Source organism: Leucoraja erinacea, chromosome 21 (assembly GCF_028641065.1).
Source record: "Leucoraja erinacea ecotype New England chromosome 21, Leri_hhj_1, whole genome shotgun sequence".
Lineage (NCBI taxonomy): Eukaryota > Metazoa > Chordata > Chondrichthyes > Rajiformes > Rajidae > Leucoraja > Leucoraja erinaceus.
In genome coordinates, this window is record NC_073397.1 from 37,726,861 (window position 1) to 37,798,949 (window position 72,089).

General features: G+C 45.9%; 3 protein-coding genes across 4 annotated transcripts in view; 1 reads left to right on the forward strand and 2 right to left on the reverse strand.

Moving 5' to 3' along the window:
• l3mbtl1 (L3MBTL histone methyl-lysine binding protein 1) overlaps positions 1 to 4,301 on the reverse strand; it is a 44,666-nt gene extending 40,365 nt beyond the window's left edge. The window contains 3 exon segments of the mRNA XM_055652693.1: positions 8 to 173; positions 3,671 to 3,706; positions 3,709 to 4,301. Coding sequence (XP_055508668.1) covers positions 8 to 173; positions 3,671 to 3,706; positions 3,709 to 3,756 — 250 coding nt within the window. The 5' untranslated portion in view covers positions 3,757 to 4,301.
• Positions 4,302 to 6,290: 1,989 nt separating this feature from the next.
• srsf6a (serine and arginine rich splicing factor 6a) lies at positions 6,291 to 18,751 on the reverse strand. The gene is made up of 6 exons (XM_055652694.1): positions 18,567 to 18,751; positions 16,491 to 16,687; positions 15,793 to 15,911; positions 15,502 to 15,704; positions 10,837 to 10,932; positions 6,291 to 7,469 (listed from the first exon to the last, which is right to left on the reverse strand). The coding sequence occupies exons 1-6, from the start codon at positions 18,671 to 18,673 to the stop codon at positions 7,112 to 7,114; spliced, it is 1,080 nt and encodes a 359-aa protein (XP_055508669.1). The 5' UTR covers positions 18,674 to 18,751; the 3' UTR covers positions 6,291 to 7,111.
• Positions 18,752 to 65,554: 46,803 nt separating this feature from the next.
• The window catches only part of LOC129707556 (band 4.1-like protein 1), a 127,024-nt gene continuing 120,489 nt past the window's right edge, over positions 65,555 to 72,089 (forward strand). For both annotated transcript variants that reach the window (XM_055652695.1, XM_055652696.1), the window contains exon 1: positions 65,555 to 65,681. The gene's annotated coding sequence lies outside the window, so the exon portion shown is untranslated. The remainder of the gene's footprint in view (positions 65,682 to 72,089) is intronic.

Genomic DNA, 72,089 nt, shown 5'->3' on the forward strand with positions numbered 1-72,089 from the left:
GACGTACCTGGAATAATGAAGGCTTTGGTTGGCAGGTGGGTGGTCTGAGTGAGACTGTTGCCAGTTACCTCGTGTAGACTACCTTGACTGGGTGGTCTTGCATCGCTGGGCAGGTCTTCCAATCCCACTCCGCTGTTCATTCTAAATACGATTACCTCTGATTGCCACTGAACCTAAGTGCAAAGTTTGGTATATTCAATAGTTAATCCCACTCATAGTCGCAAAGTAAGGATTCATACGTTCCTAAATTCTAGGAGCAGAATTGGGCCATTCGGCCCATCAAATCTACCCCACCATTCAATCATGGCTGAGCTATCCTCTATCTATCTTTCCCTCTCAATCCCCATTCTCCTGCCTTCTCCCCACAACCCCTGACACCCTTACTAATCAAGAATCTGTCAATCTCTGCCTTACAAAAATCCATTGACTAGGTCTCCACAGCTGTCCGTGTGACTTCATTTAAAGTTTACTCAAATGTGCGTTTCAAGTTTTTAAAGGTATTGCATCAATAGATTTCAAAAGTTCCAAAGAACAAGCGTGACAAGGGTCGTGCCTCTCGGTATATACCCCGCCTTCGTGTAAAAGTTAGGGGTAATGTAACTAAGTTTTGATTGCTGACTTATCAACACTAATGAGGAGTGAACTTAAAAAAACAATGTGAGAATATATTCAGAATTTCTTACCTTTCCTTTTGCAAGAAAACGTTACGTAAAAGGGTTTCCAAGGATGTCTCGTATCACATTGGAACTTCTGTCACATGCTCCTTCTCTTTGGCTGGAGGTCTCCTGCACTCGTTGATGGAGCCCTCACCCATATCTATCTTTATTATCAAACCCTTCCCACCAGGATCAATCATTCCATTTCCTTACCCTCCGCTGCAGTCAAATGATATCCTATAACTCCATCAAAGTGGACAACCCCTTCTTATTTGTAAGTTCCATCCACATAGCTTCACAGGACAATTCCTCAATAATATGCGCTTTTAGCAGCGCCCAAATGTTCTCCCAAATCAGAAACACAACTCCCCCTCCTCTCCTATCTCCACCTATACTGTATCTGGACCCCAGAACATTGAGCTGCCAGTCCTGAGCAAACCTCGCCCTTCACCATGTACCAATCCATGCCATGAGTTCACCTGCTGGACTTTTCCACCACAATAAATGTAAATTATTCTATCATTCCTTCCTAACTCACTGCCTTGCCTCTTTCTAGTGGGCTGGTTCACCACAGGAACTCCATCTTTCTCAACTATACAATGCTCTTCCCGCATTTCAAAGTGAATAGGTGTATTTGTAGTTTACCAGCTATTTTCTCGCACATCAACTACCCTAGCATCCTGCACATGTTACTACAAATGTGAGTTATCCACCTTGTGGCAAAAACAGGAAGGCAGATTATTATCTGAATGGTGTCAAGTTGGGAAAAGGGGAAGTACAATGAGACCTGGGGGTCCTTGTTCATCAGTCACTGAAAAGAAGCATGTAGGTACAGCAGGCAGTGAAGAAAGCAAATGGCATGTTGGTCTTCATAGCAAGAGTCGAGTCGCGTATAGGAGCAAAGAGGTCCTTCTGCAGTTGTATGGGGCCTTAGTGAGACCACACCTGGAGTAATGTGTGCAGTTTTGGTCCCCAAATTTGAGGAAGGACATTCTTGCTATTGTGGGAGTGCAACATAGGTTCACGAGGTTAATTCCCAGGATGGCGGGACTGTCATATGTTGATAGAATGGAGCGACTGGGCTTGTATAGACTGGAATTTAGGATGAGAGGGGATCTTATTGAAACATATAAGATTGTTAAGGGATTGGACACGCTAGAGGCAGGAAACATGTTCCCGATGTTGGGGGACTCCAGAACCAGGGGCCACAGTTTGAGAATAAGTGGTAGGCCATTTAGAACGGAGACGAGGAAAAACATTTTCACCCAGAGAACTGTGAATCTGTGGAATTTGCTGCCTCAGAAGGCAGTGGAGGCCAATTCTCTGGATGCTTTCAAGAGAGAGTTAGATTGAGCACACGAGCACACACACACACACACACTGGAGAAACTGTGTAGAATTGTGTAGAATTGTTCTTTTTTTTGTTGAATATTTCCATTTAATCCACAACTATGACCTTTGGCTTCCACTCAACAATTTAAAACTTTAATCAACTTTAAACCGCAAGCCCTGTCCCCAATTCCTTTGAGCAGCTGCTGCAGGTAATAAGTGAGTGACTATCCCAGAGACGTGGTGTTCTGAGACCCAGTGGGTCCAAGCCAACCACAATTCATTACTGACATTTAATTGCCATTCTTCCACCACATTTCATCTGCTTGAACCTTTCTCTTGGACAGATTTTCCCTGTTTCGCTGCTGCTTTGCTCTGATAGTCCTAACCATGTAGCATGGAAACAGGCCCTTTGGCCCAACACATCTTTATTCACCAATATGCTCCATCTATACTAGTCCCATTTGCCCATGTTACCTCATATCCGTCTAAACCTTTCCCATCCATGTACTTATCCAAATGCATTTTATATGTTGTTATTGTGCCTGCCAAAACTGCTTCCTCTGGCACCTCGTTCCATATACCCACCACCATCTGTGTGGGAAAGTCACCCCTGAGGTTTCTATGTTTAAGAAAGAAACCTCTGGAAATTGCTGGAAAAATCAAAGGTAGACAAAAAAGCTGGAGAATCTCAGCGGGTGAGGCAGCATCTATGGAGCAAAGGAATAGGCAACGTTTCGGGTCAAGACCCTTCTTCAGACTGAAGGGTCTCGACCCGAAACGTCACCTATTCCTTCGCTCCATAGATGCTGCCTCAACTGCTGAAGTTCTCCAGCTTTTTTGCCTACCCAAGCTTTCTATTAAATCTTTTCCCTCTCACCTTAAATCTGTGCCCTCTAATTCTTGACTCCTCTACCCTGGGAAAAGACTCATTAACCCTATCTTTCCACTCATGATTTAATACCCCTCCATAAATAACATCTCAGGTACCTGCATTGCAAGGAGTAAAGTCCTAGCCTAGTTGGGCTGAAGGGCCTATTTCTGTGCTGTATCACTCCATGACTGTCTAATCTTCTGTGAAATATACTTCAAAGTAAACTGCCCTCTCTTGATTGGTTTACTTAAGCCTTTTATTTACCTAAGAGACATTCCCTCTGCCTATCTCAATTGCTTAATAATAAATTACTGCCACATTCAACCATTCTCTGGGGAAATGTAAGACTTCAATTTGAACTTCATAGGCTAATAAATATATTCAATTATAAAATAGCAACTTTCAATAATATTATAACATTCTAATATTTCATTACCCACTCATTTGACGAATCTTATCCATTTTATGTTTTAATCCATATTTTTCACTGCACGTTGCAGACATGTACTAAATGTGCCATATACAGGCTTTCGTGTACATTAAAGTATACCTTGAAAATATAAAGCATTCTTCAATAAATAATTTATATTTATCAGAACGATTGATAAGAGTATTATCTACCCCAGCGTTATTAACAATTCAACACAAAATAATATGAACTAACTGTGGTTTCAACCTTGCATTCGCGCGATCCAAATTATCACAGGCAAGATGTCCATTCACCGTGCGGTGGATTTCTGTCTCATTCATTCAGGATTGTCATTTCTCCTTTATTGACTGATAAAAGCATACAAGAGATATAATTTCTTACCAAAATGGCGGTGCTGTCGGGCAGGCAGGGGCTGGCTACAGTGATATTAACTGGGAAACATGTATTTCACTTGGCTTCATGTACATGAAGGATGCGCCGCCAGCCAAGCTCTGAACGGTCGGTGTCCCCAATTCACGACAGGAGACGCATCAAGCGAAAAGTCACCAGCAACGAAGAAGGAATCCAAATGACGGATCGACACCGCATCCTCCTCGGGCAGCGCTGAATGAGATGCCTGCGGTGCAAACACCCGTTTCTGGACCAGATGCAGATAGATATATGCTTATTTATGGTTAAAATAATGACGTCGCGATGCAGAGATGCATTGATTGAGAGGGAGAGACAGGCAGGCGTTGCTGACTTGGATGGGTGGATGCAGGTGCTGCTTTTTAAAATAAACGAGTATGTGATCTTCGTTTGCTTGCTGAAAATGATGAGGTTTCTTGCCAATGTAATGCTGACTGTCGTCCAGCCTGTGTGACCAGGCGCTAGCGGTGCGCATGTGTACCGCTCCCACTGCCCCTTACTACACACACTTCTGTATTTTGGACAAGTTTACTGCTTTCACCATTATTGCGTTTGCTTTTTAAAGCTTGATTTGGCCTGGCGTGAGGATACCGTTGCATCCTTTGTCGTGGATGCATCATACTTTGATTATCTAATACTCGACTTTGTATGTGTAGGAAAGAACTGCAGATGCTGGTTTAAATCAGATAAGACACAAAATGCTGGAGTAACTCAGCGGGACAGGCAGCATCCCTGGAGGGAAGGAATGGGTGATTTTCCAATTTTGTGGCATATTAAGGTTCGAGCAAAGCTTCGAACCCCTCACTTGTATCCACCCATAGCTGGGTGACGTCTGAAGGGTCTCGACCCAAAACATCACCCATTCCTTCTCTCCAGAGATGTTGCCTGCCCTGCTGAGTTATTCCAGCATTTTGTGTCTACCTTCCACCCATTACTCGCCAGGCTTTGTCCGACACCCCATCTCTTCCAGCTTCTCAATCAATCTGAAGGGTCCCGCTTCATAACATCACCGGTTCATATCCTCCAGAGATGCCGACTGACCTGTTACTCCAGCACTTTATTTTATTTTTAAAACTTTCGTCTTCCAGTGTCAATATTCACCCTCCTCTGCTCCTGCCATAGGAACAAAGCTCACACTACAAACTTTCAGCTTTGGGTCCTGAATGATTAACGCGCAGCGAAAATGTTGCATACGAATGAATTAACACAAGCTACTTGCACAGTAACTGAGAATGTATCCAACTCGGTGGATTGGGTTCAATCCCTGATATACACAGCTAATAAGTCATCTGCATCTGCGCAGATAACTGCTATCTAATACAACAGATTACATAAAATGTAATACATATTGCAATTTAATATTCCCAAGTATCTTAATCTTCTTAAAACCCAAGAGAATTGCACAGAACCCAGTCAACTTGGATTACTGGGCAACTTTACATAATTTTACTTCAAAACAAAATGCAAGAGTTCATTTTTGTTACCACCCTAACATTTACAAATTAAAATATCCGTTGAGTATTGGTTTTGTTTTAGTTTATTGCCAGTAATAGGTTTCTGCACACTAAATGCACTTCTCCAGCTAATTGGAATAAATAAAAATAATAATCCCGAGCAGAAATGTTTACATTTTCTTTATTTGGATTATATTTGCTGCAATCTATAGCTTCTCAATGAATGTTCAGAGTGAAAATGCCAGATGCAATCTGGCAGAAACCCACAGCAATCTCTGCTTCATCAAATGCACCCCATTGCAGGATACACTGGAACTGGCCAAAGAGCTGGAAGAACTAAGCATGTCAGGCAGCATCTACAAACACTGAACCTCCACACCCTGCTCAGTTCCTCTTGCACTGATATTTTTGAAGATTCCAACATCAGTAGTTTCTTGTGTCTACATTACACTTGATTTATTGGCGATTAACTAGTCACCTGGAAGTTTGACAAATTCAATCCAGCAAAGTACTACCCCTTCAACGTACAGGCTAGTCTACTGTGGAGATATCCAAAGTATTTTGGAGATGTAGAGAAAGGTGGACATCTCAGCAAATTATGTAATAAATAATTTTCCCACCACTTGAAATTAAATCTGCACAAAACCGTTATACATTTGATGCATAAAGGGGAGGTCATTTAAGACTGAGGTGCGAAAAAACTTTTTCACCCAGAGAGTTGTGAATGTATGGAATTCCCTGCCAGAGGGCAGTGGAGGCCAAGTCACTGGATGGATTTAAGAGAGTTAGATAGAGGTATTGATAGGGGATGATCAGCCATGATCACAATGAATGGCGGTGCTGGCTCGAAGGGCCGAATGGCCTCCTCCTGTACCTATTTTCTATGTTTCTATGCTGCTTTTACAGAAGCAATGACAAACATATGCAGAAACTCATCACAAGATTAGCAGATACTTTCTACATTTTGTTTTGTTCAAATGTCACGCGTACGCAGAATCTTTTTGTACAAAATCTTAAAACAGAATTGTAGCCTTTGCACAATGTGATCTTGTTTAAAACAAGATAGTCTTATTTTCAAAAAGTTTGTAATGCATTTATTATAGACAAAGCAGTGTAGTCAAGAAATAAATTTACAAAAGTTGCAATAAAATATTTTATTGAAACCATGCATATTTCAAATATGTACCAGGTGTAAAAAAATCCATGCATCTGTAAATGCTGGGCTGCACAAAGATCATCAACCTAGATCACCACAGATTACTTACTCATTATGTGGAAGGTCATGCATATTTGATTGCGTATCATACAAAATGTGCAGTATTTTAAGTCACTGGCCTACAAAGCTCTATTCAGCTGCATGTAAGCTTGACAAGGAAGCATCATTAGTATGTACGGCAACACAATATATACACCAACCGCCACAACATGTAGATTTTGAAATTGGGCATTTCAGGGATAATTACACAATTACAACCCCTCTCCATACAAGTATTCCTTTGCTTTTTTTTCCCCCCCATAAAGGTAATACCAGGGAGTTTAACTGGGTCATTTGAGTGTGTGGGAGTTCAATAACATTGGTTGTAATTTGAAAAGTAGATTTGTGGCACTAAAATAAAGTGTGACTATCACAGAGTTCTGTGGCAGCTCTTCATGCACAAGACTTTGTGCAGCATTCAAGCAATCAAATGGGGAAATTAAAAAAAAAAAAACTATCCTCAAATAGCACATTGTTTTCTTTAGCTTTAGTATTTGGGGGCAGGGGGAAACAACTGCTATACTTGCACTTATTGCTTAACAATTTAGTGACCAGATGGTTTATATACAATTATCCCTATACTGCAATCTACACTAGAAAGAAAAACACCAGTTTGGAAAAGTCTGGAGTCTCAAAGTTACATTTACATGTACAGCTACAGTAAGGAAGAACTTCCAACAGACTTCAGTCAGGTGAAGTAGGTTGCTACTCCTTGGAACCAGACCTAGATCTAGACATTGACCTAGACATTGATCTACGAGAGTTGGATGGAGACAAGTTCTCAGATTTTGGTTTGGATTTCACAGGTGACACAGGAACAGATGCTTCCCGTGACCTCGAGCGGGACTTTGAACGGGAACGAGATATCGATTTATTTTCACCATTACCATTAACTTGAGGGGACTTAGATCTGCTCTTTGACTTTTTATTCAAGTCAGATTTTGATTTACTTGGAGATGGGGAACGAGAGCCGTGATCAGACTTGACTTTGGAATTACTTCTTGACCTGGATTTCCGCTCAGGAGTCTTTGATTTGGATCTGGAATGCCCCTTGCCCCGAGATCTAGATTTAGAAAAGCAAAAAAAATGTTAAAAAGTGCTCCATTTCATATTTTGCACATTTTACAGATTTAATTTAGCAAGAATTACCAAATTGGTCTGTCATTCTATCTAAAGGTTTCTTACAACTAACAGATTTAAGATATAAAATGTAGTTTACTGTGTAATGATCAATTGCCTACATTTCAGCTGGTTCTCCGTTTGAAAAACTATCTCTGCTCGTGAACTGAAATAACCCCCTGGTCTTGCTTGCTGCATCTTTAAAAACTCATTCGCAAGCACACCAGTTGACTGCTATCTAGTAGCTCACTGAAGACATGCATTCACTTATTTAATAAACAACAAAATTCCCAAAAGCTCTTATTGTCAAAAAACATCCAACATAAAATCCTGACAAATAACAGGTACTGGGACAAAAGATACTCAGGAAGTTGATATAACCAAAATCAACACCTGTAGATAAGAGAGAAAGTTTGTCATTAAGTTTCAAATGATTAAACCACATGAACTGTTAACATTCTAATGTCCACATTGCTAGGAAGATCTGATCACACCCAAAGCAATCAGCTGATGAGCCCTGGCTAATCAGAGCAAGATCAAATCTATTTCCACATTCAACTCCCAGGATGAACCAAAAATAAGGTGCTACAATTTAAATTAAAAAGCACAAATGAGTAACTCCACTCAATATTAAAAGGAAGCGAAGATGTTAAAAGAATGGTGCTTAAAAATGTGGTTAATTTCTAAGAATCAACGGAGACCAGTGTCAGCACCAAAACAGATTGATGACCATGACATGAAATTAAGTGATTTTTCCAGAATTAAACAACCATCACAGGTTTTGGTTCGATTTCTCAATTCTAGTGTACTAGTGGTTACATTAATCAAGGACACAAAGATGTATGGACATTGATCCTTGCACCACCATTAATGGCCAACTCCACTGACAATTAAAGACAACTTCAACCTATTAAAAATAGAAGAATTATCCTCCTCTCACCACCATGCAGTTAAACACAAGGAACATGGAAAATAATTAATGTTATAGTGCAGATATTGCTTTGAACCTATATAAATAAAACAGAAATAAACAGAAAATGTAAGAAATACTTAGCAACACTTTTGTGGAGGGCAAGATAGAACAATGTAAACATTTTAGGAAGAGAACCTTTCATCTTCAATAGGAAGTTAGAAAACAGAAAAAAGAGAAAATGTAAATCTGATAGGATGAAGACCAACAGAAAATAGAAATGTTGAACAAGGAAATAAAGATTTGTTAACATCCTTCTACCTGGAGGTGGTGTAAATGGAGGGACAATTGACCAGAGCTCTCTGGCATTACCACACGTCTCCTACGTCACCAATTTCAACTCTTTGGAAGTTCTCTACTCCCACTTCAACGTTCTCCAAACCTACGTGACAATCTTCATCTACCACCTCCAAGATCCATGATAAACTCACTGCCTCAATCTGTTCCCATTTCAAACCCATTTCTTGATAATTATTCTTGTTTTGTCTTCCATCCATGAAATTTCAAGATGCCTGCTGCCACTTTGGCAGTATCCATTTCCCTGATCCCACCTCATTAACATTGATGTCCAATCCTTCTCCTCCAACCCTCAGCAAGTTCCCTCTGCCTCTTCCCTGAACAGAGGTCCACTCTTTCTCAGCCACAGGATTCCACGCAAGTACAATCTACGGCCATCTCTGTGAAACAATATTTGTACCAGTCATGCATATGGCACCCCCTTCACTTCTGTTCTGGTGGATATAATTAGATTGATTCTGCTTCTTGCTCCCATACATAACTCAAAACATTTTACCACTTTTGCTATAAATTCCAACACCATTCTCGTTATCACCTGAATATCTACGATTCCTACCCTTTTCAATTTATTTCTGCATCTCAGGGGATACGTTAGCAAACAATATCATAAACAAAAAGACATTTTCAGCTTCCCTAACTGCACTCCTACAATCCTGTTTGCTACATTGGATTCCTCAAATTTCTCCAACACCATTCTGATGATACTCTCCACACCTACACTCACGAGATATCTTCCTTTTCTCTTTCCCTCGACTCCATCCTAGGACCCAAGCAGTCTTTCCAGACGAGGCAGAGGTTCACCTGCACCTCCTCAATTGCATCCACTGTTCTAGGTGCCAACTGCTCTACATCAGTGAGATCAAGCGCAGGCTTGGCGACCATGTCGCCCAACACCTCCGCTCAGTTCGCATTAACCTAGCTAATCTCCCAGTGGCTCAGCACTTCAACTCCCCCTCCCATTCAGAATCCGACCTTTCTGTCCTGGGCCTCCTCCACGAGTCCCACTGCAAATTGGAGCAACAGCACCTCATATTTCACTTGGGTAGTTTACACCCCAGCGGTATGAACATTGACTTCTCCAATTTCAGGTAATCCTTGCTTTCTCCCTCTTCCCCTCCCCAGCTCTCTCACAGCCCACTGTCTCCGCCTCTTCCTTTCTCCTTCCCGCCCCCCAACATCAGTCTGAAGGGTCTCGACCCGAAACGTCACCTATTCCATCGCTCCATGGATGCTGCCTCACCCGCTGAGCTTCTCCAGCATTTGTCTACCTTCCTTTTCACTTAATCATGGGTCCCCTCACCCTAACCGGCATGGCTCTTGATAGCATTCCATTTTCTGCATTTTTCCCCAATTCACGAGATCGATCATTCGACTTACACTTCCTTAACAAGGTAGACCCAGAGATATCTATTATTCCTCTTTCAACATCAAGAGCCACGTCCCTCTATTGTTCATTCTTCCAACTCCACCATTTCCTTATGCAGCTGCAGGAAATTATGCCGAGCCACTAGATATTCAACTACGTTTAGTGTAAAAACAATACTTTATAAATGGTGGATTTTTAATAAAAATCTGTAAACCAAGATAATCTGCGACTGGGACGAATAAACCCATACCATTGCCATTTAATTTTTCCATGGAAAGTATGGATGGCAGTGACTCCCAGTCCAATGTGCGAGTGCTGCTGATGACCAACTGAATCTATTGTTTGTGAGCTGCATCAAACAAGGTGTAACCTCGGCAGAACACTAGCCCTAACCACAATTCAAACTATTTTAAATTGACAGATGCCACCCTGAATTTAAAAGTCATTTCAAGTTTAATATTGAGATGAGCTAAGTTTTCAGCATGAAAATGCATTTAAGTTATATCATGCAAATCAAAAAGGTCCAATGCTTGATAGCTCATCTCAGTGTTTAAATAGCAATCAAGAGGAATTTCTGGAACATTAAATCACATTGCTAAAAACCAACAATTCCCACGTGTTACATAATGTGCCCTCAAAGAACACAGTCTACCAAACAAAGCAACTCAATGTACTTACTGGGAACGTGACCGGCTCTTTGAGGCAGTGCCAGATCTGCTGCGGGTACTCCTACGACTTCTGCTACGAGAATGACGACGACTTCGAGACCTGGATCTGTGAATTAAGATACACTAAATAGTAAAAATGGTCATCAAAATAATGATAAAATTATTTTTTTGGATACTTTCCATTGAGATTTGCACATTGGGGTGACCATTGCACAGTAACATCTAGTTGGGATGATGGTTAGGCTAACAATTCCCTGGAGACTTCTAGCTATTTCCTAAACCAGATGCTAAGACAGGTGGACCACAATGGCTCGTGCTTATTCGGTGCTCTCACGGGCTATGGAAGTTGTAAATGGCCTTGTGCTCCATTCAAGGGATTATGTTTGTCAGTAGATGGCACAGTGAATGCCCCAATGCATTGAGTGTGGATATCAAGCAGCAACAAGAGTGTGTCTACAAGATTGTAAGAGATCAATCACCTGTCAATGCATACAAAAGAACTGCAGGTGCTGGTTTAAATCAAAAGTAGACACAAAATGCTGGAGTAACTCAGTGGGTCAGGCAGCATCTCTGGAGAGAAGGAATGGGTGACGTTTCAGGTCGGAAGGGTCTTGATATCTATGCAATAGGCGCATAAGGAAACTGCCTAAAACTCAAAAAGAAAGATATGTATGAATGCAACTTTATTGGCCTTAATAACATTATGTATGCGTAAGCATTACTGCCATACAAGAAAACCTGCATCTAATTTGGCTCGGACACAATGGGCCAGCCAAATGATCTAGGTCTACATTCTAGAGCTCACAGAAAACACTATAAAAAAGATGGGGAAATTTGATGTAGGCAATGTTAGTTTGAGGAGCAATTTACAATGGGCACGACCCTGCTTGTCATCTACCTTGGCTTCAATGAAAGGGGAAAACAAAGTCTTGGTATAAACAAATACAAAGACAGACAAGTGCAATCCCACCCTACCATCAATGAAGCATCACAGTCTGATAAACTGCAAAATCTCTGCAATGGGGATCAGAACACTTTATTTTGATTAGAAACAGGAGTCCCACCATACAAACACACCATCTGAACCATTTCTTCAATTTTCAATGTTCCAGAACAAATCCACTGCCTCCCTTCTACCTTCCATCTGGATAGACTCGGCTTGTACTCGCTAGAATTTAGAAGATTGAGGGGGGATCTTATAGAAACGTACAAAATTCTTAAGGGGTTGGACAGGCTAGATGCAAGAAGATTGTTCTCGATATTGGGGAAGTCCAAACAAGGGGTCACAGTTTAAGGATAAAGGTGAAATCTTTTAGGACTGAGATAAGAAAACCATTTTTTACACAGAGAGTGGTGAATCTCTGGAATTCTCTGCCACAGAATGTAGTTGAGGCCAGTTCATTGGCTATATTTAAGAGGGAGTTAGATGTGGCCCTTGTGGCTAAGGGGATCAGGGGATATGGAGAGAAAGCAGGTACAGGATACAGAGTTGGATGATCAGCCATGATCATATTGAATGGTGGTGCAGGCTCGAAGGGCCGAATGGCCTATTCCTGCACCTATTTTCTATGTTTCTACTTGTCAACACAATGATTAATATTTCGGTGCAATACTGCAGAACCTGAATAAAGCACATTTATGTCAAACCTATCCCAATTTACTTGGATGTACTTAATGGTATTAATCAAAGTGAAAGCCCTTTAGCATCCTGGTGAAGAAAACGTATTTTAATGCTAGAGTACTCAAAAGAAACATTGTTGTTTCTACATTTCTGAATAGAACCTCAGTGGGCTGGAGAGCATCTCTGGATAACATGGTTCTGTGATGTTTCAGGGAGAGACCCTTCCAAAGCTCAGCACATAAGATCATAACATCACCTATCCATGTTCTCCAGACATATCACCTAACTGTTGAGTTACTCTAGCACTTATTGTATTAACCTGGTTTCTAACTGAATGGAATCTGGTTGCTGAGTTTCCTAACAGTGCAAGATCTGAAGGGAGTGAATATTATACAAATTTCCCTTTTCCTCCAATGAACACATCTCCTCAATCTATGTTCCATCCAATCATAACACTGAAATTGTTAGATCCTTGTGCTACACATTGTACAAGCATAAAACCCCAACAAATATATTCTGCCCATTCACCCATCCCCTTTGCTGAGAATCTACTACAGCAGCTACCTCCAATAATGTATTGTAATTCATTCCCCTCTCCATCTACTGCACCCCTATCAACCAAACGGCAAAAATCTGAAATTAACACAAAAGACGCCAGAAAGTAAAATAAGGTCCAACAGCATCAGTAGAGAGAAAAATAATTAGATGTTTCAAATCAACTTTTCATCAAACAAGGAAAAGTTAGATATCAAACATATTTAAAGCCAGAGTGTTTAAGAAGGAACTGCAGATGCTTGAAAATCAAAGGTACACAAAAATGCTGGAGAAACTCAGCGGGTGCAGCAGCATCTATGGAGCGAAGGAGATGGGCAGCATTTCGGGCCGAAACCCTTCTTTAGACTGCCAGAGATGGAAAACAGATGATAATATGGAGGCTAAGCAAAACTAAATTGCAAGTGTTAACTGTGGCAGCTGAGAAGCTTGTTAATCACCAAATGATACTAATCAGCCATTATATCTAGGTATGTTACAAAGCCTACCTGAATCGTGGCTGAGAATCTGTCCCAGCCCCATGTGCGCGATGTTGGCGCTGTTTAGAGGGGGCGGGTTTAAAACGCGATTTTTACTAGGCTGTTGCAATCGAAAATGTTCAGCCTAGTAAATCATTAACGGAAAATCGCTGAAAGACCCCGTCGCAAAAGGTATTATTAGTTTTTATGGCCTTGTATAGAAACATAGAAATTAGGTGCAGGAGTAGGCCATTCGGCCCTTCGAGCCTGCACCGCCATTCAATATGATCATGGCTGATCATCCAACTCAGTATCCCGTACCTGCCTTCTCTCCATACCCCCTGATCCCCTTGGCCACAAGGGCCACATCTAACTCCCTCTTAAATATAGCCAATGAACTGGCCTCAACTACCCTCTGTGGCAGAGAGTTCCACAGATTCACCACTCTGTGTGAAAAAAGTTCTTCTCATCTCGGTTTTAAAGGATTTCCCCTTATCCTTAAGCTGTGATCCCTTGTCCTGGACTTCCCCAACATCGGGAACAATCTTCCTGCATCTAGCCTGTCCAAACCCTTAAGAATTTTGTAAGTTTCTATAAGATTCCCTCTCAATCTCCTAAATTCTAGAGAGTATAAAGCAAGTCTATCCAGTCTTTCTTCATAAGACAGTCCGGACATCCCAGGAATCAGTCTGGTGAACCGTCTCTGCACTCCCTCTATGGCAATAATGTCCTTCCTCAGATTTGGAGACCAAAACTGTACGCTATACTCCAGGTGTGGTCTCACCAAGACCCTGTACAACTGCAGTAGAACCTCCCTGCTCCTATAATCAAATTCTTTTAGCAATGAAAGCTAACATACCATTCGCTTTCTTTACTGCCTGCTGCACCTGCATGCCTATTCAATGACTGGTGTACCATGACACCCAGGTCTCGCTGCATCTCCCCCTTTCCCAATCGGCCACTAATAGTTATAGTAGTTTAAAAATCACTCTCTCAACCCGCGACCTCTCGCAGCCCCAGGGTTTTATAAAGCAAACAATTAAAGGTATGTACCTTATTTTTACATTAAAAGGGGCTTCTTAAGAACCCTGTATATAAAGTTTTCTATAGCGAATAGTTCATTTTGGGCTCTTTATATCCCGCAGTGTTTTTCTGGGCATTTGGGGGCACAAATCCATTGCAATGTGAACGTTCTAAACCAGCGCGTTCACAAGAACCCACTAGAAAGCCGATTTAAATTGACTTCACACTAAATTCCTTCCATTTGGCCTATAAATTGATGTAAATGAGATTTAAAAATCATGTTTTATTGTGAATTATTTGTGAATATTATTTGGTCACTTAGGCTATTTAAAAATGTTAATCATTTATTAAGAAATGGATAGATGTTTAGATCTAGTAATTGAAGTTTGAAATTAGCTACAATTGGGTAACTAACTAATTATATGCTTTAATTTCAGGTCCTCCAAGTAAGATTATTTTATATTTGTTTCAGAATGGTTCAATCTACGATAACTGAAAATTTCATTCAGTTCTCTTAATTTTTAAGAAGGTTATGGGTTTTTGACTGTCCTCGATCACAGCATTTTTGTTATGTCCATAGAAAATCAATAGGGAACAAGATGCTAATTTCGAGTATGAAAATGGCCATAACTTTTTTATTACTTGAGATATGAAAGTGAATTAGGTGTCAAATTAAACTTATTGTTATGCTTTATCTGATGGGATAAATTGCAGACTTGATTTTTTAAATCTCAAAATGTTGTAACATTGCTACTATATCTGATTAAACTACCTACTTCTCATCTTCCAGAATCCCTCACAATCCAGTTTTCCCCACCAACTTTCCTTACCCAGGAAAACTATAAATGCTAGAAACAAAAACAAAGTCATGGGAACACTTTGTTTTAGATAGTGATACTTCAAAACAAAGTTCAATGTTAGCATCTATTCTCTCTAAGCTGCAACTGTCAATTTCCCACTTTTTCTTCACAACTCAGTATGCGATCAAGCTGTAAAATCAGTTCTGAAACTACACGCTCACCGGGATCGACTGCCAGAGGAAGAGCGTCTATTACGGGGCCGGTCTTCAACCAATCGTATCTTTCTCGCATTGATTTCACTGCCATCCAGCTTGTCCAGAGCCCTCTTCATATCAGAGTAGGATCTGAATTCAATAACACCTTCATTCATACGCTGCTTATGAGCATCAGCATATGTCACTTCACCCGCTTGTCTCATGAAATCCTTCAAAGGAAAAAATAAACAAGTTAGTCAGAACAATGATCTTTAATGCCAATTTATTTTAAAGTTGTTTAAACAATTCAAAGCCTACTTTTAGATCTTGCCAGCTGCAACGACTTGAAAGATTTTCAACGATGAGCCTGAACTCAGTTCGGACAGGTGGCCCATATTTTTCTCTTCCATTTCTTCGATATCCATAACCACTGCTGCCTTGAGGTTCAGAAAGAAAATCAGTAACTACTCAATTAAAAATCTATCAAATTTTAAATGAGACAAAAGAAAATAGATCTGAATATTAAATAATCTTGTTAATAATTACATTTTCTATTTGTTTTTACACAATATTCTATAATTATGTACCATGCATGTCTGCATATGTTTTGGCAAAAATTAAAAACTAAATATTCCATTTATGTACTTACATTCTAGCAGATTTTAGAAGTTTGGTATAACACACATATGGTAACAGGCACTTAGTTCAGATTAACCAGATATGTCTAACCCTTGGCATCCTCATCACCCAGGGTCTAATGGCAAAGGCAGCTGTCGTCATGGCTTCCATTAGGTCAGCCAAACGCCAAAGGCTACATAATGTAAGGTAAAGCCAAGGTCAATCGGAACGGGCAGACATCTTATCCGCAATGGATTCTTTCAATTAAAAAATCAAGGTCTTATTAACAAGGTTTGGATGAACACTTTCATTGTAACAATTTAAATAATAAAACACCACTGGAATTTTTTAAGCGAATTTAAAAAGTAAACACAAGTCATGTTGAATAAATCACTCACTGCGACCGCCGCCGCCGCCGCCTCCACCTCCGCCGCCACCACCACCACCACCATAACCACCACCACCATAGCTGCCGTCACGGCGTGGTCCTCTCGCATGCTCAACTATTATACGCTCTCCACAGAGCTCCTTGCCGTTCTGCTCGTAAACTGCATCATCTGCATCACGTGAGTCTTCAAACTCAACAAATCCATATCTGTGGTAATTCAATAAAAATATCCATAAGTCATAGTAGCGGGTGTAGGGCATTCGGCCCATCAAGTCTACTCAGCCATTCAATCATGGTTCATCTATTTCACTAATCGCACTAATATTACTAATCTGTGCATGTCCCATGTGACCAGAAAAATACACCAACTTAAAAAGGACCATACTTGGCAATTGCTTCCAATAAAGGTTATGGCAGTAAGATTAGGTAAATTAAAACAGTGTAAAATAAAATTAAAGTTAAAAACATAGAACATAAAGGGGGCAAAATGCACGTGTCACTGTATTCCCATGGACAACGTTAACAGCAGAAAAAGTACTAGTCTTCTTTTAAATCGGTTGATTGTTAACATTAGATATGAAGATGCATTTGTGTACTGTGGATGAAGACGAAGATAAAAACTGTAAAATCCAAGTAAATAAAGCACATTTAAAAATCATTAAAATAACAAAGACTGCAGATGGTGGTCTTGTGCAGAAAACACTGCTGGAGGATATGGGGAGAAGGCAGGAACGGGGTACTGATTGGGGATGATCAGCTATGATAACATTGAATGGTGGTGTTGGCTCGAAGGGCTGAATGGCCTACTCGTGCATCTATTGTCTATTGTCTAACCCACTGGGTCAGGCAGCATCTGGAGAGGGAACTTCAAGTCTGAAGAAGGGTCCCAATCCAGAACATCACCGGTACACAAAAATGTTGGAGAAACTCAGCGGGTGCAGCAGCATCTATGGAGCGAAGGAAATAGGCAACGTTTCGGGCCGAAACCCTTCTCCAGAACATCACCTGTCCATTCCCCTCCACAAATGGTGCATGACCCGCCAATACCCTCCAGCATTTTTTGATCATTAAAATAATGAACATTATTCCAAAACACATGATTCAGCTCTCTGAAAGAAAATCACCAGATCTAATTTTCTGCTCTTTCCCCAACCCAATTATTTTCCAAATAATTATTCCCTTTTTGAGAAAATACAGATTTGTGATCCTTGGTGCATTTCACACCAAAAACAACTGGTATTTTCCATTGTATTTAAAATTGGTCACCAAAAGAGCAATCTCTCAATTTATTCTCCTTCGTGATTGTTATATTCCAGTTTATTGTTTGGAGGTATATTTAAGGCAACTTTAATTCCAAAATACAGATTCGAGGTCGTTTTTGACCGAGAGCACCAGGTTTTGCATGAACCGTCCGAATACTGCTGCTTTCGACAACCAGACGAGCACAATGAGCGATTGGTTAAAACACACAAACCACAACAGAATCGAAACCCTCTGCCAGACGTCCACGTGGAGATCCATCTATCTCCCAGCTCCGAGGATCTCCAGCCGAAGGGGGCAATTGTTGGGGGACAACAGGACTGGAAATCTCTGCCAACCCATGGAACAAGGACAGGTGGGACTGACTGACTGCGCTCCCCCCGCCCCGCACACGACTCCGGCCGGCGCTTCTCCTAATAAACCCCCCGGCGTGGGGAGGGAGAGACTTCCCCCCCATCCCCACCCTGTGGCCCCTACCCTCCTCTCTCTCCCCGCCCCGAGCCACCTTTCCCCCTCCGCCACGTCTCCATCGCCCAGCCCGAGCCCACTCGCCTCCTCCATCTTCCTCTCGCTCCTTCCACCTGGAGCCGCCATTTTCCCCGCTCCACGCGGCATTCTCCCCCCCGGCCGCCGCCCCTCTCCCTCCATCCTCCTCCCCACCCACCCGGGCCCAGGGACGCGTGGAGCAGGCCTGTGGCAACAATGGAGCGCCAGGCCCAGCCGCCGCTACTAGGCCCGGCCTGGGCCCCCCGCCGCCTACGCCAGGCCGGCCCGGCCACATCGCCACCCCGCCGACCCCCCCCTCCCCCCCCCCCCCTGGCCTCACCCGTTCTTCAGGTCCACTTCTAGCAGCTTCCCGTAGCCCTTGAAGAACCGTTCCAGGTCCTTCTCGCGTACTTGGTAGCTGAGCCTCCCGACGTAGACGCGCGGCATGGCGGCGGCTGCTGCTGCTCGGCGCCGACGGACGGACGGACGCCTTCCTCCCGCCACAGCGCGCCACACGTCGCGTCACCGTCTGCTGCGCACTACGTCACCGCTTGCTGCGTTCCAGTCGTCGCTTTGTGTGTTCTACGTCAGCGTGGCTCGCAAAGCACGTTGGTAGTTGTAGTCCGTTTTTGGATATCGTCGTCAACTGTCTTTATATCGTCTGTAGTCACTCAGATGGCGGGGAAGGATGATCTCATTAAGATGCACAAGATGAGGAGGGGCACGGATAAAGGTTTAGCTTTATTATTGTCACCTGTACCGAGGTGCAGTGAAATGCTTTGTTCTGCATGCTGTCCAAACAGACAACAGACAATAGGTGCAGGAGTAGAGGCCATTCGGCCCTTCGAGCCTGCACCACCATTCAATGTGATCATGGCTGATCATCCACAATCAGTACCCTGTTCCTGCCTTCTCCCCATATCCCCTGACTCCGCTATCTTTAAGACCCCTATCTAGCTCTCTCTTGAAAGCATCCAGAGAACCGGCCTCCACCGCCCTCTGAGGCAGAGAATTCCACAGACTCACAACTCTCTGAGAAAAAGTGTTTCCTCGTCTCCGTTCTAAATGGCTTACCCCTTATTCTTAAACTGTGGCTCCTGGTTCTGGACTCCCCCAACATCGGGAACATGTTTCCTGCCTCTAGTGTCCAAACCCTTAACAATCTTATATGTTTCAATAAGATCCCCTCTCATCTGTATGTAGCAAAGGGAATCTTTCGTAATTTTTCCTTTACTCATTTCCCCTTCTTTATATCTTTATACTCCCAATTTGTCAATCCTTCCCCCCCACAGATCAGACATACCACACATGGGCGGAAATCCCGAGGGGGTGGGGGAGACGCAGGGGGACACCCTCCCCCCCCCTTCCCCCCCCCCCCCCCGTGTTTTGAGAGGTGGGGGACAATCCCCCCCCCATGTTTCATGTCTTGAAACATATAAGAGTGTTTGGAAACGCTAGAGGCAGGAAACATGTTCCCGATGTTGGGGGAGTCCAGAACCAGGGGGTCACAGTTTAAGAATAAGGGATAAGCCATTTAGAACGGAGATGAGGAAACACTTTTTCACCCAGAGAGTAGTGAATCTGTGGAATTCTCTGCCTCAGAAGGCAGTGGAGGCCAATTCTCTGGATGCTTTCATGAGAGAGTTAGATAGAGCTCCTAAAGATAGCGGAGTCGGGATATGGGGAGAAGGCAGGAACGGGGTACTGATTGTGGATGATCAGCCATGATCACATTGAATGGCGGTGGGCTCGAAAGGCCGAATGGCCTACTCCTGCGCCTATTGTCTTTGGTCTATACCCTAGCTTATGGAAGGACCATTCAAAAGCCGGATAATGAAGCTGTTCCTGAGATAACAGAGGGAAAGAAGATCTTCCTAAGTGAACACTCCAAAGTATTTTTCTCAGGGTAGAGGATTCTAAAACTAGAGGGCATAGGCTGAAGGCGAGAAGGAGAGATTTAAGAGGGAACACATGGGCAACTTTTTAACTCAGACGATTGTCGGTATCTAGTATGAGCTGCCAGAGGAAGCTTTAGAAGTAAATATAATTTGGTGAATTAAAAGTCATTTGGACAGATATGTGGATAGGAAAGGTTTAGTGGGCTACAGGCCAAATGGGTATGCTAACTTGGTCCACATGGACAAGGTCGGCCAAAAAGATTGCTGCCATGCTGTACTGCGCTATTAATAAATAATTTACCTATAATCGTGATGAAAGTAACTTGTCTTTAAATCAAAACAGAATTTTAAATCGAAACAGAATTTGATTTACTAAAGCAATACAGCGCTTTCTGGAAATCTGTACAACAGAAATATTGAAGGACGCCCAAGGCTACACAGCATCCCTGGAAAAAGAAAACTTTGCATTTCAGAAAAATCTAATTTTTAACAGAACTTTACTTTTCAGTTCAGGGCGAGCTGTAAGGTGGCAGACGCAGCGAGAGATAGGCACAAGGAAGAGGTAATTAACTCATCTGCATTTTGGCAATCAAGAGATTGTCAATTCTAACAAAGTAAAATTCATGAATAAGAGATGAAGGAGAGAAGATTTTCACATAAACCTATTATCTGGCAAGATTAGGAAAGAAGGGCTGGATGGGATACAAGTATTGGTATGAGGAGTAATTTAATCGACATGTGGTAAGGGGGTAGACACAAAAAACCTGGAGTGACTCAGCGGGACAGGCAGCATCTCTGGAGATGGGTGACGTTTTCCATTCCTTCACGTCACCCATTCCTTCTCTCCAGAGATGCTGCCTGTACCACTCAGTTACTCCAGTCTATCTTTGGTTTAAGCCAGCATCTGAATTTCCTTCCTATACATTGTAAGAGGATAGATAGGAGGCATCTAGTCTTCTCAGCAGTAATTTCCATAACTGAGAAACATATTTAAGGTAATTGACTGAAGAGTGAATTGACAGAGGCTGAAGAATTGCCTAAAAGAGTGATGAAGGCAGAAGAATCGCCACAGGTACTGATATGTAGACGATCATAACCTACAACCCAATGGACTGAGAGCTCGGTCTGAATGGTATTGGTCTGACTGGCACTTATACCCGTGTGACTACAGTAGGCCAAATGACCTAAGCTGTAAACTTCTTTCATGCTATAGTTTAGAAAGATTATACCCAATGAAATACTTTAATTTCACAGAGACAAAAATTGATCAATTCCTCTTTTTAATAAGAGGGTGGTGAATCTGTGAAATTCATTGCCACTGGCGGCTGTGGAGGCCAAGTCATTGGGTATTTTTAAAGCAGAGATTGATAAATTCTTGATTAGTATGGGTGTCAAAAGTTACAGGGAGAAGGTTGGGGAAAGGGGTTGAGGGGGAAAGATAGATCAGCCACGATTGAATGGTGGAGTATACTCAATGGGTAGAATGACCTGATTCTGCTCCTATGACTTATGAACTTATGACATCAGATAAATATTTGCATTAGAAGGTTTTGACCAAAGATCTTAGGTTTTGACTAGGTGAATGGCAATTAAATAACCAAAATTTAATAGCATCACAGAAGAATAAAGGGAAACACTCATGCAATTATTTCAGCAAAAGATTTCTCTGGGTTGGAATATCCTTCCAGAAACTGTGGAATCAATAATGACAGTAAGATGGAAAATTGGGGACAGATGCAAAATAACCCTAAATTAAAGCACTTGGTGAGAAGCATTGCAAACAAATTGCTTCAATCTGTCCCATAAAATGCACACAATACAATTCTTTGATTCTACATCTTCCTTCTACTCCGGAATGAGCTGCAAAATGGCTGGCTTTTCCCTTGCTGCAGGTTGTACATAAAAAACCTGTCTCACAACCAAGTCCGTGCCAACATTTTAGTTTTTCTACCCCATTTATTTTAATAGTTCACAAACTTTCTTTCATCTTCTAGATTCTATTTGTACTGAACATGTGCTTCGGGAATTCAGGCTGCATTTTGGAAGACATGTTAATAATTTGGACTGAGTACTGAGTACGTGCTCCAAACAGTCTGTCCTTGTTTATCATGACTTCATTTCCAGGGAATTCCAGACTCTCCACTCACGGAGATGTGTTTTCCTGCTGGTGAGACCTTATTACCACCACCGTTGCCATTTCCTTTGGCATCTTCAATACTTCCCATTTACAATTCCACATGGCTAATTGAAATTTATTCTAATAAATTGGGACGTCTTCGAACCTCTTGCTTGCCTGTGAATTAATTAATGCAAAATGTAGAAGGAATATCAAATGATCACACGCACACACGTACACACACACATACACATCACATACACGTACACACACACACGTACACATCATATACACACACACACACACACACACACTCACATACACTCACACACACATTCACATACACACACACACACACGTACACACACACACACACGTACACACACACGTACACACACGTGTACACACACACACACACACACACATACATTCACATACACTCACACACACACATTCACATACACTTACACACACACATTCACATACAATTACACACACAAACACACACACACACACATATACACACACACACACATGGAAAATTCTTCATGCGTAAACGTGCCACACATCACAGATGTGGGCCGTCAAATGAACAGCATTAAGCCAGATGATTTCATGGTTAATGTTACTTTTATTCACATGTTCAGAACTTAACAAAGTGAGGTTCATCTAGATAAGTAGAGGTGAAGGAGAGAAGATAAACACAAAAAGCTTGAGTAACTCAGCGGGACAGGCAGCATCTCTGGAGAGAAGGAATGGGTGACATTTTGTGTCGAGACCCTTCTTCAGACGAAGGTGCAAAGTTCTTTCATAGAGATCTATATCCTTTATGATCAGCCATGATCACATTGAATGGAGGTGCTGGCTCGAAGGGCCAAATGGCCTACTCCTGCACCTATTGTCTATTGTCTATTAGCATCCGGGCCCAACGCTCAGGAGACCTGCCTTTTGAATGATTGTGTCCATTACTCTACCCTATTCTCAATGTTGTTAAAACTTTGTATAAAGGATGCGGTAGCAATGGAGAGAGTGCAGAAGAGATTCACTAAGAGGTTGCCTGGAATGGAGGTTTGTAATTGCAGACAGAGGATGGATAGGATGGGCTAATGCTAAGAGCAGCACAGTGGTGCAGCGGGTAGCACTGCTGCCTCACAGCGCCAGAGAACCTGTTTCGATCCTGACCTGGGCTGCCATCTTTGTGGAGTTTGCACGTTCTCCCTGTGACAGCATGCGTTCCATCCTGGTGCTCCGGTTTTCTCCAACATTCCCAAACACATGTGTGGCTAATTGGTCTCAGTAAATTGACCCTGGCATGGAGGTAAATGTAGAATCTGGTGGCGGGAAGGGGAGGGGGTGGTGAGAATAGGGATAAATTAAAATATGGGATTAAAACAGGCAGTTTGCATTAACAGATGACAATACATGAACATAGGCAGTGAACAAGGACTGGACTGGATCAGATCAGCCCAGCAGTGGTGGCCAATGATCAAGGAGCATGTTGACTGTCAAGGAATGAATACTGCCTGTCCCGCTGAGTTACTCCAGCATTTTGTGTCTACCTTGGATCTACAGGGAACGGAGGGATATGGATCACGTGCTGGCAGAGCAGATTAGTCTAACTTGGCATCGTGTTCAGCACGGACATTGTGGGCCGAAGGGCCTGTTCCTGCACTGTACTATCATATGGACATTTTATCAGTCCATGCTAGCAATCAGCAAGTTTCAAACAATTGGATAAATATGATTGTTGATGTAAAGATAAACTGTGGTCCCACAAACTGCAGATATGTTAGTCAAATGCAAATGCCAGAGTGTTGCCTGCAGAGTCTCACCTTGGATTTTGCTGTGATTGCTTCCACACCTTGGTAATGAGAGAATGCTCTCAGTCGGGCAGGCTGACTCACTTCCCACCCTCTACAGACCATGACCTCTCATTTGTAAACCAGACCAGAATCAATCAGCCCGCACTAACAAGTAAAATGCCAGCATTGTTGGGGTGTGTGGGGCCATGATTCAGGTGCAAATTGCTTACCTGTGGGGAGCTAGGAAATGGAAGGAATGCAGCCCCTAACTTCCCAGCTCTTGATGAAGAAAGAGCCCAGGTGCTAGTGGCTCACACATTCAAACCTCACCCTGCCTGGGGTGAGAGACATGCCTGCTCATAACTTAACCAAGGAGTTCCTCTACTCACTCGACTGATGGTTCAGGCAATGTGCAGGAGTTTTCTTTGCAAGAAAATATCCAGGCAGATTTTTTCTGGTGATTATGTGCCTTTGGGGCACCTCGTTTCCCCTTCTTACATTGACCAATTCTGTAATAGGTTGAGTGGACCTGTTGGCCCCATTGCACAGAGCCAGAGGCATTTCCTGATTGAACTGAACTGTTGCACATTTGATAGTTTATGCCAAGCTAAATGAGGTAGACCAATATGCTCTGTCACCTAATCAAGAGGCACCGATGGGATTTGAACAGTTTTAAAAAAGAAAAACAGAATTCTGAAATTTGAAGTTTTGTTTTTGTCAAAGCTTTGCAGTTTCCCAGGGTTGGCAAAGATGAAGCGAGGGCTGTTTGTGTTGCCTTGGCGCCCCGGCGAGCCCGTTCCATGGTTTCCACACTAGGTTTCAGGTCTTAAAATGGAGCATTTGGTATTTGGAGCAGACTGGAAACTCACCCATGACGAGTGGCGTTGCTGAAGGTGTGGAGTTGTTGAAGTGATATGACGAGTGGATTTGCTGCCTCACTGCACCAACCATCCTACTTTCATCCTGACCTTCGCTCCTGACTGCTGGAAGTCTCTGTATTCTCCCCAGAGCTCCGATTTCCTCCCACAACCCAGAGACACATGAGGACACAGAGTAACTCAGCGGGTCAGGCAGCATCTATGGAGCTAAGGAAATAGGCAACGTTTCGGGCCGAAACCCAGAAGGGTTTCGGCCCGAAAAGTTGCCTATTTCCTTAGCTCCATAGATTCTGCTGCACCATAACTCAGCGGGTCAGGCAGCATCTATGGAGAACATGGATAGGTGACGTTTCACAGAGTGCTGGAGTAACTCAGCGGGTCAGGCAGCATCTGTGGAGAACATGGATAGGTTGACGTTTCACAGAGTGCTGGAGTAACTCAGCGGGTCAGGCAGCATCTGTAGAGAACATGGATAAATGACGTTTCACAGAGTGCTGGAGTAACTCAGCGGGTCAGGCAGCATCTGTGGAGAACATGGATAGGTGACGTTTCACAAAGTGCTGGAGTAACTCAGTGGGTCAGGCAGCATCTGTGGAGAACATGGATAGGTGACGTTTCAGGCTAGGACACATTCTTCATACTCAGTCACCTATCCATGTTCTCCAGAGATGCTGCCTGACCCACTGAGTTACTCCAGCACTTTGTGAAACGTCACCTATCCATGTTCTCCAGAGATGCTGCCTGACCCACTGATTTATTCCAGCACTCTGTGTCCTCTTTTGTAAACCAGCATGAGCAGTTGCTGGTGTCTATCGGAGACCTGTGGGTTGGCGGATTAATTGGCCGCTGTGGATTGTCCCTTATGTGGGAGGAGGGGGAGAGATGCTGGTGTTAATGTGGGGATAAATGGATTGCACCCAAGGCCAACATGGACTCAATGGGCCAAATGGTCTTGAGATAAGGAAATGTGATGGGATGAACAGTAGTCCAGTCAAGCCTCAGCCAGCACAGCTATACTACATGGTCGTACAGTACAGTGAGTGTTGCAATTGGCTTGGATTCATTTGAATGCAGATGTGTGTGTGTGGTCATAGTTGTTGACACATGTCCTCATTTCAAAATTCCTTGTACCCTAACAGTGTAATAAAGCATTTTGTGATCTATTTTATCAATTTATATGACTAACTACTTAACTTTACCCGACATATGCCCTCATGAAACGCATTAGATGTGCTCCAACATTACAAAGGTGCAATTTGAATTCTTTGTTGCAGCAGACTTGTTAAAGTCAAGGTCAGGAATGTAGTAATATTGTGAGAAGTAGAAACAGTGACCTGCAGATGCTGGTTTACAGAGTAACTGGCCAGACCCGCTGAGTTACTCCAGCACTCTGTGTCTATCTTCAGTAGATCAGCTGAGATCAGATGCGGGTCAGATCCTGGCCACACACTCATCTCCCTGCTACCTTCAGGTAGAAGGTACAGGAGCCTGAAGACTGCAACAAACCAGGTTCAGGAATAGCTACTTCCCAACAGCCAACAACAAGACCCGGAGCGTGGCCTTGCATCGCCCGGCATGGCGTTAATGGCCGCAGGACAATTGCCATCGCCCACCGGGGGCTTTGACTCTGACATCGGGAGGGGAATGGGGAGTGCAGGGGAGAGATAAGTTTTTTTGCCTTCCATCACAGCGAGGAGGAGATGCGCTGTGATGAATGTCTGTGTAAATTGTGTTGTGTCTTGGGTCTTTTTTTTCTTGTGTGTGTGACTGCAGAAACAACATTTCATTTGAGCCTCTATGAGGTTCAAGTGACAAATAAATTGTATTGTGTATTGTGTTGTGTTCTGTGTGCTGAAGCAAAGCAAGAATTTCATTGTCCTATACAGGGTTGGGTTGGGATGCTGCGGTGACGGGGATCATCCGCCAGAGGGCGCCATGACCTACACAAGGGAAAGGGAAGCACAGGCCGGGCTATCGTTCGCTGTTTGTTGGGTGTAAACAAGAAGCTGGTGTGACGTGGGTGGGGGAGGGGTGGAGAGAGAGAGAGAGGGAACGTCGGGGTTACTTGGAGTACAAGAGAGCAGTTGCACTGACTCTAAACTTCCCTCAAAGTTGTTAAAGCTGCAATCCCTCCCTAGCCACCGTCCCTAAAATAAAGGGAGCTCAACATAATCATTTCCTGGATTATATCCACCAGTTATTGTTGCCAGGGGTTTCTGTGCTGCCTAGAGCAGCCCTCGCCCGGCCTGTCGCCTCTCCCCCTCATGTAGACAATAAGTGCAGGAGGAGGCCATTCAGCCCTTCGGGCCAACATCGCCATGCCATGTGATCATGGCTGATCATCCACAATCAGTACCCCATTCTTGCCTTCTCCCCATGTCCCTGGACTATCATTAAGAGCCCAATCTAACTCTCTCTTGAAAGCATCCAGAATAGAGAGGGGAGGTGAGAACAATCAGGGACGAATTTAGATGAAGAGAGGCCCTAAGCTATTTCACTTGTGAGCCCCCCCCCCTCCCAATCCCCCACCCCCACGACTAGAGGACCATGACCACCCGACAGTGACAGTGTGACACTTTTAGTCGCATGCACTTGTTAAGCACACATTTTGATTACTTTCCTTTCTACCATAGAGATATAACATCTATAATAGATTTAAATGATATTTCTATGGATTTACAGACCTTGGCTCACCAAAATTGTTCCCAATTGGGCTCCGCACCTCCTAAGGCCGGCCCTGGGTGAGGCCTCTGCTGAGCAAAGATCATAGAGCCATTCGGTATCTGAGAGGGGGACGTCAGGGGGACGGTGAACACATGGCAGGGATGGGGGTTGGGGCCGGAGGAAGGCAGGTGAGTGGACTGAGGCCGGGGTGATGTCTGGTGGAGGGGTGGTGGGTGGTCAGGGGGTTATGAGGACTGTAGTGTGGGTGGGGAAGAGCTGGGGTCACATGGTTTGAAGGAAATGGGGAAGACCCAGTGGAACAGCCACTGAGATGACCATGGTTGGGGGACTAGCACTAGGACCCAGCACAGTCAAACCCAGGGGAGTTGGAGTCTGCAGCGTGGAGACTTCAGGCCCGGTGCTGAGTCCAGGCTGCAGGTAAGGTGCAGGCTGTGGGCTGCGGGCTGCTGGAGGGCGGTGGAGTGGCCAGAGTCAGCGGAGAAAGAGTAGGAGGTCCCGGTGGGCGGATGATCGGTGAGGTTCGACGGGTCCAATGAGGTTGCGAGGTGAATAGGCCCCCCTAGATCTCGAGGCCCTAAGCTTAAGCTTGTCTAGCTTATACGTAAATACGGCCCTGAGGACAATAGGTGCAGGAGTAGACCATTCGGGGTATAGTCAGTCGGAACCCAAAGTAATTCACCTTCTGTTTCTTTTAAAGTTAGAGTTGAAACAATACAATGTACTGTAATTCTAAGCAGCAGGGCACACCGCCATCAATTTATATTGCGCTTAATTGCACAAAAATGCATGGGTTGTTATTTCAAAATTGCTGCAATTGTCCAGTCAAAGAAAGTCACCTGAGTTTTGTCAGAGTGAAGTTTAATTGTACCTGTTAGACCGAGGAGTCACCATCCAGCTCTTGAAAAATAAACCTTATTCCAACTTAACCTGGAAATCCTCCCATTAACATTCATTTAATACGCAAACCAGAGCATGGGGTAACAGCTCTGGAATGTTAAAGCTTTGAAAACCACAAGCTCGAGAGTCAAGAGAGTTATATGTCCCAACCTGGGAACAATCATATTCTAACTAGCGATAGACACCAAATGCTTGAGTAACTCAGCTGGACAGGAGGGTCGCACTGAAGAAGGGTCTCGAGCCAAACGTTACCCGTTCCTTCTCTCCAGAGATGCTGCCTGTCCCACTGAGTTACTCCAGCATTTTGTGTCTATCTTCGGTTTAAACCAGCATCTGCAATTCCTTCCTACAACATTCTTACCTGCTGCAGGTTAGCACGTCCACAAATACAATAACACAAACAATGTATAATAATGAACAAATAGAATACATTAATAATCATAAATCTAGGTAACAATAATAGTTTGTAGAACAATGCTCCAATGTTCTCTCGACTCTGGATCAGTTCCTGTGGGCTGGACGGTAGCCAATGTAACTCCACTTTTTAAGAAAGGAGGGAGAGAGAAAACAGGGAATTATAGACCTCAGCCTCACATTGGTAGTGGGGAAGATGCTTGAGTTGATTATTAAAGATGTTATAGCAGCGCATTTGGAAAGTAGTGATGGGATTGGTCAGAGTCAACATGGATTTATGAAGGGGAAATCATGCTTGACGAATCTTCTGGAATTTTTTGAGGATGTAACAAGTAGAATGGATAAGGGAGAGCCAATGGATGTGGTGTATCTGGACTTTCAAAAAGCCTTTGACAAGCTCCCACACAAGAGATTAGTGTGCAAAATGAGAGCTTATGGTATTGGGGGTAGAGTATTGACATGGATAGACAACTGGTTGGCAGAGCAGGAATTAACGGGTTCTTTTCAGAATGGCAGGCAGCGACTAGTGGGGGTACACAAAAATGCTGGAGAAACTCAGCGGGTGCAGCAGCATCTATGGAGCGAAGGAAATAGGTAACGTTTCGGGCCGAAACCCTTCTTCAGACTGATAGGGGGTGGCGGGGAGAAGTGGGTAGTGACTAGTGGGGTGTCGCAAGGCTCAGTGCTGGGACCCAGTTATTTACAATATATATTAACGATTTTGGATGAGGGAATTAAATGTGACATCTCCAAGTTTGCGGATGACACAAAACTGGATGGCAGTGTGAGCTGCGAGGAGGATGCTATGAGACTGCAGGGTGATTTGGATAGGTTGGGTGAGTGAGTAGATGCATCACAGATACAGTATAATGTGGATAAATGAGAGGTTATCCACTTTGGAACCAGAACAGGAAGGCAGATTTTTATTTGAATGGTGTCAGATTAGGAGAAGGGGAGGTGCAACGAGACCTGGGTGTGCTTGTACATCAGTCACTGAAAGTAAGCATGCAGTGGGCAGTGAAGAAGGCTAATGGCATGTGGGCCTTCATTGCGAGAGGATTTGAGTCTAGGAGCAAGGAAGTCCTATTGCAGTTGTACACGGCCCTGGTGAGATCGCACCTGGAGTATTGTGTGCAATTTTGGTCTCCTAATTTGAGGAAGGACATTATTGCTATTGAGGAAGTGCAGCGTAGGTTCACCAGATTAATTCCCAGGATGGCAGGAATTACATATGATTAAATAATGGGTCGACTGGACATCTACTCACTGGAATTTAGAAAGATGAGAGGGTATCTTATAGAAACATATAAAATTCTTAAGGATTCGACAGGTTAGATGCAGGAACATGAGGTGCTGATCATCTGCTTTGTGTGAGTTTAGTAATGGCACCTTTAACACATGTACGGACCATGCAGACATCTCCACAACAACTGGTTTACCAACTGCATCATTAAACCTCCTGGCATTGACAGAGCATCTTAAAGTTAAGCTGTCAGTTATCAAGAACCATTTTGAACGGAGCTGCAGGTAGTAACTGTATGATTACTTGTTCCACTGCTGCTCTTCAATATGTCTGTGACATCTACCTCATTCACATTGCAATAGATAAGAGATCTCGCAGCAATCTCAATCTACAAAGCAGCACTCAAACAAAACACATCAATGAAGTTACTAAAAACACTTTAAATCTGCATCAATAGTCCATTCGATGTGAAACGCAGCCCACAGCTTGGAGGGTTCCAACTTGAGATAATGTTTCCTTATATCAGATGGAACATGTAGCTGAATTAATGCAAGACATTTGTAATTACAGCAACATTTTAAGTTCAAGTTACATTTATTGTCCCATGCACCAAGTGGTACAGTGAGATGTGAGTTACTGTACAGCAACACAATAAATAGAGCACGATACACGATAGAATTTTACATGGATATCCCCACTACAGCGGAGTCAACGTTTCTCACTGTGAGGGAAGGCAATACAGTTCAGTCATCTTCCACTTTGTTCACCCGTGGTCGGGGTCTGAACCCTCCGCAGTCACCGCTACGGGCAGCCCGATGTTCAGGTCCCCTCGCCGGGATGATCGGAACGGAAGAACCCTCTCAGCGGCTTGGAGTTTCCGAATCGGCCATTTAAACTACTGACCAAAATAAAAGAATTGAAATCAGGCTGGGAGTGAACTGGTCCAGTCTTGCTTTGGATCAAAGTTGCTGACAAATAGCACGGTGTGAAAGAACATCAAATCCAGGTTTGTGAACGTGCATCATTGAGACCAAGTAGTCAAATGTTTATACGTTATCGCAGCAGAATTAGACCACTCGGCCCATCAAGTCCACTCTGCCATTCAACCTTGGCTGATCTATCTCTCCTTCGCAATACCATTTTCCTCCCTTCTCCCCATAACCCTTGACACCCATACTAACTAAGAATCTGTCAATTTCCACCTTAAAAATAGCCATTGGCCTCCACAGCCTTCTGTGGCAATGAATTTAACAGATTCAACAACCTCTGAGTAAAGAAATTCCTCCACATCTACTTTCTGAAGGTACATCCTTTTATTCTGAGGTTATGGTGTCTGGTCCTAGACTCTCCCACTAGTAGAAACATCCTCTCCACATCCACTCTATCCAGGCCTTTCTCTATTTGGCATGTTTTAATGAGGTCCCCCCTCCCTTCATCCTTCTAAATCTCATCCAATGTTGTTGGATACATTGGAATAGAGACCTGCCAACTAAACAAGCAATTGAAGAACCTGAGAATGAGTTATTGGAGTAGCAGAATCTCAAACACGCTACAAACTACAAATACGCTGCAGTCAAGTTCATGTTGATTATTGTCACCTGTACCGAGGTACAGTGAAAAGCTTTGTTCTGATCAGTTATACCACACATAAATACAATCGCCAAACTCCAATGTCCAATAGGTAGAGCAAAGGGGAAGATACAGAATGCAGAATATAGTTCTCAGCATTGTAGAGCATCAGTTCCATTTGATTCATTGTCTTCTATTGTTAATTTAGTGTTGCCGATGCTTGGAGCCCTGCCAGCTCTTGCAACAATTCCTTACTGAAGTTTGTAAACTTTATTCAGATGTGTTACCGTATACTGAAGCAAAGGGCAATATCTTCTTCAGTGAAGCAACTGTATACCCTGTGCAACCACCCTGAGAATGAGAAACCGTTTCAAGTCACAAAGTACTTGCATCCAGTAAGAAAGAGCAAAACCAACCTGTGAGAGGGCCGCATTGTTATAAAAGAATGCCATTCCTGGCAACAATATTTGCTTTTATGTTCAGCCTGCTCTCAGGTTCAGCTGGCTATTGCAGCATTTATTGTGCATTGTGTTGGGAAACTTCTCATCTGGCCGTGACCTAGGTGCGGATATCGAGAGGAGAATTCCAGGATAGAGGAAGGGATGCTTTGTCATTTGATGAAAAGAAATGCAGATGGTCCCACAATCACACCACGGCCGTCTTTGGTACAGGGTGCTGGTGTAGAAGTTGAGGAGTGTTCTTAGAGAAAGTTTGCAAAGTTCCTGCACTAAACTTGCAGCATAGGAGAACGTTCCAGAGCGTCACAGTGATGTAACAAGACTTTGATCCTTTCTAAGTGATTGATTATAGCAAGGAGTGACCACTGGGTTTCACTCTATCAGAGAGCGTTGTGGACTGCCAGGTCCCTCTGTATACCTGGTTAGTGTCGACACTGAGAGGAACAGAGTTGAGGAAGTCAGGCCCTGCACTGACCAACTGACCAGGAGCACAAGCTCATCATCTCCCCACTCTGTGAGTAGCATCGCTGTGTTCCTGTGCTGAAGTTGGTGCCACCTGCAATGACAACAGAAACATAGAAAGTAGGTGCAGGAGTAGGCCATTCGGCCCTTCCAGCCAGTACCGCCATTCAATATGATCATGGCTGATCATCCTAAACCAGTACCCCGTTCCTGCTTTCTCCCATATCCCTTGATTCCGTTAGCCCTAAGAGCTAAATCTAACTCTTGAATACAATGTCTCCCCAGTAAAGATGTGAGCACTGATTGTTATGGTTGGTGTCTGCAACATGCCTGTAAACCTGCAGCAGATAACATTCACATTGCTCCAGTTTCTTTTAGAACATACAATAAATAAATACTTTGTGTAGGAAGGAACTGCAGATGCCGGTTTACACTGAAGACAGACACAAAAAGGGCTGAAGACAGACACAAAAAGCTGGAGTAACTCAGCGGGACAGGCAGCATCTCTGGAGAGAAGGAATGGGTGACGTTTCGGGTCGGAACCCTTCTGCAAACCCTCAAACACTCGAGTTGGAAATGTGATGGGCAAATCCAGGAGTGCAGAGTCAGTTTGTATTTGTGAAGGTTTGTTTTCACAGATGGGCACTCTCGATCAGAATTGGTGAAAGGCGCGTCTCAACATTTGTCTTCACCGCCACTGGCAAGCTCAGCGTGTTTGCAGCTTGCAGTGTTTCTTTAATATCAGTTTTTTTTTTAATCCATAGATATCTATAAAAAATACATGTTTTTTAGAAATTGGTACAAAATTGGATTTTTATTTTGTGGATGATGGGTCATCAGTTTGCACACCTCCTTTCATGAGCACACAGCAATTGCTTTTATCTGAGTTGTTGCTGGATATTACAAAAATCTCCAGCAAGGATTGTAACATCTCCAAAAAAAAAATTGAATATAATCCTTAGGCTTTTGTTTGTTTAAACAGTGGGGCAAAGTCTCTCTGGGCTGAGGTTTGCAGAGCAAAGGCATAGTGATGCTGTTGTACTTTACGCGTTAGTCTGGAGAAAGCTACAGGCTTTGCTTTCATTATGTCATGAAGTGGTCGAGAAGTAATAGCTGGCCACGGGCAGGCAGCTGGAATGCATTCACATTCATTGGAAACTGTCACAAGAATCGCATCTGCGTTCAGAAAGTCAAATATTTTCATTTATGTTATTTCTGTAAAAAAAAAACGGCATTGTTAAATTTCAGGATTAAGTCCAAAATAAATCACATTTAGCCAAATTGTGATTACATGGGGCTCTTTGGTACTGGGCTCTTTAACTAAATGAAAGCATTTGTTAGAAAAGGTCAAATAACAGCCATCCAAAATTGGGGCAGTGGGTATGAATGGCCGGTTTGTTGAGAGTGTTTCTCATGTTGCTCCTTGCATTACAATTTTGGATACTTACAGATGATTATGAAATATAAGGCAGGAACATGGGATCGGAAATGTTTGTAGAGACAGCTCAACAAGTGATCATTCATCTTGCTGCACCTCGAGCGATAAATGAACAGTGGATAACTGGGCAAACAGCTTCCCATTAGAAAACAGGACATAAACTGCTGATCAAAGATCACATGCCCAGTTCTTTCATCTTGGTACTACATAGTAACATAGAAAATAAGTGCAGGAGTGGGCCATTCGGCCCTTCGAGCCAGCACCGCCATTCAATATGATCATGGCTGATCATCCACAATCATTACCCCGTTCCTGCTTTCTCCCCATATTCCTTGATTCCATTAGCCCTAAGAACTATATCCAACTCTCTCTTGAAAACACCCAGTGAATTGGTGTGATTGTAAATTGGCCCAAGTGTGTGTAGGATAGTGTTAGTGTGCGGGGATCGCTGGTCAGCATGGACTCAGTGGGCCGAAGGGCCTGTTTCCTCGCTGTATCTCTAAACTAAACTAAACAACTACTCCAAATGTCATGCACAAGAACCACTGTATTCTGTTCATGTTCTAGGAGCATCAAGTCTAGTCTACAATTCAAACATGGCTGATCTATCTTTCCCTCTCAGCCCTATTGTTCTAATACTCGGCCTGAGATTACAAGCACCTTGCATGGGAACCTCTGCATGCTGTTGTCCCCAAGGTGACAAGGACTGTGAGCTTGGACTATGTTTAGTTGATATTGGCATTGAGGAAATTATTTGGATAATCTGCACAAAAGTCCAGTAAAACTGGTGGTGGACAAGTTCTGTGGGAAGCAGGTGTGACTTGACCACAGGTCGGAGAGCTGTGAAACTTCTGCTTCCTTAGAAAAATCCACGTTTTTGTGGTCCCACAATTGGCCTGTATAGTGTTCAATCATGTCAAAGTTCTCTGGATACTTTCAAGAGAGAGTTTGATAGGGCTCTTAGAGAGTAGCGGAGTCAGGGGACATGGGGAGAAGGACAGGAACGGGGTACTGATTGTGGATGATCAGCCATGATCACAGTGAATGTGTTACTGGCTCGAAGGGCCGAATGGCCTCCTCCTCCACCTATTGTCTATTGTCTATGTCGGAAGGAACTGCAGATGCTGGTTTAAACCGAAGATAGACACAAAATGCTGGAGTAACTCAGCGGGACAGGCAGCATCTCTGGAGAGAAGGAATGGGTGACGTTTCGGGCCTGAAGAAGGATCTTGACCCGAAACGTCACCCATCCCTTCTCTCCAGAGATGCTGCCAGTCCCAGCTGAGTTACTCCAGCACTTTGTGTCTATCTTCATGTACAATCGTATAACTCATCATTCACTCATTACTCTATCACCACATTAAAAAAACAAACACAATCAAAAGTGGTTATTCATGAATAGTAATTAACGGAATAAGTATGAGTTTAATGATATGATAATGAACTGCTGGCTTTCATCTGAAACTAATACCTTGCTCAAACTGAGATTATTACACATTTTTCTCAAAGACAATCAATGAGAAAAGGGCAATTCTTGGCTAATATCTTAAATATTTTACAGAGTCTGGTATAAAGATTAAATTATAGTGCAGGTAGAAATATCATAAATCTATTTATTGAGGAAGAAAGAGTGATATTCTCTAATTTAAACCCCAGCTTCAGCGCGTAATATTCATCTGGGTGAATCACTGAGTGTAATGTTTTAGGGTCAGTGAGTTTTCAAGCAGTAATTAAGGCTGACGAACCCATTTAAAATTCACTTAGAGCTCGCCAGGGACTCAGTGTGACATTTTCAACGTATTTTAAAACATGACTGGAGAAAGTGCAGAGAAGATTTACGAGGATATTGCCAGGACCTGAGCTACAGGGAGAGGTTGGGGCAGGCTCTTGGGTTGAGGGGGTGATCTTTTAGAGATGTATAAAGAATGAGGCAAATAAATAGGGTGATTGCACATTCTTTTTTCCCCAGAAACCAACAACTAAAGGACAGAACTTTAAGGTGAGAGGGGAAAGATTTAATCGGAATCTGAGGGGCAACTTTGTCGCTCAGAGGGTGGTGGTTGCATGGAACTAGCTGCCAGAGGAGGTAGTTGAAGCAGTCGCTGCCTCAAAAAGGCTGCCAGCATCATCACACACCATCCTGGCCACGCCATTCAGGTTTAAGCTCAGGGGCGACTGTGTCTTTTGCGGTTGCAGCTCCTAGACTGTGGAACAGCATTGACTTGACTTAACTTGTCACACTTATCTCTCAGTTGCCACCGGGAAGAAGGTACAGGAGCCTGAAATCTGGAACATCCAGGTTCAGGAACAGCTGCTTCCCCCACAGCCATCAGTCTATTAAACACTACATCAAACAAACTCTGTAGAGGCCATTCGGCCCTTCGAGCCTGCACCGCCATTCAATATGATCATGGCTGATCATCCAACTCAGCATCCCGTACCTGCCTTCTCTCCATACCCCCTGATCCCCTTAGCCACAAGGGCCACATCTAACTCCCTCTTAAATATAGCCAATGAACTGGCCTCAACTACCCTCTGTGGCAGAGAGTTCCAGATATTCACCACTCTCTGTGTGAAAAAAGTTCTTCTCATCTCTGTTTTAAAGGATTTCCCCCTTATCCTTAAGCTGTGACCCTATGGTCTATGGTCTATAAGACACACTGAACTTTTATCTCCTGTTCTGTATTATGTTTACATATTGTGTTGTGCTGCAGCTAGTAAGAATTTCATTGTCTTATCTGGGACACATGACAATAAAACTCTCTTGACTTGACGCTTGGTTCCCTTCTGGTTTTTACATATTTATTTTTCTATTCATCCCCTTTCTCTTTCTGCCTTTATTTGTCTTCCTGCTTTGCTCTGTGTTTGCTTCTTGCTGTAGGTATTTCTCAACCCTTGGGTTTATTTGGATCAACACTGCATGTTGTCAGTAGTTCTGTTCATTCTGAGTCCAGGTGCCCGCTTCCCTGTCTGCTGCAGCACCAGCTCGAAGCAAGTGTGACAACACAAAGCAACAGCTGTAGTGTGCGAGGGAGATGTGACAATGTAGGACGCTGTGATTACACCTCGCCTGCCCCTTGGATCCACCTTGTTATCACATCAATATATATTTTTATAGAAAGTCACTGAGTATAGATTCATTCACCCAATCAAACATTCAAGAATTCACGATAGATTTTCATGCCAAGTTTCTGGGAGTAAGCATTTAACTGTAAAATAATGTGCAGGAAATGCCTGGAATATTTTCCAACCTTGCTGTTTGGAGCTGGCTGGAGCATTCTCTGGAATTTGTAAACTCAAGACTATCTTAACCAAGGAATATGATTGCCATCTAGTTGGTGAACATGTTCCCAGAGATATCTTGTTGTTTGTTTTGAGATGCTACCATCCACTTAACACAAAGTGTTGATCCAATGATGATGTCTGAATGAAAGACCAAGACTTCAGTTTGTGAAAGTACGGGAAGAATTCACAGATAATCAACTAAAATGCAATAGCTACTCCAGGGAAAAGTTTGTAGTTTGTAGAAATGTATCTGTGCAATATCTCACCGCAAATATGGACATGGCAGCAGCATCTATGGAGCGAAGGAAATAGGCAACGTTTCGGGCCAAAACCCTTCTTCAGACGGAACTCAGCTCCATAGATTCTGCTGCACCCGCTGAGTTTCTCCAGCTTTCTTTGTGTACCTTCGATTTTCCAGCATCTGCAGTTCCTTCTTGAATACTAAGATTATAAAAGGGTTTGGACACGCTAGAGGCAGGAAACATGTTCCCGATGTTGGGAGAGTCCAGAACCAGGGGCCACAGTTGAAGAATAAGGGGTAAGCCATTTAGAATGGAGATGAGGAAACATTTTTTCGCACAGAGAGTTGTTAGTCTGTGGAATTCTCTGCCTTCTCCCCATATCCCCTGACTCCGCAATCTTCAAGAGCCCTATCTAGCTCTCTCTTGAAAGTATCCAAAGAACCGGCCTCCACCGCCCTCTGAGGCAGAGAATTTCACAGACTCACAACTCTCTGTGTGAAAAAGTGAAGAAATATCACCTGCTCCTTTTCTCCAGAGATGTTGCTTGACCCACTGAGTTACTGCAGCGTTTTGTGTCTATACTCGCTGGCCTTCAATGCATAATCCCTTAGACGCTTCAGACAGATCCAACTATTAGAATATTAGCTGATTTCTGAGTTTTTATTCTGAGCAGAGCAGAGAAGACCAGGGTAAAGAAGTCAGAGGGTGTGCTTGGTGTAGGAATTAACTGCAGATGTTGGTTTAAACCGAAGAGAGACACAAAATAATAATAATAATACATTTTATTTGTATAGCGCTTTTCAAGGACTCAAAGTCGCTTATGCTGGAGTAACTGGCAGCATCTCTGGAGAGAAGGAATGGATGACGTTTCGGATCAAAACCAATCTTCAGATGGTGTTGGTTGGCACAGTGTGAGAAAAATAGAAACATAGGAAATAGGTGCAGGAATAGGCCATTCGGCCCTTCGAGCCAGCACCGCCATTCACTGTGATCATGGCTGATCATCCACAATCAGTACCCCGTTCCTGCCTTTTCCCCATATCCCCTTAAATGTCCTGAAGAGAATTGAGCCAGAGCAGATGGCAGTGATTCACCAGCCTAGTGACCAGAGATGCAGGAATTTCCACGGGAGGTGAGAGGGTTGGAAACACAAGGAATCCAAAGTGTCGTTATTGTTTAAACGTGTGGAATGTTTGGATGGGATGGAAAGCTGAGGTCAGTGGTCAGTCCGTGAATGGACAAACTTATCTTGGTTGCAGTGTGAGAATGGAAGACGAGAAATGTGTCTCCTTGATGGGGGTCAAGGCAGGAAAATGGGATTAGGAGCCATGATTGAATGGCGGAGCGGACTCGATGGGCCGAATGGCCTAATTCTACTCCTATAACTTGTGTGAACTTGTGAGGCATCCCTTTCTTCCAGTTCTCCTGCAGCTTGACCCATGGTAAACCAGGCGGTAATCGCCACCCTGATCCCTCAGGTCTGGAGTCTAGTGAGTGATATGACCCTCCCTCATTCGGGGGAATGTAAAGGACTCTCGTGTACTGAATGTCCCACAGACCTTGTGCAGAGAGAGACGGGCTTGATCAAGCTGCCGCTAAAGTCATATTTCCTGTAAATTTATGATTTTGAACATGAGAGTGTCAGGACTGTGGCCATGGTTTGTGATTATTAGTTTCCAGTACCGTGTGAATGAGGAATAGCCATGGGGCTTGCTTTCCTGGCTCTTTGATGTATTCCCACTCCTGTTTGCCCCAAATGCCTTTGCACTCTAGGCTTGTGGCGGCCTTGTAGCGTGCAGTGAGCAAGTTAACACATTGCAAGGAGCTGTGGGCATGTGGTCATCGGGGCAGCAGTGATGAGCTGGGAACATCTACAGCTCACAGACCACAGGCTCAGATGAAGAATATCGACCCGGGACTCTGGCCATTTGTGCATGAGTGTGAGAGTTATTATGGGGCGGCATGGTGGCGCTGCGGTAGAGTTACTGCCTTACTGTGCTTGCAGCGCCGGAGACGTGGGTTCGATCCCGTCTACGGGTGCTGTCTGTACGGACCGCGGGGATTTTGTCCGAGATCTTCGGTTTCCTCCCATACACCAAAGACGTACAGGTTTGTGGGTTAATTGGCTTGGTATAAATGTATAATTGTCCCTAGTATGTGTAGGATAGTGTTAGTGTGCGGGGATCGCTGGTCGGCACGGACCTGGTGGGCCGAAGGGCCTGTTTCTGCGCTGTATCTCTTGGTTCTTAGTTCTTGGTTCTTGGTTACTTGGTCCTCCAAAATATTCCAACTGGAATTTAAACTGGAGGTGGTGAAGGCAGGGCTTAAGCCAGAAAGGGTTATTGGGAAGACAGAGCTACTTTAAATGTAGTTGCATCTGGTTGGGTAACTATAGTTGGGTGGAGATTATTCCATGCTTTAATTGTGTGTGCGGGGGAAGAACGAATTGCTGTACACATCTGTCTTTGTAGCTGGGATCACAAATTGGATCAAATGCCCTCGTCTGCTCCTAATTGGTTTGGGGTTTGGTGTAGGTCTTGTAGTGTATGTCTAGCTGACCATTTAACATTTTGTAAAAACATTAAGGTCAGGCGGTGAGCTTCACGTGTGTGTGTCTTGGAGAGGGTTCCATCCCGACCAGAGAATTCAGATGTTTGGTGACACTCGCTTCTCTCTCATAGGTGTTAGTAACAAATCGAGCTGCCTGTCTTTGGACACGTTCGATGGAAGAATTTGTTTTATCTGTGTATGGGTCCCATGCTGCAACTGCGTAGTCCAAATGAGGTCTAACCAGGGTGAAGTATAGCTTCTCCTTGAGAGAAGTTGAACAATGATGAGAGTTGCTCCTCAGGAAGTTTAGGACACCTGTTGCTTTCACCGTTGCATGATGAGTCTGACCATTCCAACGCAGACCATTCTGCAATTTGGTGCCAAGATATGTTATTATCCAGTATAGTGTGTACAGGCCTGTCCTGCTGCTGCAGGGGAGGATGTCATTGTTCTGTGGTCGGTAAACATGAAAATGAGCGCTTCTGTCCTTTGATGGTGTCAGAGGTTGCGGGGAAAAGGCAGGAGAATGGGGATAGGAGGGAGAGATGATTGAATGGCGGAGTAGACTTGATGGGCCGAATGGCCTAATGCTGCTCCTATCACTTATGGGCATGACTTGAAACATGACCTTGTCTTAGTGACTTTACACCATGTACATATTTCAGTAGGTTCTGCAATCTTGTTCCCCTGTCTACCTGCCTACTGACAGTAAACCAGACTGCTCACTATGTTCCTATTGCAGCTTGGGGCATCTATTTCCTGCTGTTACTGAGACAGCCTCTACCCACCTCCACAGCATCAGTGGTACCTTGCCCACTCTCTGGGTATTTGGTCAATGCCTTTATTCCCTTCAGTCTTCAATATTCCAGTGGTATTGGGCACTGAAAATGCAGTCGACTAAAACGTGCCAGTTGCATATCAATTATTAATTAACCTGCATTGATCAGTATGTTTTTGTTTCAACATACCTAATGTTGGGGACTCTCGAACTTGTAATTTAATAACTGGTCTCTAAGTCTGAAGACATAAATGCTCTAATTTATTCACTGATGTTATCCGTGAGCTAAGCATGATTAATGAACACGCGTGTCACGTTAAAGTTGCCGTAACAACACAAACCATCAGTAAAAGTTCTCTGTTCCTGAGCCCAATCCTCTCACTCCACCCTCTAAACATGATTCATCAACAAGACTAAAGGACAAGGCTTGTCAAGGAGGGCTATGCTTGAAATATATGATGACCTGTTGAAGTCATACAGCATGGTTACAGGCCCTTCGGCCCGACTCAGCCATGCCCACCATGATGTCCCATCTAAGCTGGTCAACATTTCCTATCTATGCACCTGTCCAGGTGCCTTTTAAATGTTGTTATAGTACCTGCCTCAACTACCTCCTCTGGCAGCTCGTCCCATACACACACCACCCTCTGTGTGGAAAAAGCTGCTCCTCTGGTTCCAAGTAAATTTCCCCCCTCTCACCTTAAACCTCTGCCTTCTGTCTCCAATTCCCCTATTCTGAGTAAAAGACTCTGTGTGTTCACCCTATCTGTTCCCCTCATGCTCTAGACACAAGTATTCAACATCAGAAGGGTGTTGTGAGGTTTTGAAATGAGATTAAAAGCCCTGGAGGTATCTAAGAAACAACTGGATATGAAAGAGCAGGGAATCCTGTATTAATGTGTGAAATGAAACATTCTACTCTCCCTTCTATTTCTGGTGCTGCTTTGGAAGATTAACAAAATGCTGGTGGCCATGGCACAGGAGGTCATGAACAGCAGTCTTGCTCAGCAAATATAAACACTGTAAATCCAAAGAAACGCATAACATTCAAGTTAATGAAACGGGAATGGAACGAGAAGCTGCATCCAGTTCGAAGCTGTGCTCCAATTTTGTTATAATGCGAATGCAATACTCGTCTCTCCTCTCCTCACACAGATGTTTCAACAAGGTCGCGGTGATCTGGCTGCTCACATATAACGTTCATTATTCTTGTCTTACCCTCTGACTGATTGGAAAATAGTATCGCAGCTTTCTCACCAAAGCCCATGACTAGTGTGTGTTCTGGCATTTGTGCAGGAGAATGTTGAAGTAAATCAGCGCCGATATTGTAGGCCTTACATCTTCCAGCTGCAGTTTCATGTCCGTCAGTTCAGTTTCAGAAAGTGCTGGAGTAACTCAGCGGGTCAGGCAGCATCTGTGGAGAACATGGATAGGTGACGTTTCACAGAGTGCTGGAGTAACTCAGTGGGTCAGGCAGCATCTGGGAACTGGACACACAACTTTTTGTGTCGGGACCCTTCTACAGATGACAGTAGTAACGAGTGTGGGTCAGAAAGTGGTGAAAGCAGGAGAGCAGCAGGAGCCACAGAGGGTGGGGCAGTGAGAGAGGGTCTCACACTGAGAGAGGGTCTCACACAACACCCGGCATAGAGAGCAGGAGAACGTCTTCAGTGGGGAAGATCTGAGTAGATTGTGGAATGAAACAGTAAAATGGAGACACAGAAAACTACAGATGTTGGAAACATGAGCATGAAAAAACATCAGGCCGTAACTGTGGAGAAAATAGACAATGAGGTATCGGGCCAGAACCCTTCTTCACACCTGGTGAATAGTCAGTTAATGAAAAGCTTGCAGCACTCTGGCCTTCATGTTACATGTACACACATATTCCTGGGATGTCAGGACTTTCATATGAAGAAAGACTGGATAGACTTGGTTTATACTCGCTAGAATTTAGAAGATTGAGGGGGGATCTTATAGAAACTTACACAATTCTTAAAGGGTTGGACAGGCTAGATGCAGGAAGATTGTTCCCGATGTTGGGGAAGTCCAGAACTAGGGGTCACAGTTTAAGGATAAGAGGGAAGTCTTTTAGGACCGAGATGAGAAAAACATTTTTTTACACAGAGAGTGGTGAATCTCTGGAATTCTCTGCCACAGAAGGTAGTTGAGGCCAGTTCATTGGCTATATTTAAGAGGGAGTTAGATGTGGCCCTTGTGGCTAAAGGGATCAGGGGGTATGGAGAGAAGGCAGGTACAGGATACTGAGTTGGATGATCAGCCATGATCATATTGAATGGCGGTGCAGGCTCGACGGGCTGAATGGCCTACTCCTGCACCTCTCCTCCACTCGCAGGTTGAGTACCGGTTCCCCACAGGGCTGTGTGCTAAGCCCCCTCTTATACTGTCTCTACACCTACGACTGTAGTCCGGCCCACAACAACAACCGCATCGTCAAATTTGCTGACGACACTACTGTAGTCGGACTTATTTCAAAGGGAGACGAGGCAGCCTACAGAGAGGAAGTCCTGAAGTTGACAACCTGGTGCTCAGAAAACAACCTGGCTCTGAACACCAGGAAAACAAAAGAGCTCATTGTCGACTTCAGGAGGCACAGCACCGACTTAGCCCCCCTACACATCAACGGCGAGTGTGTGGAGAGGGTCAACACCTTCCGGTTTCTCGGCGTCCATATCGCTGCCGACATCTCCTGGACGGACAACACGACGGCGGTCATCAAGAAGGCTCAGCAGCGGCTGCACTTCCTGAGGGTCCTCAGGAAGCACAACCTAGACTCTAACCTGCTGCTGACCTTCTACCGCTCGTCCATCGAGAGCCTGCTGACATACTGCATTACAGCATGGTATGGCAGCTGCACCATGGCAGACAGGGAGAGGCTTCAGAGGGTAACCAGGACAGCGCAGAGGATCATTGGTTGCCCTCTCCCCTCCCTGATGGACATCTACACCTCCCGCTGCCTTAGCAGGGCAAAGAAGATCATCAAAGACAGCTCCCATCCTGCGTTTGGACTGTTCGACCTGCTGCCCTCTGGAAGGCGCTATAGGTGCATCAAATCCAGGACAAACAGACTCAGGAATAGCTGCTTCCCGAGAATTATATCTACCATGAATTCAAATCCACACATTCACTGACTACACCGCCCAACACGGACTTCCATCTGTATATATGTATATATGTATGTAGCGCCGCAGAATTTGTGCACCTATTCCCCCCCCCCCCCCCCCATCTCCCTTCTGTTTTGTTTTCTGTTTCTTGTTTTTTGTGTAAAATTGTATGTATGCACTGAGTACGAGCAGCTTTCAGTTTCACTGTACATGTATAGTGACAATAAATGGCATATCTATATCTATTTTCTATGTTTCTATGTTTCTATATAGTAGCCTTTGGATAAGTCATCGAGTCATAGAGTGATACAGCACGGAAACAGGCCCTTCAGCCCAACATGCCCACACCGGCCAACATGTCCCAGCTACACTAGTCCCACCTGCCTGCGTTTGGTCCATATCCCTCCAAACCTGTCCTATCCATGTAAAGACATTATGTTTACAAAGTTAAAGGTGCAAGGAAGAAACTCCAGCAACTACAACACCACATCATGGTGGACAGCTTTGACGAGGTGATTATTTCTAGGGAATGTACACTTTAAACCACATGTGTTACGGCACTCCGATATTGACATTTATCGACTTGCCTTGAGATGTTTGTGGTCTGTTGGAGCTGCATCCTGCTCTGCTGAACAACCACCAATGTTCTCAGTACTATACGTGCAGGAGATGGCTGGTGGTATAGTGAGGTTTGAGGACATCTTCATCTTAAGGGATCATGTCTACCCTGCTGTCAGCAGCCGTCTGTGTTATGTCTCTGCGTCTGAGTTTTGTGTCTCTCTCGTGCTGATGTGTTCACATGGATCACACGGACCTCACACAGCTAGCAGTAAGCACACCAGTGTGGGACTGAAATCAAGCACGTGGACATAGACCTATAGACGATGGCCTGGCCATGGCCTCTCACTAAAGACATGGTTGGAAATGAACGATGGAGGATGTTGCTGCTCCTCTTGTACATTGTGTATTTGGTGGGAAACACCTTTAATTCAGCCACGGAAAGTGAATGTCAATGTACTCCATGGTGTGTGTACATCACTAAATATGTACTGTACAGTGTGTGTACAGCACCACAGTGTGTACTGAGCTACAGTATGTACTAAGGTGTGTATCCAGGTACAATGTGTGTACTGCCTGAGGTCTCACTCTGCCACTGCCCACTGCATTGATGGATTGCTGCTGGCTGTGTGTTGGTATTGCAGTATAAGCCATCTTTGCTTTGAGATAAACACATACTGTAGATATGATTCACATGCAGGCCAAGGAGATCAGTTGAAGTAGATGAGGAGACATGGACACTGTGTTTGACATGGACACTGTGGGCCAAAGAGCCTGGTCCTTGACCGTTCCGTTCTGTGTTCTCTGTGGCCTTTCACTATCTCCATTTCACTGTGTGACTGGACATTGACCCAGTATTCCATCTACTTTAGTTTAGAAAGATTGGAGATACAACATGGCAACTGCAGAGAGTTGTGGACACAGCCCAGGCCATCACACACACACACAAACCAACCTCCCTTCCATTGACTCCATCTACACCTCACGCTGCCTCGGCAAGGCCAGCAGCATCGTCAAGGACCAGTCTCACCCTGGCCACTCCCTCTTCTCCCCTCTCCCATCAGGCAAGAGGTACAGAAGTGTGAAAACCAACGCACACCTCCAGATTCAGGGAGTTTCTTCCCAGTTGTTATCAGGCAACAGAACCATCCTAACAACAACTGGAGAGCGGTCCTGACCTCCCATCTACCTCATTGTAGACCCTCGGGCAATCTTTAATCGGACTTTACAAGACTTTATATCTTGCACTAAACGTTATTCCCTTTATCATGTATCTGTACACTGTGGACGGCTCGATTGTAATCATGTATTGTCTTTCCGCTGACTGGATAGCACGCAACAGAATGCTTTTCTCTGTACCTCGATACACGTGACAATAAACTCAGTGTCAGGATCGAACCCGGGTCTCTGAGGCTGTGAGGCAGCAGCACTACCCGCTGCACCATTGGCAGTCGTAACTGGCAATCCAGAAGCCGCATTTCCAAGCAAGGCTGCTGAAGACTTCCTGAGGTCTCGTGCCTTTGCCATAAGCTGGCATGGTTTAATATAATATCCCCAGCAAGCTCCGTCCTATCCCCAGCAGCCTGCCACCACCACCCTGGGCATCAATACTCCTGTTGTTTACTGTATATGTACAGCCAGAGTTAGAGGGCACAATATGAAGCAACATCTGGATTGGTCACAGTTAGAGGGCACAATATGAAGCAACATCTGGATCAGTCACAGTTAGAGGGCACAATATGAAGCAACATCTGGATCAGTCACAGTTAGAGGGCACAATATGAAGCAACATCTGGATCGGTCACAGTTAGAAGGCACAATATGAAGCAACATCTGGATTGGTCACAGTCACAGTTAGAGGTCACAATATGAAGCAACATCTGGATCGGTCACAGTTAGAAGGCACAATATGAAGCAACATCTGGATCAGTCACAGTCACAGTTAGAGGGCACAATATGATGCAACATCTGGATCGGTCACAGTCACAGTTAGAGGGCACAATATGAAGCAACATCTGGATCAGTCACAGTTAGAGGGCACAATATGAAGCAACATCTGGATCAGTCACAGTTAGAGGGCACAATATGATGCAACATCTGGATCAGTCACAGTTAGAGGGCACAATATGATGCAACATCTGGATCAGTCACAGTCACAGTTAGAGGGCACAATATGAAGCAACATCTGGATTGGTCACGGTCACAGTTAGAGGGCACAATATGATGCAACATCTGGATTGGTCACAGTTAGAGGGCACAATATGATGCAACATCTGGATCAGTCACAGTCACAGTTAGAGGGCACAATATGATGCAAACCTCCAACATCTGGATTGGTCACAGTCACAGTTAGAGGGCACAATATGAAGCAACATCTGGATCAGTCAACCCACACCACACTAGTGCCACCATGCTCTGCGTTTGCTCTCCGAGCTGCTTTCTAAAGATATCTCCTGTATCCTCCATCAAACACATAAGTCTCGCTTGGTTACAATTTCCTCTACCTGACATACACTTCCTTTTTCCTGATCAAACCCTCAGTTTCCTTTGTCAGCCACGATTCCCTAATCTTCCCATCTTTGTTCCGTCCTCTCACAAGGACGTGCTGACTCTAAACTCGAACTCGTTCACTTTCCAACGCCTGATGTTTATTGTTCCTCTGGCAGCTGTTCCCAATCTCCGTTCCTTCACCACAACCTGTCTTATTGAAGTCAGCCCTCCCCCACTTTCCCAACTTATCCTTTTCCATGACAACCCTTAGTTTATGGAAATACTGGCTCTGTTCACAAGGGTTCCTGTACAGAAACATTCTCATTCTCTACAGCGTCTCAGTAACCTTCACCCTCTATCTACAGCTTTCAAACACACATGTACAGTTTAGGAATCCCACCATTGTCTCTACAGCAATCCCAGTCAACATTGGGAAGGTTAAAATCACCCAACACTTTAACCCCATCATTGTTACAACGCAATGCTATTTATTTAGACTTTAGAATTGTGTTTAGGCTTTGTAGGTACAGCGCAGGAACAGGCCCTTCGACCGACCGAGTCCGTACCGACCAGCGATCACCCGTACACTTGTACTACCCCACACACTAAGGACACTTTTACAACTCACCAAAGCCAATTTACCTGCAAACCTGAACACCTTTGTAGTGTGGGAGGAAGCCGGAGCACCTGGAGAAAACCCACGCGGTCACAGGGAGAACGTACAACCTGCGTACAGACAGCGCTCGTAGTCCGGATGGAACCCGGGTCTCTGGTGCTAAGAGGCAGCAGCTCTACCACTGGGCCACTGTGCCGCACATTTACATACATGTTCCTCCAAATCCCGCGGACAGTCAGTGGGCCAGGCAGCATCTGTGGAGAACATGGATAGGTGACGTTTCACAGAGTGCTGGAGTAACTCAGCGGGTCAGGCAGCATCTGTGGAGAACACGGATAGGTGACATTTCACAGAGTGCTGGAGTAACTCAGCGGGTCAGGCAGCATCTGTGGAGAACATGGATAGGTGACGTTTCACAGAGTGCTGGAGTAACTCAGCGGGTCAGGCAGCATCTATGGAGAACATGGATAGGTGACGTTTCACAGAGTGCTGGAGTAACTCAGCGGGTCAGGCAGCATCTATGGAGCTATGGAAATAGGCAACGTTTCGGGCCGAAACCCGGAAGGGTTTCGGCCCGAAACGTTGCCTATTTCCAGAAGGGTTTCGGCCCGAAACATTGCCTATTTCCTTAGCTCCATAGATGCTGCTGCACCATAACTCAGCGGGTCAGGCAGCATCTGTGGAGAACATGGATAGGTGACGTTTCACAGAGTGCTGGAGTAACACAGCGGGTCAGGCAGCCTCTGGGGAGAACATGGATAGGTGACATTTCACAGAGTGCTGGAGTAACTCAGCGGGTCAGGCAGCATCTGTGGAGAACACGGATAGGTGACATTTCACAGAGTGCTGGAGTAACTCAGCGGGTCAGGCAGCATCTATGGAGAACATGGATAGGTGACGTTTCACAGTGTGCTGGAGTAACTCAGCGGGTGCAGGCAGCATCTGTGGAGAACATGGATAGGTGACGTTTCACAGAGTACTGGAGTAACTCAGCGGGTCAGGCAGCATCTGTGGAGAACATGGATAGGTGACGTTTCACAGAGTGCTGGAGTAACTCAGCGGGTCAGGCAGCATCTGTGGAGAACATGGATAGGTGACGTTTCACAGAGTGCTGGAGTAACTCAGCGCGGGTGCAGCAGCATCTATAGAGCTATGGAAATAGGCAACGTTTCGGGCCGAAACCCGGAAGGGTTTCGGCCCGAAACGTTGCCTATTTCCGGAAGGGTTTCGGCCCGAAACGTTGCCTATTTCCTTAGCTCCATAGATGCTGCTGCACCATAACTCAGCGGGTCAGGCAGCATCTGTGGAGGGAATGGATAGAAAGTGCTTAAGGTTGGGAACCCTTCTTCAGACTTATTTTATGTTTGTCCAATTTTATGTTCGGTTCCAGTTAGATACAGATCCCTTTGATGGGTAAAGTATAAAATGCAATGCGTATTGTATCTGAGTGCCATGCACAGGGATTATCTCTCAACTCCAATTATGGATTCTAAATTCTAAACAAATGAACATGTAAACAGCCCTGTGAACTGTATCAATACTTTCATTCATGTGTCTCAATGCGTTGATTGGATAAACTTTCTGAACAGCAGGAAGATAAAAATTGTTTAATGGATTGGCATTTTGCAAAACAGAAATAAATGAGCTTGTGGCATGGAAGGAAGCTATTTGGCCCATCCGGCCTCTGCTAGCTCTTTAAAAATGTCACCTAATTGAGTCCATACCTCTGGTCTTTGTCTGAGAGTGTTTCTTCCTGAATGCTGCATCCTACTCCATTTTAAGTGATTATAATTGTTACTGTTATTGAAAGCCACTAAACATGATTCTAGATCTTCAATGGATGTGGTTAAATGAAAAACAATTTCCATGCAGCCTCTGGTACTTCTAGTAAATTATGATCTTGCAATGTGGTTATTACAGCCACCGTCTGTGGAATTGACTGCTCCTTATTAACTGGGCTAACGGCCCTTTGAGCACATGATAGACTGATGGAAATTAGAAATGAGAATTGATACAGAAAGCAACATGGAATGTGGGAACAAAAGCAACTGAGATTTTCACAGAGCAAATGACAAACTAGAAAATAACCAAGAGCAGGAAACTAAACCTAACACCAAGAGGATATATTCGGTCCAAAACCGGTTTATAAATAAGGTTGAAAAGGGCCTGCAGCTTGGAAACTTGTGCAGATCCAAAATAAACCAGACGGTAATGAACGTGTCTGCAGTTTGCATGTGGCAGTGGGTCTGTGGCTGCAGAGCTGACATGTGTTTTGAATTTTTCATCAGATCCCACAAAGGCTGTTTGCAGCAATACAGATGGTTTAAATTTGTTCTTTTTTATTATCAACCAAAGGCTGAAGCGTTTAAACATGCCCCGAACCATTAATAGCAGCACAAGCCTCGTGCATAGAGGAGAACTTTGAATAAACTTCAGAAATAAGCAAGCGTTCTTGAGTGGATCTGTAATACATACACATAAAATATGTATGTGATCATGGGAGAGGAATTGTTGGATAGCTTTTAAAATTGCTGCCAAAGGCACGTAGCCCTGAATAGCCTCCATCAGTGCTGTGATCTCCAATGACTTTACCAGATTCCAGCATTTCCAATACAGCAAACCTTCCTGTGTTTCACTACATGGTCGACTGTAGAATAATTGTAAAATCTAATCTTTGTTCCATGAAAACAGAAAAATGTTTGCTTGGTATTTTACACTCCAGCAAGTATCATCACCTCAGGTGGCCAGGTATGTACTGGATCTTGTGGAGGTATGGGCAAATGCAGAGTTTTCTTTATTTAAATGTGAGGCCACTTCAATCAGTTGTGAATTTATATAATCAGTTGTTTGTGCTGCTGTGAGAGTGCGATCCACGAGCATCTCAGTCATGCAGGTCCCACTGCACGACTGCCCCTTGATATTGCAACTCAGGCTGGGAGACGACAGAGCTGGAAATGCTGGAGTAACTCAGTGGGTCAGGCAGCATCTGTGGAGAACATGGATAGGTGATGTTTCACAGAGTGCTGGAGTAACTCAGCGGGTCAGGCAGCATCTGTGGAGAACATGGATAGGTGACGTTTCACAGAGTGCTGGAGTAACTCAGCGGGTCAGGCAGCATCTGTGGAGCTGGTGACGTTTTTTGGTCGTGACCCTTCTTCAGACCCGTTGAGTTATTCCAACAATTTGTGTCTATCTTCAGTGTAAACCAGCACTTGCAGTTCCTTCCTACACATTCTTATTCAGATGAAGGCCGTGGACAATGATGGACAGATGGGCACTGATGGGATGTCCAGTGTGATGTTCAGGCCTTCTACACACTCACATTGTACGCTGATGATCCTGATATGAAGTTCCTTACTACACACAGCAGAGTAGACTGGATGGGCCGAATGGCCTAATTCTGTTCCTGTAACCTATGAACTTATAAAAGCACAAGTAGCTTTAGGAAGGGTCTCAGTGACCAGCGGGTGACACAGCGCTGCGATTGGTGCCATTGTGGAGTTAATAATGAGCAATCTACCAGAACTAATGGACGTAACTTGCAAATGAGGGAATAAGTAGGTTTATTAATCACTCTCCAGTGACCTGATATATAACTAAAATAAGGTTGCAGATATGCAGACTCGCAGATAATCCACATGCACCGGGGTTTAAGGATACTAATGCCTGCACCAAATGGTGAAATGTCTGAGAATGGACTATTACAGCATCTTCTGATTATTTATTTGTAAAATGAACGTGTATATGAATGATGGCCAGCAGCACTGCAATGCTGTTGTCATCAGTAATGCTCCACACATCACACTGGCTGGGAAACTTGATTACATCATGCAGCATTTTTAGGTACACAGCAGTTGAGTTTTGTTGGCAGCCTCCCACAGACTGCAGCGTGTGACTAATGGCACTGATGCAGAGGCTGTAGAATGTGCAGCAGGTAAACACCGTCGACCACCACTTGGAATGCAAGTCCCAAACGTGGATCCAAGGTCTGCTCCTACATGAGCTAAAGGACCATCCCTGCCTAATGATAGCACCAGAAACATCGCCCATTCCTTCGCTCCATAGATGCTGCCTCACCCGCTGAGTTTCTCCAGTTTATTTGTCTACATTTACATTTTTCCAGCACCTGCAGTTCTTCCTTAAACATCCCTGCCATTGCCATGGCTTCTGGCAGTAACACTTCTCCAAGGAGTGTGGGGTGCAAACTCGTGGTACAGGGGGACTTGATTTATGTCAAGCCAGGCCTGTCGTCTACATGTCAAACAAACACACATTGTAAAATACATTGTGTTTTTATTTCTACCAACATAACCTGTTGCACCAACACCCTCCTCTCATTCAGAGTTTCCCAACATCCCATGTTGCAATCTTGGTCCCCACCCACTCGGGGAGACCAAGCGTAGGCTTGGCGATCGTTTCGCCCAACACCCCCGCTAGGTTCGTATTAACCAACCTGACCTCCCGGTGGCTCAGCATTTCAACTCCCCCTCCCATTCCCCATCCGACCTCTCTGTCCTGGGCCTCCTCCACAGCCAGAGCAAGCAACACCGGAAATTGGAGGAGCAGCACCTCATATTCCTGCTGAGTTACTCCAGCGTTTTGTGTCTATCCATGTTCTTGCAATTACTTGACTTGCCTTAATGGTGGGGAGTCTGCATCCCCGGTGGCATGGACATTGAATTCTCACAATTCTGTTAGTTCCCACCTCTCCCTCAGCCCTCGGGTTCTCCTCCTCCTTTTTCCTTTCTTCTCCCCGCCTCCCCCCACCCCCATCTGAGGAAGAGTTTTGGCCCGAAACGTTGCCTATTTCCTTCGCTCCATTGATGCTGCTGCACCCGCTGAGTTACTCCAGCACTCTGTGAAGCGTCACCTATCTATGTTCTCCACAGATGCTGCCTGACCCGCTGAGTTACTCCAGCACTCTGTGAAACGTCACCTATCCATGTTCTCCACAGATGCTGCCTGACCTGCTGAGTTACTCCAGCACTCTGTGAAACGTCACCTATCCATGTTCTCCACAGATGCTGCCTGACCCGCTGAGTTACTCCAGCACTCTGTGAAACGTCACGTATCCATGTTCTCCACAGATGCTGCCTGACCCACTCAGTTATGGTGCAGCAGCACCTATGGAGCTAAGGAAATAGGCAACGTTTTGGGCCGAAATCCTTCTGGAAATAGGCAACGTTTTGGGCCGAAACCCTTATGGGTTTCGGCCCAAAACGTTGCCTATTTCCTTAGCTCCATAGATGCTGCCTGACCCGCTGAGTTACTCCAGCACTCTGTGAAACGTTGCCTATTTCCTTAGCTCCATAGATGCTGCCTGACCCGCTGAGTTACTCCAGCACTCTGTGAAACTCTGTGTACCCCACCCACTCTGTTCTCCCACAGTCATGTTGGCTGATGTTCGTACCCAGGGCCTTGGTGTGTGCAGAGGGCAGGTCTTTTACATGGTTTTTACATCCAGGTTGGTCCTCGCTAAACTAACCTCCATGGGTTCACGAGTCTCCAGGCCAATGTTCCAAATGTGTGTCAGGCAGCATCTGTAGAGGGATGAGCAGACGAGGTTTCAGATCAGGACGGTCTCGACTCGAAACATCACCCATTCCTTCTCTCCACAGATGCTGCCCGACCTGCTGAGTTCCTCCAGCACTTTGTGCTTTGCTCAAAATTCCAGCTCCTGCAGTTTCTCGTGTCTCTCTCTGTGACCCTCGATGTGGCATCGTTTATTATCCACATAATCCATTTCAGTAACAATCTCCTGTTCCGCCAGTAACCTGATTTGTCACATTGGTCACAGTGTCTCTCTGACCAGATGACTGTGGGATGGCTAAACCGATGGCAGTGGACCTTTGAGAATGGAATGAGAAATGCAAATGTCACTGATGTGAAATCTACGTTGAAGGCTGTGGAGAGAAATCATGAACTCACTTACAATAGACAACAGACAATAGGTGCAGGAGTAGGCCATTCGGCCCTTCGAGCCAGCGCTGCCATTCATTGTGACCATGGCTGATCATCCCCAATCAGTTCCCCGTTCCTGCCTTCTCCCCATATCCCCTGACTCTGCTACCTTTAAGAGCCCTATCTAGCTCTCTCTTGAAAGCATCCAGAGAACCTGCCTCCACCGCCCTCTGAGGCAGAGAATTCCACAGACTCACAACTCAAAGAAATAGTCGTGGGAAGTTTGGTTTGAGTCTCCACGATGTGACTGTGAAATGGGCGGTAGAGTTGCTGCCTCACAGCACCAGAGACTAGGGTTCGATCCTGACTACGGGTACGTTCTCCCTGTGACCGCATGCGTTTTCTCTTGTTACTCCGGTTTCCTCCCACATCCCAAAATTGTCCGGGGTTGTAGGTGAATTGTCCCTCTGTACATTGGCCCTTGTGTATAGGGTAGATGAGTGACCGTTGGTCAACGCGGACTCAGTGGGACGAAGGGCCTGTTTCCACCCTGGATCCCGAAACTCAACTCAACTAATTAAAATAAATGAGCCTTCCCGATGTCTCGGCTTGAGATTGCATGAGCAGTGCTGGTCCATTGGAAGATTCACCAGGTGCTTGAGACCAGTGCACGTGCCTGTACACGAGTGTCTGTACACGAGTGCCTGTACACGAGTGTCTGTACACGAGTGTCTGTACACGAGTGCCTGTACACGAGTGCCTGTACATGAGTGTCTACACGAGTGCCTGTACACGAGTGTCTGTACACGAGTGTCTGTACACGAGTGCCTGTACACGAGTGTCTACACGAGTGCCTGTACACGAGTGCCTGTACACGAGTGCCTGTACACGAGTGCCTGTACACGAGTGCCTGTACACGAGTGTCTACACGAGTGTCTGTACACGAGTGCCTGTACACGAGTGTCTGTACACGAGTGTACACGAGTGCCTGTACACGAGTGCCTGTACACGAGTGCCTGTACACGAGTGCCTGTACACGAGTGTCCTGTACACGAGTGCCTGTACACGAGTGCCTGTACACGAGTGCCTGTACACGAGTGCCTGTACACGAGTGTCTACACGAGTGCCTGTACACGAGTGTCTACACGAGTGCCTGTACACGAGTGTCTACACGAGTGCCTGTACACGAGTGTCTGTACACGAGTGCCTGTACACGAGTGCCTGTACACGAGTGTCTACACGAGTGTGTACACCAGTACACGAGTGTGTACACGAGTGTACACGAGTGTCTGTACACGAGTGTCTGTACACGAGTGTCTACACGAGTGCCTGTACACGAGTGCCTGTACACGAGTGTCTACACGAGTGCCTGTACACGAGTGCCTGTACACGAGTGCCTGTACACGAGTGTCTACACGAGTGTCTACACGAGTGTCTACACGAGTGCCTGTACACGAGTGCCTGTACACGAGTGTCTGTACACGAGTGCCTGTACACGAGTGTCTGTACACGAGTGCCTGTACACGAGTGCCTGTACACGAGTGCCTGTACAAGAGTGCCTGTACACGAGTGCCTGTACACCAGTGCCTGTACACGAGTGTCTGTACACGAGTGCCTGTACACGAGTGCCTGTACACCAGTGTCTGTACACGAGTGTCTGTACACGAGTGTCTGTACACGAGTGCCTGTACACGAGTGCCTGTACACGAGTGTCTGTACACGAGTGCCTGTACACGAGTGCCTGTACACGAGTGTCTGTACACGAGTGCCTGTACACGAGTGTCTGTACACGAGTGTCTACACGAGTGCCTGTACACGAGTGTCTGTACACGAGTGTCTACACGAGTGCCTGTACACGAGTGTCTGTACACGAGTGCCTGTACACACGAGTGTCTACACGAGTGTCTACACGAGTGTCTGTACACGAGTGCCTGTACACGAGTGCCTGTACACGAGTGCCTGTACACGAGTGTCTGTACACGAGTGCCTGTACACGAGTGCCTGTACACGAGTGTCTGTACACGAGTGCCTGTACACGAGTGCCTGTACACGAGTGTCTGTACACGAGTGTCTGTACACGAGTGCCTGTACACGAGTGCCTGTACACGAGTGCCTGTACACGAGTGTCCTGTACACGAGTGTCTACACGAGTGGCTGTACACGAGTGTCTGTACACGAGTGTCTGTACATGAGTGTCTACACCTGTACACGAGTGCCTGTACACTGTACACGAGTGTCTACACGAGTGTCTGTACACGAGTGCCTGTACACGAGTGCCTGTACACGAGTGTCTGTACACGAGTGCCTGTACACGAGTGTCTGTACACGAGTGCCTGTACACGAGTGTCTACACGAGTGTCTGTACACGAGTGTGCCTGTACACGAGTGCCTGTACTGTACACGAGTGTCTACACGAGTGTCTGTACACGAGTGTCCTGTACACGAGTGCCTGTACACGAGTGTCTGTACACGAGTGTCTACACGAGTGCCTGTACACGAGTGTCTGTACACGAGTGCCTGTACACGAGTGCCTGTACACGAGTGTCTGTACACGAGTGTCTGAGTGTCTGTACACGAGTGTCTGTACACGAGTGTCTACACGAGTGTCTACACGAGTGTCTGTACACGAGTGTCTGTACACGAGTGCCTGTACACGAGTGCCTGTACACGAGTGCCTGTACACGAGTGTCTGAGTGTCTGTACACGAGTGCCTGTACACGAGTGCCTGTACACGAGTGTCTGTACACGAGTGCCTGTACACGAGTGCCTGTACACGAGTGCCTATACACGAGTGTCTACACGAGTGTCTGTACACGAGTGTCTGTACACGAGTGCCTGTACACGAGTGCCTGTACACGAGTGCCTGTACACGAGTGTCTACACGAGTGTCTGTACACGACGTGTGCCTGTACACGAGTGTCTGTACACGAGTGCCTGTACACGAGTGTCTACACGAGTGCCTGTACACGAGTGCCCGTACACGAGTGTCTGTACACGAGTGTCTGTACACGAGTGCCTGTACACGAGTGTCTACACGAGTGCCTGTACACGAGTGTCTGTACACGAGTGCCTGTACACGAGTGTCTGTACACGAGTGCCTGTACACGAGTGCCTGTACACCAGTGTCTGTACACGAGTGTCTACACGAGTGCCTGTACACGAGTGTCTACACGAGTGCCTGTACACGAGTGTCTACACGAGTGCCTGTACACGAGTGCCTGTACACGAGTGCCTGTACACGAGTGCCTGTACACGAGTGTCTGTACACGAGTGCCTGTACACGAGTGTCTGTACACGAGTGTCTGTACACGAGTGCCTGTACACGAGTGTCTGTACACGAGTGCCTGTACACGAGTGCCTGTACACGAGTGCCTGTACACGAGTGCCTGTACACGAGTGCCTGTACACGAGTGCCTGTACACGAGTGCCTGTACACGAGTGCCTGTACACGAGTGCCTGTACACGAGTGCCTGTACACGAGTGCCTGTACACGAGTGTCTACACGAGTGTCTGTACACGAGTGTGTACTGTACACGAGTGTCTACACGAGTGTCTGTACACGAGTGTCTGTACACGAGTGCCTGTACACGAGTGCCTGTACACGAGTGTCTGTACACGAGTGTCTACACGAGTGCCTGTACACGAGTGTCTACACGAGTGTCTACACGAGTGCCTGTACACGAGTGCCTGTACACGAGTGTCTGTACACGAGTGCCTGTACACGAGTGTCTGTACACGAGTGCCTGTACACGAGTGTCTACACGAGTGCCTGTACACGAGTGCCTGTACACGAGTGCCTGTACACCAGTGCCTGTACACGAGTGCCTGTACACGAGTGCCTGTACACGAGTGCCTGTACACGAGTGCCTGTACACGAGTGCCTGTACACGAGTGTCTGTACACGAGTGTCTGTACACGAGTGTCTGTACACGAGTGCATGTACACGAGTGTCTGTACACGAGTGCCTGTACACGAGTGTCTGTACACGAGTGTCTGTACACGAGTGCCTGTACACGAGTGCCTGTACACGAGTGCCTGTACACGAGTGTCTGTACACGAGTGCCTGTACACGAGTGCCTGTACACGAGTGCCTGTACACGAGTGTCTGTACACGAGTGCCTGTACACGAGTGCCTGTACACGAGTGTCTGTACACGAGTGTCTGTACACGAGTGCCTGTACACGAGTGCCTGTACACGAGTGTCTGTACACGAGTGCCTGTACACGAGTGTGTACACGAGTGCTTGTACACGTGTGTCTACACGAGTGCCTGTACACGAGTGCCTGTACACGAGTGTCTGTACACGAGTGCCTGTACACGAGTGCCTGTACACGAGTGTCTGTACACGAGTGTCTGTACACGAGTGTCTGTACACGAGTGTCTGTACACGAGTGTCTGTACACGAGTGTCTGTACACGAGTGTCTGTACACGAGTGTCTGTACACGAGTGCCTGTACACGAGTGCCTGTACACGAGTGCCTGTACACGAGTGCCTGTACACGAGTGTCTACACGAGTGCCTGTACACGAGTGCCTGTACACGAGTGCCTGTACACGAGTGCCTGTACACGAGTGCCTGTACACGAGTGTCTGTACACGAGTGTCTGTACACGAGTGTCTGTACACGAGTGCCTGTACACGAGTGTCTGTACACGAGTGTCTACACGAGTGTCTGTACACGAGTGCCTGTACACGAGTGTCTGTACACGAGTGCCTGTACACGAGTGCCTGTACACGAGTGTCTACACGAGTGTCTGTACACGAGTGTCTGTACACGAGTGCCTGTACACGAGTGTCTGTACACGAGTGTCTGTACACGAGTGTCTGTACACGAGTGTCTGTACACGAGTGCCTGTACACGAGTGCCTGTACACGAGTGCCTGTACACGAGTGTCTGTACACGAGTGTCTGTACACGAGTGCCTGTACACGAGTGTCTGTACACGAGTGTCTGTACACGAGTGTCTGTACACGAGTGCCTGTACACGAGTGCCTGTACACGAGTGTCTGTACACGAGTGCCTGTACACGAGTGTCTGTACACGAGTGCCTGTACACGAGTGCCTGTACACGTGCCTGTACACCAGTGCCTGTACACGAGTGCCTGTACACGAGTGTCTGTACACCAGTGCCTGTACACCAGTGTCTGTACACCAGTGTCTGTGCATGGGTGCAGGAGATACAAGCTCCTTCCAGAGGCAGCAGCCTCTGTTATTTCAGTACCTCTCCACTGTTGCCCAGGAATCTACAACATACGTCAGGTTGAGTGAAGCATATGCTATTTCATCAGCTGAAAGAATTCAATGTCCAGAGGGCACCTGCACCAGATGGAACGGCAGGCAGGGATTTAAACTCTATTGCACTACTTTGAACAGGCAAATCCCACATGTTAACAAGCCGACACACAACATTCAATTGAATTCTCAAAAGATCTTTGGTAATGTTCCATTGAAAAGCCTTTTAACTACTATTTAGATCCAAGGAATTAAAAGCTAACTAGGTAACTGTATGGGCACTGGGCCCACAATGGGAAGACTTGGGTTTGCATAAATACTCTTCAAGTTCCATTCATGGTTTGATGACCACTGAAGATTTTCCAAAATTGATTGCAGATTCTGGATGTTGACATAACGTGAAACAAGGTCATGCACGGCTAGGCGATCACTGCATGAGATTGATTCTATTCATAGGGTCTGGATCAATGACATTGATGTCCAAATGAAAAGAGTATTGATTTTAATGCAGAAGAATGTAAAATTATTTTGTAAAATATTAAATTTCAATGCATGAATGAGCGATATTCATTTAGTATATATTCTATGGTGTATGGACACACTGATCTGTTCTGTATTTATGCCTACAATGTGTCTGTTGTGCTGCAGCAAAGCAAGAATTTCATTGACCTATCTGGACACATGATAATAAACTCTCTTGACATGACCTGGTGAATCTATGGAATTCATTGCCACAGACGGCAGTGGAGGCCAAGTCATTGGGTATTTTTAGAGCAGAGATTGATAGGTTCGTGATTAGTACTGGTCGGTGTCAAAGGATATGGGGAGAAGCAGGAGAATGGGGTTGAGATGGAAAGATAGATCAGCCGTGATTGAATGGTGAAGCAGGCTCTATGTGTGATTGGCCTAATTCTGCTCCTGTGTCTTATGAAGTTAACCTCGAGTCTATTACCCACGGTGGGGGAATATAGAGGTAGAGGTCACGGGGTTAAGCTGAGACGGAAAATAAACATTTATAGAGACCTAAGGGGCAACTTTTCCACCCAGAGGATGGTAGGTGTATGGAACGAGCTGCCAGAGGAGGTAGTTGAGGCTGGGACAATAACTACATTTACTGGACAATTGCACAGATACATGGATAGGAAAGGTTTATTCAACACCTCAAATACATTGGACAGAGAGGAAGGTGTTGAGGACCAAATGTAGGCAAATGTAACCATCCCAGTATGCCAAGTGGGTCAGCATGGACAAGGTGGGCCGAAGGGCCTGTTTCTGTGCTGTACTCTCTAACTCTATTGATATCATTATTAATAATTGCTGTCTGAAACAACGCAATCATTGTTACACTATTACCATTAAGGCAAATCAAGTAATTGCAAGAACATGGATAGACACAAAACGCTGGAGTAACTCAGCGGGACAGGCAGCATCTCTGGAGAGAAGGAATGGGTGACGTTTCAGGCCTTCAGATTAGAAGGGTCTTGACCCGAAACGTCACCCATTCCTTCTCTCCAGAGATGCTGCCTGTCCCGCTCAGTTACTCCAGCATTTTGTGTCTTTATTCAGTTTGAACCAGCATCTTCGAGTCCTTCCAACACACCTGGTCAATAATACATTTTAGAATTTGTTGTTTCATATCAGGATCATCAGCGTGCAATGTGAGTGTGTAAAACAACCTTCATCTCAATAAGAATGTGTAGCCCTGGAGGAACTGCAGATGCTGGTTTACACTGGAGATAGACACAAAATGCTGGAGTAAACTCAGCGGGTTCGAAGAAGGGTCTCGACCTGAAACATCACCCATTCCTTCTAACCAGAGATGCTGCCTGTCCCACTGAGTTACTCCAGCATCTTGTTCAAGAAGGAACTGCAGATGCTGGAAAATCGAAGGTACACAAAAAAAAAAGCTGGAGAAACTCAGCGGGTGCAGCAGCATCTCTGGAGCGAAGGAAATAGGTAACGTTTCTTTTGTTTTTTTTCCTTCGCTCCATAGCAATGTTGCTGCATCTTGTTGTGTATCTGAGTTACTCCAGCATCTTGTTGTGTATCTGAATAAAAACATTGGTCTGGCAATTTGCAATGTAAAGGGCCTGTCCCACTTGGCGATATTTTCAGCGAATGCCGGCATCATTGACCGATGTATCAGGTCGCCGAAAGATTCACGGCTTGACGCGGCGTGATGGCGTATTGACTCGCGTGTTTTTTCAAGCGTCGCAACATTTGTTTTGTCGCCGCTGGATATTGAAACGTTCAAAATATTTTGGCGACCCTGATATGATGCAGGCAGTCGCAGAGAAAGTTGCCAAGTGGGACAGGCCCTAAATGGTTAATCTGGTTTAGGCCAGAGTGGTTACACATTGTGAACTTATACTGACACAAAGTCTACCCCTGGCCTGTGCATTTTTGTGCAGTCATCACTGGCCCACTCACAATGTGCAGTTGGTAGCGGCCACATGCCACAGTGTGTGCGTCACAGTTATTGAGCAGTAGACCTGTGCTTATCACTCCCCACAGATGGGAGCCTGTCTCATCATTATTCACCTTTTCCTCCCAATGCAGCAAGCGTACGTCTCCAGTAAAATTCCAGCTCTCCGCCTTATTCAAACATTCCCCTTTCAACGTTACTGTCGGGGAAAGAGAACCAAACAATTAACCTCATGAAATCTTAATAACGTTCCCCTCAATCATTAAGATACCCTCGCTACTAAAGTAAACGGGCTGTCTGTCAGCTCTGTGTCTAGTTTTAAAACAGCTGTGAATTTGTTTGGACGGCCAGTCTGAGCCTAGACTCCTACAGTCAGTGGGCATCTGGGGCACATTGGTGGTGCTGGTACCACAGGCAGCGTGTGACATGGGCTGAGTGGATGTAAACCTGGTATGTGTCTGAAGGACCAAAGACAGACACTTGATCTGGCTGAAGAATGGTCTTGACCAGTCTTCACCCTTCAAGAGAATCAAGAGAGAGTTAGATAAGGCGTACGGAATCAGGGATAGAGGAAAAAAGCAGGAACGGGGTACAGATTCTGGATGATCTGCCATGATCATATTGAATGGCAGTGCTGGCAAGTAGGGCCGAATGGCCTACTCCAGCACCTACTTTCTATGACCTGAAACATCACCCATTCCTTCTCTCCAGAGATGTTGCCTGTCCTGCTGAGTTACTCCAGCTTTTTGTGTCTATCTTCTGAAGAAACCTGTGGCAGATTTCACTGAACATAAGGTTAACTTTCATACATATGTGAATCGTATGTGAATCTGGGATGGATCCCATCAAATGGCAGGAGGGCTGATCCTTGGGATGCCTCAGATGCTGCATTGTGCTTTTTAAAGGCTCGCAGAGCCAATTATTTAGTGATTTCAATGTATTTTTAATCTTTCCCCGCCCGTCTGTACTTGTCATTCTCACTGCCAGAGACTGTGAATCCATCATGAATGTCATTTAAATTCAAAGCCTCTGGGGGGTTATTGTCTTAAAGTTTAAAGAATGATGCATTTAGTTTGCAAAATATAAAGTATTCACTTGGATATTTACTTTTAAAAAGATCTTGGTGAAGAAACCAGAAGATGAAAGGTTTATCGTTTAACGTTTATCGGGCCCGGCCTTTTTGAAGATTGGATTCCCACAGATTTAAGGCAGAAATAAATGGAAATAGAAAATAAAATTGTTCACAGCCGATCGTACATCTATTCTGGTGCTCACAACTACAGCTTACATTCTTTCTCATCAATGCCTTTCATACATTTGATGAATACTCTGTACCTGTGGATACTCTGAAGCATCTGTGGAGAACATGGATAGGTGACGTTTCACAGAGTGCTGGAGTAACTCAGCGGGTCAGACAGCATCTGTGGAGAACATGGATAGGTGACGTTTCACAGAGTGCTGGAGTAACTCAGCGGGTGCAGCAGCATCTATGGAGCTAAGGAAATAGGCAACGTTTCGGGTCGAAACCCGGAAGGGTTTCGGCCCGAAACGTTGCCTATTTCCATAAGGATTTCGGCCCCGAAACGTTGCCTATTTCCTTCGCTCCATAGATGCTGCTGCACCATAACTCAGCGGGTCAGGCAGCATCCAGAAACCAGAAGATGAAAGGTTTATCGGTTAACGTTTATCGGGCCCGGCCTGTTTGAAGATTGGATTCCCACAGATTTAAGGCAGAAATAAATGGAAATAGAAAATAAAATTGTTCACAGCCGATCGTACATCTATTCTGGTGCTCACAACTACAGCTTACATTCCTTCTCATCAATGCCTTTCATACATTTGATGAATACTCTGTGGATGCTATAGAATGCAGAGGAGGGGTCTGGCCCAGAATCTACTGACCAGCACAACCTATACCTGTAGCATTTGACCAGCAATCAGTGTCATAAGTGATAGGAGCAGAATTAGGCCATTCGGCCCATCAAGTCTACACCGCCATTCAATCATGGCTGATTTATCTCTCCCTCTGAACACCCGGATTAATCAAGAATCTCTCTCTCTCTGCTTTAAAAATATCCACTGACTTGGCCTCCACAGCCTTCTATGGCAAAGAATTCCACAGATTCACCACCCTCTGACGAAAGAGTGCTGGAGTAACTCAGCGGGTCAGGCAGCATCTGTGGAGAACATGGATAGGTGACGTTTCACAGAGTGCTGGAGTAACACAGTGGGTCAGGCAGCATCTGTGGAGAACATGGATAGGTGATGTTTCACAGAGTGTTGGAGTAACTCAGTGGGTCAGGCAGCATCTGTGGAGAACATGGATAGGTGATGTTTCACAGAGTGCTGGAGTAACTCAGCGGGTGCAGCAGCATCTATGGAGCTAAGGAAATAGGCAACGTTTCGGGTCGAAACCCGGAAGGGTTTCGGCCCGAAACGTTGCCTATTTCCATAAGGATTTTGGCCCCGAAACGTTGCCTATTTCCTTCGCTCCATAGATGCTGCTGCACCATAACTCAGCGGGTCAGGCAGCATCTGTGGAGAACATGGATAGGTAACGTTTCACAGAGTGCTGGAGTAACTCAGCGGGTCAGGCAGCATCTGTGGAGAACATGGACAGGTGATGGGAAAAAGGCAATGTTTTGGGTCGGGGTCCTTTCTTCAGACAGTCCCCTAACTGACATGTCGAATGTCCACTCCTCCACACATGCTGCCTGACCCACTGAGTTACTCCAGCATTCTGTGTCTATCTTTGGTGTAAACCTGCAGTTCCTCCTTACACACTCATGAGGCACTACTGAGGTATTAACCATCTTAATAGCAATCAACCTTGGCTGGCCACCACACCTGAGCAGGTGAGTTTGTTAGTGTTGTCTACACCGCGGTAATCACACATTGCAATCTTATTCCATCTCATTTATTTCCCATTGCAGAAGATAAAGTGTTCTGACAATTAAAACCTCCAGTACAGTCTCCTTCATTGTGCTAATTCCGTACTAATAACATATTGCACACTCTGGTCAACCAACAATTACATTTGGTTTTTCAAGTCAAAAATGGTTTCCTTTCGGATGGGAAATGGCCCCTTCATGAAGCAGATTTGTTGATTTATTTTTTGCATTTCTGCTGGAGTTGAGTGTAGTTTATTGTCACGTGTACCGAGGTACAGTGAAAAGCTTTTGTTGCCTGCTAACCCAGCCAGCCAGTCAGCAGAAAGACAATACATGATTATAACCGAGCCATTTACAGTGTACAGATAAATGATAAGGGAATAATGTTTAGTGCAATGTAAAGCCCGATCAAATGTGTAGGAAGGAACTGCAGATGCTGGTTTATACTGAAGATAGACAAGGTGCTGGAGTAACTCAGCGGGACAGGCAGCATCTGTGGAGAGAAGCAATGGGTGATGTTTCGGGTCGAGACCCTTCTTCAGACTCAACGACCTCCTCTGGCAGCTGTGACTTTGAAACAATGTCCACCAACACTTTATTCCTGCGACCAAAATGCATGACTCCACATATTCCATCAGACATTTCTCTGCCCAACCTGTCCAAGTCCTTCTGCAGAGTCCCTGCTTTCTCTACACTACCTGCCCCTCCATCTAGTTCCGTATCAGCGGGAGAGCGAGTAGCCGCCGTCCGGCCGAATGTCCGCGGTGTTGTCGTCGTCTCCTTCACTGAGAATCGGCCAAACATCGGCCCAGCCTCAGCCTGGCTCGGCTCGCCTCTCCTCGCCTCGCCTCGCCTCGCCTCTCCTCTCCTCTCCTCTCCTCTCCTCGCCTCTCCTCTCCTCCCCTGTCCTCGCCTCCTCTCCTCTCCTCGCCTCTCCTCTCCTCTCCTCGCCTCTCCTCTCCTCGCCTCGCCTCTCCTCTCCTCTCCTCTCCTCTCCTCTACTCCCCTCTCCTCGCCTCTCCTCTACTCCCCTCTCCTCTCCTCGCCTCATCGAGTCGGCTGCAAGCTAGCCTCCCCATCCTCTCCCGTCTCTCGTTCATTCTCTCGTTCATTCTCTCCCCTCTCTGGTTCATTCTCTCTCTCTCTCTCTCTCTCTCTCTCTCTCTCATTCCTCTCTCTCCCCTCCTCCCCCTCTCTCCTTCTCTCTCTCGCCGCTACGGGGAGGGATTTTCCGGACCGCGGTGCCAGGTTTGTGGCTTCAGGCCGCTGGGCTCGGACATCGCTGGCGGATCCGCCCCGCCCCGCCCCTGGTTGCAGCCCCCACCCCCAGCTCCACAACCCCCTCTACACCCCCCCCACCCTACTCCCCCCCCCTCCCCTCTCTCCCTCCCTCTCTCCAGCAGCGGGTCTGTGTCTGTCTGTCTGTCTGTCACGGACAAGGAGCTGCCGCCGGATCGCGGATCAGTCCCGGAGCAGCGCGGGCTCCATCTATGCCGCTTGCAGGTACGGGCCGGGCCGGGGTGGGTGTGTGTGTGTGGGTGTGTGGGTGGGTGTGTGGGTGGGTGTGTGTGTGGGGGTCCCGCACCCTCTGTCTCTGTCTGTCCCGCAGGGCGGGGCGGTGGCGGCGGGAATGTTGGGGACGGGAGACACAGCGAGCCCGACCCCCCCCCCCCTCTCTGTCCCCACCCCCGGGGCGATCTTGTGTCCGTGGCGGTGTGTGTGTGGTGGGGGGGGGGGGACACAGATCGCCCGGGGGGTGGGACGGGGACAGAGGGGGGGGGGGAGCGGCTCCGGCGGTCGATGCGGGGCCGTGAGATCCCCCCCCCCCACACACCCCCACACACGGGCAGCTGTGGCCGGGGGGCGCTGGGCAGCGGCAGCGGGGCGTGTGGCCGCGGGAGGGGGAACAAAGACTCGACCCCCCGCCTCCAGCCCCCTCCCCTCACACGGCGGGGAAAACGGCGGAGCCCGGGGTCCGGGTGAAGTCGCTGCAGCGCAGGGCGGGGACATGGGGATAAGGCCAGGGCTGGAGTGTGTGTGTGGGGGTCTGTGTGGGTCTGTGTGTGTGGGTGTGTGGGTCTGTCTGTCTCTGTGTGTGTGGGTCTCTGTGTGTGTGTGTGTCTCTCTGTGTCTGTGTGTGTGTGTGTGTGTGTGTGTGTGTCTCTGTGTGTGTGTGTGTGTGTGTGTGTGTGTGTGTGTGTGTGTCTGTGTGTGTCTGTGTCTCTGTGTCTCTGGCTGTGTGTGTGTGTGTGTGTGTGTGTATCTGTGTGTGTGTGTGTGTGTGTGTGTGTGTGTGTGTGTGTGTGTGTGTGTGTGTGTGCATGTGTGTACGTGTGTGTGTCTCTGTGTGTGTGTGTGTGTGTGTGTGTCTGTGTGTGTGTGTCTCTGTGTGTGTGTGTGTGGGTCTGTGTGTGTGTGTGGGTCTGTGTGTGTGTGTGTGTGTGTGTGTGTGTGTGTGTGTGTGTGTGTGTGTGTGTGTGTGTGTGTGTGTCTGTGTGTGTGTGTGTGTGTGTGTGTGTGTGTGTCTCTGTCTGTGGGAGTCTGTGTGTGTGTCTGTGTGTGAGTGTCAGGGGTGAGGTGTGCAGTGCGGACAGGGAGGGTGCAACATCACATGGGCCGCTGTCACTGGACTGTGGGACGCTGCCTGCATCCACTGTCGGCAACAACAATGCAGAGGGACCCCCCCCCCCCCCCACAGATGTGACCTCCCCCCCCTGACCACCACCACCCACCCCCCCCCCCCCCCCCCCCCCCCCCCTCTCCACTGTTTGTGGGATCTTGCTGTTCACGGACACTGCAGTCCTGTATATTAAGGATGTGAAAGCTGCCACATTGCACGCTGAGAGGCAGTGGTGATCAATATTACAGATTTGAATTATTATTAATATATGAATATTAGAGACTGGGTCTCTTTGTGAAAACTTCTGCACAATAATTTGATGAAGCTGCGTTTATTGCTCTTGCCCGGCTTCGAATGGCAGATTATGTTCAACCGTGGAGAATGTTTTTTACCGCAAATCCTTGCCCTGTGATTGTGTTGAGTCATGCCTTGTATAAAACCACTGTACGTAGGTACGTCAGTAATCATTCTCTCAAGCATCTTACTCATCCAGCACAGAAACAGGCCCTTCGGCCCAACTCGCCCATGCTGACCAACATGCTCCGTCTACACAAGTCCCACCTGCCCATATTCCTCTAAACCTGCCCGACCCATGCACCTGTCCAAGTCTCTGAAGAAGGGTCTCAACCCAAAATGTCACCCATTCCTTCTCTCCAGAGATGCTGCCTGTCCCGCTGAGTTACTCCAGGTTTTTGTGTCTATCTTATGAAGAAACATGTAGGAGATTTCACAGCAGCCCAGCTGTGCTGCTGATGTGTTTCTCTGCAGAAACGCCATGCGCTGGAGCTAACTTTGACCGTGGAATTCACCTCCATTAATGTGTAGAAAAGAACTGCAGATGCTGGTTTAAATCGAAGGTAGACACAAAAAGATGGAGTAACTCAGCGGGTGAGGCAGCATCTCTGGAGCCTGGGAATAGGTGACGTTTCGGGACGGGACCCTTCTTCAGACTGATGAGGGGATGAGGGGGCGGGAAGAAGAAAGGAAGAGGCGGACACAGTTGGCTGTGGGAGAGCTGGGAAAGGGAGGGGAAGGAGGGAGAAAGCAGGGACTACCTGAAATTGGAGAAGTCAATGTTGATACCGCTGGGGTGTAAACTACCCAAGCGAAATATGAGGTGCTGCTCCTCCAATTTGCGGTGGGACTCACTCTGGCCATGGAGGAGGCCCAGGACAGAAAGGTCGGATTCGGAATGGGAGGGGGAGTTGAAGTGCTGAGCCACCGGGAGATCAGGTTGGTTAAGGCGGACTGAGCGGAGGTGTTCAGCAAAACGATCGCCAAGCCTAGGCTTGGTCTCACCGATGTAGAGAAGTTGACACCTAGAGCAGCGGATACAGTAGATGAGGTTGGAGGAGGTGCAAGTGAACCTCTGCCTCACCTGGAAAGACTGTTTGGGTCCTTGGATGGAGTCGAGGGGGGAGGTAAAGGGACAGGTGTTGCATCTCCTGCGGTTGCGGTACCTGGGGAGGGGGTGGTTTGGGTGGGAAGGGGCGAGTTGACCAGGGAGTTACAGAGGGAATGGTCTCTGCGGAAAGCAGAAAGGGGTGGAGATGGGAAGATGTGGCCAGTGGTGGGATCCCGTTGGAGGTGGCGAAAGTGTTGGAGGATTATCTGATGTATGTGACGGCAGATGGGGTGGAAGGAGAGGAGAAGGAGGACTCTAACCCAAACTCACCTCCATTAATGCTGAGCGCTGTTTGCATGCAGAACCTTGCAAACCGGTGGGGCAGCGATCACTGCCTTATTGTAGGTCGAGGCAGGGCTCCAATGTGTCAGCTGCGGTAACCAAGGTAACCTGGTCCTTGCACTGACCTCCATCATGTTCAAGAAGGAACTGCAGATGCGGGCAAAATCGAAGGTAGACAAAAATGCTGGAGAAACTCAGCGGGTGAGACAGCATCTATGGAGCGAAGGAATAGGTGACGTTTCGGGTCGAGACCCTTCTGACTGATGTGGGGTTGTGGGGGCGGGAAGAAAAAAGGAAGAGGCGGGGACAGTGCGCTGTGGGAGAGCTGGGGAGGGGAGGGGAAGGAGGGAGAAAGCAAGGACTACCTGAAATTGGAGAGGTCAATGTTTATACCACTGGGGTGTAAATATGAGGTTTACATTGACCAGTGATATGAACATTGACGTCCCCATTAGGTTTATGTGTGTGGAGAGATGGTGAATGAGATCTCCTACCGGTTGGCTGAGACCCTGCGGGCTGAAGGGCCTCTTCCTGTGCTGTCCTGTCCCATGTATGTTCCATCAGCAGGCTACCGTTTGATGCATCTGAAGTTGCATCAGGATTAGTAATTGCTCTAAGTTAAGGATCATTCCTGCTTGAATCATAGTGTCAAATCCCCAGCAGCCACCATTAATGACAGAGGTACAAGAAAGGCAGATGCTGGACTCTTGACCAATACACAGTGCTGGGGGAACTCAAGTGCGGCATGATGGCGCAGCGGTAGAGTTGCTGCCTCACAGCACCAGTGACCCGGGTTCGATCCCGACTACGGGTGCTGTCTGTACGGAGTTTGTATGTTCTCCCCTTGACCTGCGTTGGTTTTGTCTGAGATCTTCAGTTTTCTCCCACACTCCAAAGGTGTACAGGTTTGTATGTTAATTGGCTTGGTGTAAATGTAAATTGTCCCTAGTGTGTGTAGGATAGTGTTCATGTGTGGACATGATGGGCCAAAGGGCCTGTTTCTGTGCTGTATCTCTAAACTCAGCGTGTCAGGCAGCATCTGTGGATCACTCTGAAGAAGGGACCCAACCCAAAACATCATCTATCCATTCCCACCATGAATGCTGCCTGACCTGCTGAGTTCCTCCAGCACTTTGTGCTTTCCAATTCATGAGAGCTTAATTTAAGAAATGATGTTTGAACTGATGTCAGTCCACTGTATATCAGTAAATAAGGTGATTGCTGACCTGGTCCTGGTTCCAATGCTGGAGGTGAGATGTTGGTCTAGTCTCTGTGTGTGATTCCAATCACCTGGAATGATTTGCTCAAGGACATTCCTTCAATACCATGGCATTTATGGAGAATATTAGCAGAAAAATATCGAGTGGACATTGCAGAAGGGGATTAAATTAATGAGGGAACACACATTCTCTGGATAGACACAAAATGCTGGACAGGCAACAACTCTGGAGACAAGGAATAGGTGACGTGTCAGGTTGAGACCCTTGTTCAGACTCGGTGTGAAGAAGAGTTCCAACTTGAAATGCCACACTAGAGTCTTAGAGTCCTACAGTGTGGAAACAGGCCCTTTGGCCCAACTCCTTCTCTCCAGAGATGCTGCTGCCTGACCCGCTGCGTTACTCCAGCACTTTGTAAACCAGCATCTGCAGTTCCTTCCTACACATTCTGTGGATTTGTTTTCCCAAATGCTTGGATCGATTCCTGATAACCACGTGCACAAGATAGCTGGTTAGCTCAGCATGGTCAGAGGAACTCACTGGTGACTTTGACCCCTAATGGATAAGTCATTCTGTCCGGGGTCTCCTGTGTGTGAAGATCTGAACATTGGGCGTTAAATTAGCTGGAGACCAGTCTATGGGTCACTGGTGTTTTGTAAACGGAAGTTAGCCTTGGAGTGGACCAGAGAACCTGATGACCCGACAGATATCTCCAGGTATTTCTTCATTTCTGTTTGTACTTGTGGGGATTGTCAGCTGTCTGGCTGATAGGGTCATGAACCGAACCAGGCTAAAAGCTCAGTGCCTGGAATGCCAATTCAGCTCACCACACCAATGGATGAATGGATGGATGGATGGATGCCCTCTGTTAGTTTAGTATCGAGATACAGCGCGGACCGGGTCCGCGCCGACCAGCGATCCCCACACATTAACACTATCCTACACACCCAAGGGACAATGTATACATTTCACATTTACACCAAGCCAATCAACCTACAAACCTGTACATCTTTTGAGAGTGGGAGGAAACCGAAGATCTCGGACAAAACCCACGCAGGTCACGGGGAGAACGTGCAAACTCCGTACAGACAGCGCCTGTAGTTGGAATCGAACCCGAGTCTCCGGCGCTGCACTCGCTGTGAGGCAGCAACTCTACCGCTGCACCACCGTGCCATCCACACTGCTCTCATTGATGCCTTCATTCAGCCTTGTTTGAAGAGTATTCCTCACCTGTGAAGTGGGCAACCTATGATACTCGGCTTTTCATTTGTTGGCATTGAGATCAACTTGTCATTACTCAAGGTATCTGACTGTGAGTGAAAGAACTCGCTGACATAAGTGAAACACAGCATTTGATTCACACTGAATGGCAACTCTACACTAATGGTGTCCCTGTGTGTGTGTGTAAGCTCCGTCTCAGGGTCTGTTTCTGAAACACTGTAAACACACAAATCAGCATCTTGTTACACACCACCCCACCCCTAACAAACCCCACCCCACCCCACCCCTGACAAACCCCATAGACTCCATCTACTCTTCAGGCTTCCTCGAAAGCAGCCAACATAATCCTGGACCATTTTCACCCAGGTCACTCCCTCTTCTCCCCTCACGCAGAGATACAAAGGTTTAGAAGCACATGCCACCGGATACAGGAACAGCTTCTTCCCGGCTGTTATCAGACGACTCAACTGTCCTCTTGTAAACCTTGGATGTACGTATTCCTAATCTGACCATTTACTTTGTTATGGCCCCTTGTGCGTTCTTTATCTGCACTTTCTCTGCAGTTGTAACACAGTATTTTGCACGATGTTCTGTTTCTCATCTTGCTTCACCATGCATAGTGTGATTTAGCCCAACAACTAGTTATCACTGTATGGTGTATTCGTGACAATATCAAACCCATACTGATAGAATAATGTTTAAGAAGGAACTGCAGATGCTGGAAAAATCGAAGGTAGACAAAAATGCTGGAGAAACTCAGCGGGTGAAGAAGGGTCTCGACCAGAAACGTCACCTATTCCTTCGCTCTCCATAGATGCTGCCTGTCCCGCTGAGTTACTCCAGCATTTTGTGTCTATCTTTGGTTTAAACCGGCATCTGCAGTTCATTCCAATACTAACCTGTTGTGGGAACTGGTTATATGTTGATGGGGATTTTCAGTGTGTGTGTTTAAACTGTATTGTTCAAACATGCTAAAGAGCAGGAAGACAGCAACGTCTAATCATCCTGATTATCTTTAAATGATCTGAAGCAGTTGCGATCACGGTCACATTTAGATTTTAGTTCTCAGACAGGAGAGCAAAGTGCTAAAGACAGCTCCACTCAAAATAGCGTTGTCATTGTGGTGTACCTGTTACTGCTCAATTATGTGAAGCAAAAACCAAACA

Coding starts and splice junctions, on each gene's coding strand:
- srsf6a (XM_055652694.1), bottom strand. CDS start 18,673: ATGCCGCGCGTCTACGTCGGGAGGCTCAGCTACCAAGTACGCGAGAAG. Junction 15,912..16,490: donor CGGCGGCGGCGGCGGTCGCA/GTGAGTGATTTA, acceptor CTGAACCTCAAG/GCAGCAGTGGTTATGGATAT. Junction 10,933..15,501: donor TCCTCTGGCAGTCGATCCCG/GTGAGCGTGTAG, acceptor CTTAATTCACAG/ATCCAGGTCTCGAAGTCGTC.